This window comes from Zonotrichia leucophrys, chromosome 1A (assembly GCF_028769735.1).
Source record: "Zonotrichia leucophrys gambelii isolate GWCS_2022_RI chromosome 1A, RI_Zleu_2.0, whole genome shotgun sequence".
Taxonomy (NCBI): Eukaryota; Metazoa; Chordata; class Aves; order Passeriformes; family Passerellidae; genus Zonotrichia; species Zonotrichia leucophrys.
Window position 1 is genome coordinate 34,456,089 of NC_088170.1, and position 72,089 is coordinate 34,528,177.

At 41.2% G+C, this 72,089-nt stretch overlaps 1 long non-coding RNA gene across 1 annotated transcript; it reads right to left on the minus strand.

The window, feature by feature from the left end:
- Positions 1 to 11,808: 11,808 nt before the first annotated feature.
- On the minus strand, positions 11,809 to 21,184 carry LOC135457205 (uncharacterized). The gene is made up of 3 exons (XR_010442681.1): positions 21,049 to 21,184; positions 20,743 to 20,846; positions 11,809 to 13,518 (listed from the first exon to the last, which is right to left on the minus strand). It is a non-coding gene; the product is annotated as an uncharacterized LOC135457205 (long non-coding RNA).
- Between the last annotated feature and the right edge of the window lie 50,905 nt (positions 21,185 to 72,089).

Below are 72,089 nucleotides of genomic sequence, written 5' to 3' on the forward strand. Positions count from 1 at the left end.
AACCTTTAATTCCCTTGCTGTCTAGGCTCCCCTGATTTCAGCCTTTCTCCCCCTCCCTTATTCTCACCCTAGCAATGATTATGTCAGCCATGATAGGATTTGGCTGTGTGTAACCCAGGGTGTGAAAGTTTTCATGAACATCAGAAGCAGCTGCCCAGCTTGTCTGGGAACTGAACCCACCACTTCTGAATATTTCTGTGCTCGACCTTCCTTGTCAATGCCTTTCCCTGCATGTGTGCAGGCCTAACAAGAAGTTGCTCCACAGACGACCTTTTTCTCTAACCTGGACAGAGCCCTGTGTGCCGGTGCAAAACATGGACTTCATACTCCCAGCCCTTAATGGTGTGTTTAGCACTGACAACCTGCCTGCTGAGGCAATGCATGCCAATGAAATCCCCATGACAAATACTTTTTAAAGCTGTTTTTGTTCTTTGTCTTCTGATTTTACAACATCAAAATGCCAGGCTGCATGCAACCACGCATCTAAGCCATCTCCCTCCAGTCTAAAGGAAGATTGAATCAAGGCAAGACCCATGTGATATTTCAGTTTTCAGTAACTTTAGTGACTTAACTTACTGGCTTCTGAAGCCAAAAACTGGGTTTACACCTTTGTGGTTAATAGTCCTTAATGAATGTTTCTTTTGTTAATTTAGTGTGGTGGTTTGACCAGGAAGAAGTGGGAATTCTGGGATGCTGTGGTCAAACCAATGGATGTTCGGAGTTTGATACTGACACCTGGTGTAGCCAGTGGGGTTTGGACACACCTCCGAGAATACACAGGGGTTAAAAAGCAGGGCTCTGGCCCTGGGAGGCTCTCTTGGGACCTCGAGGAGAAGAAGTCGGATCTCCCTCCCCTGTCCAGCCGCTGCTGCTGGGCGGGGGAGGGGCAGCCATGCGGTAGGCCCGGGGCCTGGACAGAGATGGGGGTGAGAAGGCCCTCGAGGATGGAAGGGTGGAGGAGCCCCAAGAGACATCGGGCAGACATTCCCCCCCCCCCAGGAGGGAGAGAGGAGAGCCGGCGACATCGAATGTGATAGCAGCCGGCCCAGGAGGAGAAGGAGAGGGGGGAAGAGTGCCTGGCCGGAGCGGCAGCGTGTGTGGGAGTGCTGCAGCTCCGGGACAGACAGAGACTGAAAGTTTTAACCCCTTTCTTTCATGATTGGGGCCTTGCAAAAATGCTAATCCTCCTCGAAGCTGAATAAGAAGGGAGATAGGAGATGAGATGAGACAAGGACTTGGCCTGAAGGACGTAGAGAAGACTGGCTGAGTGAAGAGAGAGATGCTTGGAGTGGCCTTGTGGCTGGACTTTTCTTGTGGCCATGGACTCAGTTTGTTCCTGTGACACAGAGACTGCACTTAGGGGGAGGCAGTGCCTCAAAACCAGGAGGGTTCATCGTGGGGACCCCTCGGCCCCAGGGGGTTGGAAAAATATGGGGGGGACAGATGTCCCAAAGCAGAGACTGTGCCTTTTTGGAGTGAGACAAGGCATCCTTGAAAGACAACCCTGAAAGCAGCTCTGGTCCATGCGCAGTGGTGAGAGCACTGGGCATGGAAGGAAGATGTCACAAGCGGCAAAAGGACTTTTTCCGGGCGGTGCCGAGTGACATGGAAGCACACGAGGTTTCAGTGTGTTTCCAGGGGAAGCCTATGGAACAAGAAGGACTCCTCTCCTCTTCATGAACTGAAGTTTAAGTATACTAAAGTGTGGTGCCAGGCTGGGCAGTTGGTGATTTGGGAGAATGTATCGGATTGGGAAATTCAGGTAGTGGGGAGGAGGAAAGTGGTTTTTTTTGTAAGGTTTTCAATTTTTTTTTCCTTATAGTTTTTCCCTACTTTCCTGTAGTTTAGGTAATAAAGTGTTCTTTATGTTTAAGCTGGAGCCTGTTTTGCTTATTCCTGGTCACATCTCACAGCAGACACCAGGGTGAGGGCATTTTCATGGGGGCACTGGCTCTGTGCCAGGCTCAAACCATGACATTTAGCTAACTGCCCTTTCAACTGCTTTATACTATGGTCCCAGTAAAAAGAAATGGGAAATGAAGATTTAACTAAGATTACTCACTCTCTTACTTTTTTATATTGATATCATTTGAACAGAGGTGTTACACTTTTTTACAGCTCTTTTCTGAAATTAGGAGAAACATAATCATTCCCAGCAAAAATGTAGTATTTCAGGAGATACAGACATTTCTGTAAACAGGGGCTATGAACAAAGGAAAAAAAAGTCTTAGCTTTAAATATAGCACTCTAATGAAAGATTATAATGTAGAAAATTAATGACTGCATTTCACTAAGCAGAACTGCTTCTGCCTTTCTGCCCTCAGAGTGGCCATTTGATTTTAACCCTGCTAAGAGCATCACATAAATAAAGGTACCTGTTGGGATGAGCCTGGGGAAAGGGCAGTGGGCAGGCAGGGCTGGGGACACTCCTCTCCCTCTGCAGGGCTGCATCCCCATCATTCCCTCCACATGCACAGGACTTGAGGACTGGTCCCCATTAGCTCTTAATACACCTGTTCTCCCCAGGGACAAACAAGTCCAGAAATAATACCCATGTTTTATAGGTAGGAAAAGTGAATTTTTCATATAGAAAAATATGTATGAGCTGCACAGGTATTGTTTTGGCAGAGAACTAACAAGCTGGGAATGCAGTACCCTTTACAGGAGTTGTGCTCAAAGCAAAGGTGTTACCAACAAGAAGGAGAAGATCATTTTGTGTTCTCCATTAAAACTGTTTTTATGGTGCTCTCTGTTCTGTTACACATTTTATTAGGATAATAATTTCAGTAAACTACATCTGGCTTTCCTGAGGGTGGCCCCTCATGTTAAACAGGCTGTCTAAAAATATCTCGGGTTTTTTTAATGTTCCTCCTTTTTATCTTCCTTTTGATGGCTTTTCATTTGAATTATTTCCCTTCTTTTTTTTTAAAGATTACATTAGCACGTTTCCCCCTTAATTCTATAATCTTTTCAACTCTAGGTTCCTTTGTACTTTGTGCTTTTATACCCTTTTCTTCTCAAGTCCTTTTCATGTTTCCTCCCTTTTGTTTTTCCCTGGGAGCCTTTATTGTCATTTTATTCTTTATTTTTAGTCTTAAGCTGTACAGTAGGAAGTAATGCTAGGAAAATAAAGAAGGAAAAAGCTGCCTAAGCCAATGTAGTAAAGAACAGTCATATACCGAGCCACAGAACAACTTACAAATGAAGGCACAGTGGTAAAGCCCATATACTTTGGTCTCTGTGGTGCAATACTCATGAAAAATAAAACAGTGACATTTCCTTTAAAAAAAACCCAAAACCAAAAACAACAACAAAAAAAAAAAAATTCAAGCCAATAATCCAATAAAATCCTACACCTGTGTGTGACTATGACTTTGCTATAAAAATGGCCTGGAAATGGACCTCTTCCTGATGAGAATCAGAGCTAAATCCCCCATGCATTGAGATAAATCTATTTTTAAGGCACAGATGTGAGAGAAATTGCCTGGAGACTCCTACCAAGTGATCAGAACCTGACAGTGACTGATTTTGGCTTGTGTGGAAGCTGACTTACTGTTTTATGAGTTAACAACTTATTGTTTAAATGCTTTAATGCTGATTTATGCCGAGATTGCCTGCTTTGTATAAAGAGGTATAAAACCAGCAATCTTTCATATAAATCACATTCCTGATAAAGTCTCTTTTCAATTGAGGAGACAAATATGGCCAATAAATATTGGGAATTTGGCTGATTGTTGCCACTATGAAACTGAACTATCTCTGTGTGCATCAAATCCCTTCCTCCTATTTTACCTTTTCATGCTGCAACTGAAATTGAAGAAAAATGGAAGTTAAAAAGAGGAGACTGAGCAGCAGCTCCCAGGGATGCTGCTGCATGGAGCTGAGTGTTCAGGCAGGCTCCCAGTCTCCCCCATTATGCTGTTGCAAATGGAAGCTGAGGACGCCCAGCACCAGCCCAAAGCACTGGACCGGGCTCTCACCATGTCTAATGTCCTCACCATGGCTGACAGAAAGACCCTTTCTTCTTGCTTTTTGCTTTTCTGTGCCCCCTTATGAATGGCTCCATTGGTGCTGTTGGCTCTCAGCAAGCCCAGAGCCACGGGCAGATCCTGTCTCCACTTCACTGTGGGAAGAACTACTCCTTCACTTCTGCACTCTGGAAAAGCCTTTATACCAGAGCTTATTTCAAAGCTTTTAATGGCATTAAGTATTGTTAAGACATACATGAAAGCAATTCTACTGCTTCAACGTGTCTGGGTGCAAAGCTATAGCTGAAGCTATGAACTGGGAGGAAAGAACAGAATTGGGTTTTGGGTTAAGTCTGTTCAAGCATTTTCTCATAAGTGTTTAAACCACAAAGGTCAGGCAGGTCCTAGATACATCTAAAGCAATAGGCAGCAGGCCTGGACTGGAATTCACCCTCTGGTGTTTGGAAGGGGTCACTCAGCAGCACGTGTAGCCAGCAGGGCAATGTGCAGGTACAGACAGTGAGTGTCTCACCCACAGGCTTGAGCTGCAGCTCCGGCTCAGGCTTGTACCCCCTCCACTGCTCCTCCCTTTTTTACACCAGGCCACTGTGGGAAGCAGAAGGCACAAAATGTCCAAAGAAATGTGTAGATGGCTTCCACTATGGATGTATGGGGAGGATGTGATTAGCCAGCTGCATCCAACTGTTCTATAAATATGTGCCCCCCAGACAAAATTCATAAATAACCATCTAAGTTAAGTTCTTCAGTCAGAAACCCTGGCAGAATGATTCTGTCATAAATTTTTATGGAGACATAACCAGAGATGATGAGTTCTTGGGTTATGATGTTTATTAAAATGTTTATTGGGACCTTGTGGTACAGTAACAAATGGTATCATAAAACAAATTGGGCTGTTTCTAATCAGCAAAACAACACCAAACTGGGATATCTGAGAAAGATACATTTTTTTCTTTCAATTTCCATTCCATGAAAAATTGAAAATATCTTTCTTAAATTCTTCAATCAATTTGAATTAGAGCCCCGTATTAGCAAGGATGCCTTTTCTTATATCCCATATATATTTCACCATCTATGCTATAATTATTTTGGCCTAGTTCAGAGGTGGCATATCCCTGTCTAAAATTTTCAACAGTCAGGGGTTACAAACTCAGAGGGGACCATTGTGAATATTTACTATGCCTTAATGTTTTATTCAGACTGTAACATCCACATTTTTTTTTTATTTGAGCTAGGTGTTTAGAGAGTTAAATTCAACATTTTTGAGGATCATGTGGTTCATCATAAAATCTTGCAGCCCTGCATTCTGTGAGTCATGGTGCCCTGTTCTTTTTGAGATGTAGGTCCATCTTAGCACATCTAGTTCTGAGGACGTCACTGATGTCCTCTGTGTTGGGCTGTCATTTTTCTTCTCTCTGCTTTCCTGTTTTCCTCCTCACAAACCTCTGCTCAGCCTGTCTGCCGAGACTGTAAATTATTTTTTGCAGCAGCTTTCATGGCCAGAGCTTTTGTCAGCTTTTCAGGGTTGGCATCGTGGTGCTGTGGAGCTGGGGCACAGCTGACAGCTCCAACTTGCTCCCTGTGGCTTCTCAGCAAGAGCTTGGGCTGGCAGAGCACGGTCAGAGATAAGACATCAGAGGGGCAATGTAGGAGTACTTTGCTCAGAGGTCAGAAATATTTATGTCAAGTGCACAGGCAAACCCACTGTGCAAGCAGCACCCAGGTGCAGTGCAGGGATTGTGTGGAAGGCACGTGTTGGATGGGGCAGAGATAGCAGGGACAGGAATTGCCAGAATCTGGGGAGACGGGAGAAAAGGAGGTGCACTGAATGGTGCAGAGGTCTGCAAAGTTTCAGTGGTTTTTGGAGGCTCCAGAAGATTTTTTGGTGGTGTTAGGTGGTGGTATAGGTGTGTTGTCTCCTCCCCTCCCTTCTCCCCATGAATCTGTGCCCTCACACAAAGGCATGGGGAAGGTACAGACATGGACAGTGGCCTCGTCACGCGCCTGTCTGTCTGTCCATGCTGGTGAAATCTCCTCCAGCTCCACACCCTGACCCCAACCACAGGGCAGTGGCACATCCAGCTACGTACGGAGGGAGATAGCTGCTCTGAGGGTAGCTCAGGTGGCTCAGACAGCCTATTCCCACTCTTCCAGGAGGAAGGACAGGAAAAAAATGGCATTTGTACCAAAGCTGCAGAAGCCAGGCTGATCACGATTTTATAGCCACCTCCTCTGCCTGTGCCCCAACTTTGCCCAGCTGATCTGAAGGTGAAGGGATGATTTGAAATGACAAACTGTGTATGTGTATCTACACACAATAAGGGATATCTTTTAGCTTTGGAGACTGTCAAGTGACCTGGGAAAATCGCTTTAAATAACATGAGATGTGGAAGCAAATTTGATCTATTTATCAGCATTTAATCAAACTTACTAATATCTGCTTCTGAACATCCACAGATGCAAAATTGAGGTTTAGAATGAGTGGTGGTTTAGGCTGAGTGTATTTGGCCTAAAACAAAAATCATCTTTTCCACAAACAATGCCTTTGAATTTGTGGAAAGAAGGCTCACGCTCACGCTCAGCCCAGCATGAAGGAATGCTGCAGCTGCTGTCACACGCACTGTCACATCTCCAGCCACAGTCTTGCACGAGTACACAGTGCTCATTTTTCAGCCACAACTTCTACAGTTTCCTGCCTAACACAAGCTGTGAAAGGGAATATCTCCCTTTGACATGCAGATTTTCTGTTTACATATGTAACTTTTATCTTGGAGTACAGGAGGTCCATCCCCATCAGAATTTTATAAACCTTGCTAAGATTTTTTTCATTATCATTCTCTTTTAATAGTAGTATGAATAATGCAATGGAGGTAACTACAAGCTTCGTTCAAATTTGTTGCAATATGTACTGTTTACATCATGCAATAGCTATTATAACATAACAAAATTTCCACAATTTTTCTTTCCTATTTTATTTCTAAGAGTCTGGAAGGCATTGCCAATTTCTCATGGGTCGGTGCACTGGCACAGTAGTCCTCAGTGGGGATTTTGCTGGTTAATCCTTGCAGAGATTTGCATGTGGTGACAGGGGCTAATCATGAAAAGGACCACATTGGAGAAAGTCAGGATGCTAAAGTCCTCTTTTTCCCGACACATAACAATTTAGTATTCTTATACTGTTAATATTATTTTGACAATGGAAAGGGATTATCCTGACCTATAGAAAATGGCTGGCTTTCCTTGTGTTGTGTCAGACCAAGCTTCTTTAGCCTCCCTTGTGTTCCACATGCACATTCACCTCCACATCACAAATTTTCTGTTGCAATCCCTACCTGTTTAAGCTTGCCTTTTTCTGTGAGTCAGCCACAGGGTGAAGCTGGGAAGATTTACAGAACTCATGTTGAAACTTGGATAGAAGTTAGAACCTTGTAACTGAGCAGAGAGGTCAATGCCATCAACCTCTCTGTAGAGGAGATGTTTTATTTTTCTTAATTTAGACAACACAGAAGTCAGCTAGGAGGCTCAGACCTGACTCAGAGATACCATGCGAATATGTGATTAAAAGCCAAAATTTGATAATAGTTTTTTTCAGCAATGCAGAAAGAAAGACCTGGGAAATCATAGCAACATTTGCCCATGTTATTCTCTAAATATTTCCTTGCTATTCCAATTCAGTCACACCCATAATTGATTTCCCTGTCCAACAAAAGACAAAACTGGCCTTTTTTCATAAAATGGAGGCAGGGGAGGGAAGGCAGGTACAAAAACAAGAAAAGGACATAGCTGTGCTCTGAGACAAAAGATGGGGCAGGCCAGAGCTTGCAGAGGAAATGGAGAGCTGGGGATGTGGCAAGGGGCCACCAGGTGTAGGTGGCATGGGGAGAGCCAGAGCGAGACAGACAGGACTGAACAGCAATGTTTGAGAAGGTCTGGAGGGGAGGAAGTGTAATCAGTGTTAATTAATTATGCTGTGTTTATTTTTACTCTGTTATTCAGTGCCCCAGGTGCTTTACTGGTGGAGAGGGAGGGCACACTAATAAATTGGTATTGTTGCTTATTATTGTGTACTAATTTGTAGCAGCAGTTTGTGGGCTTTTTTTTTTTTTAAGCAAGTCAATAAAGATAATATTCCTCAAAGGTATTTTCCAGATAAGAAGGCAGTTTATCAGTACTCCCAAATTTCATCCAGCTGTCATTAAGTGTGTCTCCTCTGCTTGTGAAGGGCTTTGTAGCTGGGTCAGGGCTGCTGGAGCCGGCTGCAAGGTTGCTAAGGGAACCGCTCTGTCCTGAGATTCTTCTTACGCATCAAACTTTCATCTTGAAAAATTTCTGTAGGCAAATCACTGTGAGATGAATGCTAATATGCTACACAACTGGGACAAGTGGGCTGAGGTATCTGGAAGGACTGAATCACATTTGTTTGATTTCATTTTCATATTAGGTGTGTGCACAGTTGCATATCCAAGAGGTCATGAATATATGGTATTACAAATGCATTTGTACTTCTGATATAGTGTACCACAGGGATTGTTTTCAATAATATTTGAGTTGGGGGGGGTGGGGCAGGGCACCTAGAGTTTAATGGAAGGTGTCACACAAAAAAAAAGTCAATATAAAGGTTAAAAGAACAACCTTAATTTTGATGGGTTTTGGATCAAGCTGAAGTGCAGTCTCACTAACTCAGGGGGTAACAGTCACTCAGAAAAGCAGTACAGGTAGAACTGCACAGCTCTTGGAGCTGAAAACTTTTGGACATGAATTTGAAACAAACTTGTCCTTGAGAAAAAGGCAGTAAGCCCTTTCATGTGTGCAGAGGAGATGGCATGTCTCTTTTTCAGGTCTCACCTTACCAGAGAGGTCCATAGGTAGACTAGTGCACTGCACACCATTTATCTGCCTCAAAAAGTAGAAGGGTTGAGTCAACCCTGTTGGAATTTAAACCTTTTTTTCCAGGGCGTCTGGATATTTCAAAGTGGATTCTGAGACTACTAAGTCAACCCCTCTGGCTCAGTTCATTATACAGTGGAGCAGCTTATAGTGAACTCTGACCTACAGTGAAACTGTTGAAAGTGAAAATCCAGAACAGCTCCAAAGATGGTGCTGGCTTCTGGTAAGACTATAACTGGTTTATAGTCTATAACAAGCACAAAAGTTGCAGGACTTAGTGCATTTTAACTATTCTTTGCTTCAATCCTTTTAACACAACATTCAGATTTTTATCTTAAATTAGTCTTGCATTGAAATGACTTATCTATGACATGGGATACAGTCCATCAAGAGAGGACCATTATTCCCTTTTAGTCTCAGAAGCTCGCTTGCATTTCCAGCAAGATAATGGGCTGATTTAAATCCAGTAAAAAATTAAAAATTAAATGTTTAAAAAGAATCCTTGTCAATCAAGATCACTAGCCCTAAAGAATACAGGTTTGACAGACTAATATAAATTGCTCAGCTCTGCAATTTCCAAGGCTGCACAGAAATCTGCTACAGCAAAGTCCTGTGTTTGGGCTGAGGAGTCTGAGATTGATGCAGTTCATAAAGACAAACAGGTAACTTTCAAAGGCTGACTTCCATCAGCCTTCAGCAGATTGTAAGAAGTAAGTTTTGACCTATATCAGGATTAAGACCTGCAGCATTCCAAATTGGAGTAAATTAAACTTTGTTTTATATCACCTGTCTCCAGTGAAAAAGGAAGTTTACAGGCAGAGTCTGGGCATATGCCTTCACATATGGAAATGGGCGGCACTGGAAGAAAGGATTAAGCAATTGTTTAAAAAACATGGTTCTTTCAAATTGTTTAATTCGTAAAAGTGGCCTTGTTGTTGAATCACGATAATCTATGGATATAACAGTTGAAAGGTTTGTAGGGGAAGATAATACCTTTTATTAGACCCAGTACATAGCTGGACAAAGCAGACAGCCTTTCAGGTATGAGAGCCATTTTTCTAAGCTGAAATAAATGCAGTCTCTTCAGTGTTAAAGGCAACAGTGGTCTGAGGTTAACCTGATTATGTTAAATAGTTAGACTATTTGGGCAAGAAAGTGGAGGGTACCTGAGGAGCATATGGGTAGTGTGAGCAATGAAAAAGCTGGTAAGGTCATTAGCTTCTGGTGGGCAAAAAGAGAAAAAGACAGGTAATTCATTGCCTGTGAAAGATAGACTGGCTTAGGGAGGGAATTACAATGTGCTATAAATCCAATCTCTCCATTTAATCTGTAATTTTTAGTGTCCAGCTGGGGTGCGCATTTTCCTACACTCCTCTTCAGAAGGTGCTTTGCACATCTCCCTGGATGGTTAAGCCTGAGCAGGCACAGATGAAACTGCTACTTTGTGAAAGAAAGGAAAAAACCAAAATAAAACCCTAAGCTCCAGCTAACTGGAAGCTCCTGTCATTTACTGTTCATCTCTGTGAGTTTTTCCAGTGTGTGGTTATTGCACTTTTACTGCCATGGAAACAGCCTGGTAGCTGCCTCACTGGACAGTGCATAGTGTGTTCTGGGATGTGTTTGTGCAGGAATCAGAGGTTGTGATGCTTCTGTAGTGGTGCATTTAACATCGTGGGCATGGGGATATACTGGCAGGTCTCACATGTGTTGCTCAGATGAAGCATGGCTCACAGAGCCATAGGAATTTTGATTGGAAGAGTGCTCAATTGGTCCAAAGTCCTGCTTAAGCAGGTGTATGGCAAGCATCAAATCACAATTTGTAGCTCTGTCGAGCTAAGCAAGCATTGAAAACTTGCAAAGACAGAGATTCAACATCTCTCTGGGAAGCCTGTTCCACTGTTGTCCTATGCTTCTAATGAATGTTATTCCTGATGTCCACTCTGAATCTTTAAATGTGTGACTTGTGGCCATTGCATGTTTTTATAGCATCTGCTGTCTGCTAGAGGATTGCGGAAATTCCTCTTCAAGCTGTTGTAGACTACTCTTGGATTCTGCCTCTATGGGTCCTCTTTAGCAGACTAAACAAACTCAGTTCCTTCAATCTTTTTTATTGGCCATATGCCACAGGCTCAGGGTTGTCATGGTGCACTCCACCAAACCTTCCACAGCTTTTAGGAGGTGCATTCTGCATCATCTTCCCTTTTGCTGATGAAGATACTGGACAGTATCAGCCTCATTATCAAACATTTGAGCACTCTGCTGGCTGCTGTCTTGACCATGAGACATTGATTGCTATCTTTTCAGCCCAGTGGCTCAGACAATCTTCAGCTCATTTAGGAGTCCATTTGTCCAGCCTATTCTTCCTCAGCTTCCAGACAGGAAGGATACAAGCCCACATGAACAACTCAGTATCCACGTCACCGGTTCTTTCATCACAGACAGGAATCAAGCTGTCTAAAAACAGAATCATAAAAACATTGGAGGGTTTTTGTTGGAAGTGGACTCAAGATTGTACTGTCTAGGATCCTGCTCAAGGCAGGGCTGACTTCAAAAGTGAGTTTAGGGAGCCTAACTGAGCTTTAAATATGTCTGATTATTCCAGTGATCAAAATTGCTATTTCTATAGCATGCACTTTTGCCAGGCATTTTCAAGAAGTCTTTGCCTTCCTTATACTAACCTTTCAGGCGGTAGAAAACAACAATCAGTCTTCCCTGTAGCCTTTTATTCTCTGTGCCACAATCCTCCCAGTCATCCTGGAGACCCCCAAGACACACTTTAACATGTCAGGGGTTTTTTTAAACTATGGATGTAGGCACGGTCAAACTGGTGTTCTAGATGTGACCTCACATGTGTCAAAAAGAGGAAATAATCACAATTCCACCCACACCCTGCTACCTGTGATCTTTTAATACAGTCCACTCCTCAGTCCAAGTTCAGAGCTGTGATTTGCTCTGATAAATCTGTTGATTGCTCCTCATTGCTACCTGTCATTGCTGTGTTCAGAAATGGATGTGCTCTGTTATTTTTCTAAGGATTGAAGTGAGGCTGATCAGCCTGCAGTTATCTAGATCCTGCTTCTTGCCTTTCTTAAAGCTGGGGGTGACATCAGCCCAGTCATCTGGGATCCTCCCCAAAAACTTTTTCAAAAATTATCACAAGCCTCACAAGCATATCGGCCATATCTTTCAGCACCTGCTGAGGAGTCCCATCCAGACCTACAGATTTTAATACACTGTTGACTTCCCATATAGCATTGGTGGGTGCAGACATCTGGGAGCAGGTTTTCCCTGACAAACAGCCATTGAGCAGCCTTTTCCATACTTTCCATCACTAGGTTTTCTTCCATTCAGAAATGGACTCACTCTTTCTCTGAGTTTCTTTTCACTTCTGACATGCTTGTAAAATCACATCTTGTTAGTTTTTATGTTCCTGTCCAGTCTTAAATCCAGCTGGGCTTTAGTCTTTCTGGTTTTGTCCCAACACGTCTGAGCAGTACTTTTATACTTTTCCTTTGTTGTTTGCCCTTGTTTTCACTTCTTATGTGCTTTGCATTTTAGTTCATTAAGAAGCTCCTTGCTTAGCCAAGTGGACCTCCTGCCAAATTTCCCAGTCATGCTGAACAATGCCCTGAACCACTGGTGCATGTTGAACTTCAGGAAATTTTCTTTGGGCAATGAACTGAGGGAGACTGGAGGGGGTAGAGAGTGTGAGAGGGAATGTGCTGCCAATTTATTTTCCAATAAAGGAAATAGATGCCAACTTTCTTCAAGTGTGGATGAGAATTCAGAGTTATTTTCAAGGCTGGGGTGTAACACAGGTAGCTGCATACAATCGAGGGGATTTTTTTAAATAAAGACACTTTGTATATGGTAGTGTTGTGGTTTGCTTACATGTGGGGTACATTTTCACAGAATTGCCTTACAGGCTATGATCCTTTTTTTGGAGCTCTGGAGAAAGGGTGGGTTGGGTAGATGTAATATTTCCTCAAAGCTAATACACTGCATTTCAGGTTCTGAGTGCATACCCCAACATTTTTGTTTTAAGTTATTGATTGGTGGATAAATTATTGCAGAGGTGGGTGCACTGGTCTTGGTTTTGTGTGTATTCCATCTGTTCTTTATGCTGCTGCTTGTGACCAGGAAATTAGTGTTTTACAGAAAGTGATTAATGAAGCTGTGGTGGAAATCAATAGGTATTTTAAGTTTTCAGTCCAAGTGATGAAGTTTTCTTAGATTTGTTGGTAGCTATTTAGAATCTCTTTTTCATGGTGACCCCTACAGCATATTGGGGAGCACACTGTTCTTCCAGCTGTGAAAATGTCTGAAGAAATGTGTGCTACTGACGGCAAAGTTAGAGGGGCTAAGGGTAAAATGCATGAGCTGATCTTGGTGCCTGGTATTACCTCTCTCCACAATGCTCTCCTTCCTGTCAGCATCTTTCTCGTACTTGAGACTGTAAAGCAGGATCCAGGACTTAGCTGTGGTCCCACTGGTACTAAGTGTGGGGAGACAACAGCTTCCCTTCCCTTGCTACTACAGCCTGTGCATGGCTGGTTTTTGAGGGCTCACTGCTGAATCAAGTTCAACTTCTTCTTCACCAAAGTCCACAATTCCCTCCAGCAAATCTTTCCAGTAAAAAATGAGGCTGAAAAAAGAGAATTTAGCACTTCAGTCTTTACCATGCCCCCTTGACACGAGGTTTCCTGTTACACTGAGCCATGAGGCCCCCAGTTTCCTTTATTTGGTTTGTTTGGGGTTTTTTTCCTACCAAATTACATCTATCTGCCCTTCACATCCCCTGATAATTTCAGCTCCCATTGAATTTTCTTAATTCCATCCTGCAGGCTCAGGCAATGTCTACCTATTACCCAGGGAAGATGTTCCTATTTCTTCCTTCCACACCCTTATCTGTTTCACTTAATCAAGAGTTTCCTGCTCATTCATGCTGGTCACCTCCTTATTTGCTTGACTTGCTGCTAGTCTAGAGACAAAATATGAAAGAGAACTTCTGTTCAGAAGAAATTTAGCGTCTAAATTTTATAAATTCAGGCTTCAAGCAAGAAAAATTTATTCTAAGAATTTTCTTTTTGTTTTCAATTTATTTGATCAAAACAATATTAATGATCTCTACTAAAACAAACTCTCTTTCTACAAAAAGATGCAGCATGGAACTAAAAATCAGCCAAGAAGGCAACAGGGACTCTCTTCAGAATGTTTTTGAGTGAAGACATCCAAAGTTGAAAAACACTTTCTATAACTCTTAAAAAAATTGGTGTGGGAGAAACAGCTATTCTAGGTCTCTTACTTAGGCAGGTTCTGAAAAGTCTGCTGAGACATGTTTTATTTACCCTTGCAGTTTCTTTCCCTTTTATTTAAACATAAATTTTATATTTTGAGTCTCAGTGGCTTGTGAAGATATTTAAAGCATATTCTGGTTTCACACCTAAAATAATACTCATGACATTGTACGTAAGACTTGATTTTGAACAGTAAATCTCCTAGAAATTAAGTAATCAGTGTAAAAAAAAAAAATTAAAGTACCTGAAAAATCGGTTAAGAATGTGCTTGTACCTACAGCTAAATACAAGCAGAATAGAGTCGTGCCCCAGCTCTTCAGTGATGCCATCCCACACCCTTTGTTCAGGATCAGGTTGAAGAATGGTGAAAACAGTCCCTGAGGCAATTCACAGGTGTCTCATCACCTGCATATGCAAAAGTGTGATCTGTCTTATGGAAGTGAGAATGGTTCTCTGGTCTAAACCAAAATACTTTTTTTTTCCCATTCTTTAGAAATTTGTAAACTTCTTGGGGGAGAGGGAGAATGGGTGATGTGGTTTTTTAAAGTTTATAGTTCAATGTCTCTTCTGCTTTAAAGAAAACACTATGAGGGAATGTCAGCTCAGGCTAAAAAAGCTAACAGCCAAAAGGAGAAACCTGTGTCTTGGGTGAGGACCTTGTAGACCATGTTAGCAATACAGAGAGCCCTTGTATAGCAAGAGACTGGATTTAATTTTAGTCTGCACTATCAATGTTTCTACTTCTACTGTTTTCTGTCCTCTTGGTTGGAGAGAAATTATGTACAAAATGAAACACACATCTGCAAAACAGGAAAAAACCAAAGGAAAAACCCAGACATGTCCAGGACTGACTGAGGACAAAAAAAAAAATCTTCTAATCTGTCATTAATTATTCAATTTCCATGTTTGTTACAGATGAGTGACTAATATCCTTCACTTTTGATAGGAGTATAATATAAAGAAATGTATTGAGAGTATGGAGACAAATGGAAAAGGAAAAGGTTTCACAGATTTGTCTGGATTTCATTTCAGTCTGCATTAACAATATTTCTACCTCCACTGTTTTTCTGTTCTCTTGACTTAGTGATATCCTTTCCTTACTACTAACTTTCTCCTCCAATCTGAGGGCTACATGAATCTTCCCAGTCCTGTCACAAAAGTGCTGCTGGTACAAGTAAATGTCCACTCACTTCATGTAATACCACAAAGTGATTTTACCCCCATTACACCTACACTGCTTTGGAACAGAGTAGAAATTGTTCGAGTATTTCAAGGTTAAGCAAGCAGCGGTTTTCTGGCGAGAAACTTAAGTTCAGATTTCAATAACCATTTCCTTTTTGTGTTGACTGCCAAAACTATAACAAAGCCAAAACTTTGAAGAGAGCAGAACAGATGGCATATGGGTTTGCAGATCTCTGCTATGATGCTGGTCCTAGTTGATGCCAAACTGTTGTGCCTTAATTGTCAAATGTGGCTACCTTGCAGAGAGGATATATGCTGAGAAGCAGACCTTGATGGGAACGAAAAATGAAGGCAAAGCATCTTCTCAACCAGAAGTCATCTGGCTCCATTTTGCATTCTGCAAATTAACACCTCAGTGTCTATCATTACAAATCTGGGGAGTGACTTGGTCCCACTAAAGTGTTCTCAAGCAGTTAACTACAAAATATTGCTGGCACCAGTTGAAAAGTCCCTGAAATCAGCTAATTGCTTTACTCCCTTGCTGTGAGCTCCATGGGTTGTTCTGCTTCTCACACCATCCATCTATTTTGGTCTTGCAAGCCTCAGCCTGCTCACCTGCACTGCTGCAGGGAGGTCAGAGTGCACACAGAAAACCTCATTCAGCCCCAAAATCTTCCATTAAAGTCTGCATGACACTCTTACAGATGAGCCTGTTGCAGACCACTTACCGACAGGACAAATGCAAGGAAGTCCTTGCTAGCAGTGGGGTAAGTGCTTCTGGGATGCTTCTGGATCAGACTTTTTGGCAGCCCAGATGGCTTGCAGTAGGATAGAAGTAGAAAAAGCACTGAGATTCTTAGCAATGAGCAATAATGAAACAACCCTTCCCAAGTATTAAGTGACAGAACAAAAGGATATGGCCTCAAGTAACACCAGAGGAGGTTCAGATTGGATGTTTGGAAAAACTTCTTCACTGAAAGGGCTGTCAAGCATTGGAACAGGCTGCTCAGGAAAGTGGTGGATTTATCATCCCTGGAGGTATTTTGAAGGTAAGAAGATGCCGTGCTTAGAGGCATGGTTTAGTGGTGGGCTTGGTCACAATGGGTAACACTTGGACTCAATGACCTTAAGGGTCTTTTCTAACCTAAATGATTCCATAATTTTATGAATATACATGAGGGCCCTTGGAGGCACCACAGTGCCTGCAGGAAGAACATGGATGGTCATCTCTACCATGCTGTGTTGACTGTCAACTGAAATCATACAAGTGCCTGCCTGAAAACATCACCACATACCCAAGAGTGCTGAAAATCTGCCAGTGCCTCCATTTTAACTCAGAGTTACCTGAGAGCCTAAACAGAAGTTTCCAAAGGTACTAAAAATACCATGTGTTAAGAGAAATAAACCCCCACTTCAGGGCCATTGCACTGTGAAATAATCCAGCCTTACTCCTCAAGGAGGCCCCAGCAGATCTGCTGTGGTCTCGGCTCTCGCTCTTCCCTTGCCTGTGATGAGCTCAACTACACTTGCAGCTGTACCCACCCTTGGCACAGCAGCTGGTGCAGAACCTTCCCTGGAGGGGGGCTCTTCAGGAAATGTTAGGAGCCACCTCTGTTCCCATTCAGCCACAAAGCTCTCTCTGAGAGCTCCTCTGGGGCTGTGCACTTAAAACTTGATCGCTCCACTTGGCACTGCTTCTCTCTCCTTCATGCCTCTCCAGCCATCCCTGCTCCTCGTGAAGAGATTCTTGCACAGCAAATTTCTCTCCCCACACATACACAAGGCACGTGGTTTTATTCTGGCTGATGCAGCAGAGGTGACATTGTGTTCAGGCCCTGCTCAAGACAGCTTAGCTACTCCTCACAGCTATCGTCAGTGAACACTAATGTTTACAGCCACATGATAATGCTAAGGAACAACTGTTCTGCTTCTTCTCATTTCTGTTTAAAAATAAAAATAAATAATAAGATCAAGTAAGTAGAATGCAAAAACTTATCCCTGCAGTTCAACAGAGAATCATTAAGGTTGGAAGGGGCCTCTAAGGGCATGGAACCCAGCTGTTGTCCCTGCACCACTGTGTTCACCACTAAACCTTGTCTAGATATTTTTGGGTGATACCTTCACTTCTCTGTGCCTTTAAAATTCTTCAAAAGGACAGAATTTGACTTTCCAAATTGACTGAGCCCTTCTACAGGTCTCCTATTCCTGCTTTTTCTAGTACTCAATAAATATACTAAGACTGTAACAACCACAATACTTCCCTATAAAAATGCTCATGACTTTGTGCACCACAATTCACAACGTCGTTGCTTATCTACCAACAACTGCAGTACAGAACATATCAAAATTGTATGGTAAATCAAAAATTGTAATGAATGACCAGTAGCACTCTCACACTGACTACATGTGTGCTCCTCTTAAAAGTTTATCATATACTCAGTCCCTATGTAGACAGCTGTGCCTTCCTGGTTAAATTAATACAAAGACTGCTCATTTCCATCTCTAAAATAACACAGGAAGCAAATTAAAAGGTAGGATAATCCTCTCTGTTAAAGAATTTGTCGACATAAGAAGCAATACCACATTGCACAGCCTCGCTAAGGTTCTGTATATCTACCTTCACAAAAGAAGCAAAAAATAATCTAATTACCTCCCAATTAAAATAACAATAAATGTTCTTATTAAAGTTTTACAATTACCAAATTTTCTGTACCTTGGACTGTTCTCTGCCTTTCAGTGTTTGGCATGACTGACACCTTGGATATTGATAAAACATCATCTTTTAGAAAAACCTTTACAGATAGAGTAAATGCATGCCAGATTTTGAGATCTTTTATTTGACTTTCACTAATCTGGTTTCCTTTTAAATAGGATTTTTAAAACCCACATCAGAGTATATTAATGAAGGAAATCCAAAATTGCTTTTCAAGCTTGTATGTCAATCCAGGCAAGAGATAATTGCTTTCTGCACAAATTTCAGAGACCATTGCTCAGTGGCAATGAGTGGACATTCAGAAGAACTATCTTAAACATGCAGGCAAAGGAAAACCAACACCATGCCAGCAGTGCTCTTAGGGACTGAGAGGTGAAGCAGAATCCTCAAGGCCCAGCTCTGTCTGATCTGTCAGAGGAGAATGCCAGGGGAAAACACAGAACTTAACTTAAAAAGTATATTATTTAAACCTCATTCTCATAAAATGGGTGTCACTGTTCTTACAGGCTAAAAAGTGGTGCAAGTATAGTGGGCCACTGAGCTAAAAAAGCAGTACAAATGAATTTCCATAATCTCAGCCAGTAAAATCCTGCAGCTGAAAATATCTTAGTCCTGCAAAGCATTAGGCTACCTTTGATATAGGTATCATGTATCTGTTGAATGAATTGGTACTTCAAAAATACATTTTTAATGTAGAAAAATGACAGGCAGGACGTGGAGATAAGGGAAAACATAAGGATTAATTTTGTGTTATTTCACTTTCTTTTCATTTGCCCTTTGTCTGCCATTCTTCTCCTTCTCAAGGATTTGGGCACTAAAAGCCAGTGTAGTGATTAAGACTATTTTTGTGTGGTTTGTATAATTTTTTTTCTCCCCTCTATAATCTGTATGTCTCACAGACAATGCTTGAATCCCAAGCAATTACTTCAGTATTGCTTTATCATATGTGTCAATAGGGTTTAATCCACTGCCATTCGTTGAACTGCTGAATCTGGGCTTGGGAAAAAATTATCTTTTGTAAAACATATGCACCAAACAGCAATGATAACCAAAACTCCCCTAATCAAATATTCCCCTATGGTCCTTTTGGAGCTTCTGTTCCTCAAGCTTCACAAGTCTTTTGCTTTGAGTCGTTCCTGCAGCCCACCCTAGTTTAAAGCTTCTGTATAACACAGAAGATACTCCATAACACATTTGTGCTGCTGCAAGGTACTCTGATTTCTTATTAGAGCACCTGCAGATCCCTAAATCTGCTGTCACAAATGCCCAATGAGTAAATGAGGGTTTTGCAGAATTTAAGATGCATTTCTAAAAACACAAATGGGTATCTAGTGGGATTTTCAAATCCCCATCATCACCTAGATTTCTCAATCGTAAAATCCCATCGATTTTACAATTTTGTCTGCATTTTCAAAAGATAGTTTTAACTCTTTTTCAGGCCTTCAGGATCAAGCTGGTACACAAACTAAAAACAAAGAGAGATATTAAAATTTATTTTTGCAAAGTTGATGATGTTTGAAATCTGGAAGTTCTATTTAGGCACTGTTAAAGATGGAAAAGCCCTCCCTCAATTAAGCCACATTGTTTACCTAATAAATAAACTATGACTTCTGGTTTTAGAAGAAATTTCTATTTTCTTACAGTTTCTCATAATATATAAGTTTCTGCAGAGTTACTGCATCATTCATTCAAACTCACATAAAACAATAAAAGAAAACATAAGTACATAAATAATCAGAACAGTGCTTATTAAATCATAGACATTGTCCATCTGCTGATGGCAAAGAGCTGATGTAACTTGATACAGCCTGGAGGCTGTACTTGGCATATATCATGAGACATCTACATTCTGAAAATATGTAGAACTGATATAAACCAAGAGAAACAGAGCCATTAATAATTTTTTGCAGATTAGGATAATATAAAATGCACAGTAAATGCGCAGATTTTCATAAAGTCTCACAACAGTTCATAACCAACTCGAACTGCTGTCTCCTGGTTACTGAAGCAGGCAGGAGGCTGAATATTCTTTGGGCCACCAGACATGCACAACCATAATTGCTCTTTTTGTAGCATGTCAGGATCACACCTGGAAAGGTCTGGTACTTCACCAATGAATAGCAACCACCCCATTTTATTTTGTACAGAAAATGGTTTTGGGTTTCAGTTGACAGATCTTTCCTTTGACATCTCTTGGTGCCAGCCCCTTTTTCCTCTCCAGCCATTCAGTGGATTTTGGTAGTAACCAAGCACTAAATGAAAGAGATTATTACAATCAAGCATAAAATATCAATGCAATTGAGCATAGCAGTCTAATATCACTCCTGCCTTCAAACATACCAAATATATGCAATATTTAAGACTGAAATTCTTCTTTTTATCTTAGTTTCTCCAGGAAATGAGGAAATATATTTGCAAATACACTGCATCTTCAGATACATTTCCTTCTCTCTCTCTCCAAACCATTTTGAACCCCAAAGATCAAATTTATTTAATAATAATCATATCTAATATGGTGGTCTGAAAACATTCAGCTTTGGCTTTGGTAAGAAAGATTTCACCATAGACTTCACTCTACTGATTGCATGGAACCCTCCTCTTCCTACAGACAGGAGCAACCCCACAGCTAAGGCTACTTCCCAGCCCTCTATCAGCATGCCACAGGACCAGAGCTTACCTGAAACCTCCCCTTTCCAAGGGATTTGGATCACTCATAGAAGTGGAAAGATTTCACTGAGATCTACCATGGGAATTTTGTTTTCAACAGGCAATTTTCATTTTCTGAAAATTTCAAACAAGTGAAAAGATCAGTGTGTATTTTCTGCCAAAAGAATGCAAAGCACATAATCAGAACAATCAAGACAGTGTAGAAAACATTGTAATATTAGGTATATTACTCCCACGCCTCCAGGAGCACGATTTTATTTTAAATATGGCATTGCAAAGTATGTATAGAGAAGCTAATCCCTAATATTTCTTTTACCTCTTGACTGGTCCTTGCATCACCTTTCACTGATCCTTGCACCATCACATGATGGAGGGCAGCAAATTACATCCACCAACAGTCAACTCCAGATGCTAACAGCTACTAATTAGGGAGAGAGGGAGAACGCTGCTTTGCTACCTGTTGCCATAGCATTTAATAGACTGCTCCCTCAAACCCCAGTTTCCCATCCCTCCTGGCCCACAGGTGCCATTAGTAGAGAATAATGGTTCCCAAGCTGAGGTCTGCAGATCACAGACGAGCTGCAAAGCCTCACTTTGAAAGGTTTCCTAATTGGCAGCACACACGTGTTTTCCCAGCTGCTGCAGAGTATTAATGCTCCTGCCTTAGCTGGGTGAGAGCAGGTATGTTCTCCAGCTTGTGAAAGGCCCATGTCAGGTCCAGCTGCTGCTTATTTGTCTGGGGAACTTGGAGCAGAGTTCAATAGAGGAATTTCTTGTTGAGCAGGAGCAATGTGTTTCTTCAATAACAAGCTGTGTCTAGAGGCAGTACTTCAAAGCTTTCCTGGTTCATGTTATGAGCTTTCAATACTATCAAACCAGGACAAAACCTGCATGTTGTCATGTACCTTAAAACACACTCATGGCATTTCTGAAATACAATTACACATGACTCCTGTTTGTTCATGCGTTTGGGTTTTGACTGTTTGTCTGTGCTTTCTGAATACCCATTTGTACCTGGGGAAGGTGATATTTATTTTAAAGAAGCTTATTGCTGAAAGTCAAGGTCAACCAGTGTTATGGTTTAAGCCCAGCAAGCAACTAGCCCCCACACAGCCAATCAGTCATTCTCCAAGAAGCTGGGGAAGAGAATGGGAAGCATAAAAGTGAGAAAATTCATGGGCTGAGATACAGGCAATTTAATGAATAAGGCAAAAGTCATGCTCACAAGCAAAGCAAGGGATTCATTCACCCTGTCCCATGGGCAGCAGGTGTTCAGCCATCTCCAGGTGAGCAGGGGTCCATCACATATAATGGTGACTGGGGAAGACAAATATCATCACTGTGAACATCCCCCAGCCCTTCCTTCTTCTTTCCCCAGTTTTATGTGCTAGGCACAATGCCATAGGGTAGGGAATATCTCTTTGGTCATCAAGGCAGCTGTCCCTGCTGTTTTCCCTCCCAGACTCCTTGCTGGTGGGTGGGGGAAGAAGGTGTGTGAACCAGAAAAGGCCTTGGCTCTGTGTAAGCTCTGCTCAGTAACAGCTAAATCAGCCCTGGGTTGTCAATACCATTCCCACCACGAATCCAAAGCACAGCCCCATACCAGCTACCATAAAGATAAATAACTTCATCCCAGCCAAAACCAGCACATCTGTCAGATGCTGAATCTCCAAGACACAGAGCTAGCTATTACTAGTATGTGCAGTGCCACCATGAAATCTTTCTTCTACAGAATTGATTTACATGAAAGAAAATTATTTAGTTATGTGTTAAAAAATCCAAGGATGGCCTGTTTTTTATATTTGTTCATCAGTATTGAATCCTGTTAGTTTGCTATACAGAAGATGGAACATGCCTGTTGCAAAATGTCTATATTAATTCTATTTGCAAAGAATTTTGTGAGAAGTGCGAGTCACAGAGAAATACTAAAAAGACAGGAAATCCTTAAAAACTTTTATCTCTAGCAAAACAGAGACAGCATATAACTTGATCTAAAAAGCCTGTTCTATTATTCTGAAGACATATCCATTATAAACATAACAGCTTTTCATAGGGTTCATCATATTCATCACTCTGCATAAAGCAATTTGCTACTCTAGTTTTCAATGCATCAAATTTGTAACTTTGTAGATTACATTTTTGTATTCACATGATCAGCTAAAATTTACACCATTTCAAGAGAACATCTTTTTTTAAAGTTGTTGAGCAAAATATTACCATTCTCTAAAATTTATCCTGGATGAATTTTCCTTTTGTATGTGTAAGTGGGTAAATATGGCAAGAAATGGTCTTCCTCCTCCAATGCCCAAAACACAGTTTGTATGCATAACTGAAGCTTTCTCTGTCATTGTAGACATGGTGGTATTCTTGGCAGTCACGGCACAGGATGGAGGGATTGCCAAATTTCCCTGTCCATTCTCTACTCTGGCCTTGTCTCCAGTTTCCACTTTCTTGCATGATCATTTCATCCACTCCCCTTTGTGTTGCTGTAACTACTCCTTCATTATCTCTATCTTCCTCCTGTTCCTCTTCACCTGACTGCACCTTCATTCCCCCATATTCTCTCACATTATAAAACCATGGATCCTGAGGCATTCCAGCTTCCCTCATGCCCTCTGTGGCTTCTCTGGTCTCTTGTTACATGTTCCTGCAACACTGAGGGCACAAAGAGCCACCACACACTGAAGGAAGCTGAAGCACTTCAAAGAACATAAGCATGGGAATTACCTTCAGTCAATTGATTTTAAGAACCAGCGGATAACAACCCCTACTTTCCTTCCCCAAATCTCAGACCCAAGTGCCAGCTCCCGTAACTCTGGTTTTTAATCAGTTAACTTTGATGAAAAGTTTAGCTGAGTCCAGTCCACTTGTCCAGGAGAAAAGGACACCAAAGTTAACTGCCTTCACATCCAAGTTGGCAAGAAAACACTGGAGTTTCAGGAGATGCCTGGGCTATTACTAGTGAAAATAAGCCCCAGCAGCGAAATCCATTAAAGAAAATCTTATGCCATAGCCTTTCACTGTCCTAAAAATCTCTTGCAAATGTTATGGAGTAGGCTGATGAGCTGTCAAGAAAGAAAGAAACCTTGTCAAACTCACATCATCTCTCCAGATTCCTGTCTGATGGGAAGCTTTTCCAGATGATGACAAATGGCCACACTGCACGGAAAACGAGACTCAGCCACTGTCCCACAAGTAAAAGAAGACAGTAAAAAGATCATAGAAAAAAGATCACCTTTGTAAAGTTCAAAACCCCTCCTTTACCCATTAAATCCCTTCATTTCTGCTAAGGTTGTGGATGCAACATGATGCTGGCTGACTTGGGCAACAGTGGGTTTTAAACTCTACTGAGAAGTAATAAAATACAGCTAGAAAAATCTACCAATTAAGAAGACAAGCTTTTTACAAAATCTCTTCATATAGGTACCAGGACATTAATCCCTTGGAATCTTTCCTCTCAGTAGATTAATGCCTGTTCCTGCTTCCACCTGACAGGAAACTGCAGAAGGCAGTCATCAGTTATCCAGTCTCAAAGGGCTGTGTTTCAACCAATATAATTACCCTCCTCATGCCAGGAGATCCCACTTCATTAAATGGTTTAAATTCAGGGGCCACTATCCTGTGTAGCAGGTGCTGCCATTCCATGATCTCAGGTTTTAAAAGAACATGAACATCCAAAGTCCAGGAAAAATGATTTCTGGAGCATTGTGAGGAGTCATAACACAATGGTACTGAGAAATGAAAATCATTATTTCCTCAGAGAAGAGAACTTTTCATCATCTGTTAATACAAAGAAAACATTTTTTTCCGCCCAGCTTGGTTGTTTTTTTTCTCCTTATGTTATACACAAGCTCAGTTATATACAAGCTCAGTTTTCAATTAAAATGTTTCACTTATTTCTGCTATACTGCTTAGAAATCAAAAAATGCACAGTATTGACTTAAAGGGAAAAAAACAATGGTTAACAAGCACAGAACTATCAAAATTAGTTTGTTAGGCTCCATTCAAACTGTGTTTCTTGCTATGCTAAGTAACCAATATTGTTTAAGGATTTTGAAATAAAATTGTTAATTGTTTGCTTATTCTTTCCTCTTTCTGATACATTTCTGCTTTGATAGTCTGGGAATACCATGCTAATTGAAAACCTTCCAGAAGATCTCAGTCCTACTCTAGAGTCTGCAAAGCTGAGAGACATTTAAACAAAGTGAAATGGAACACATCCAGTTGGGGAAAGGCTGTTACTCATTACAGCAGGGATTTCAAGTACCACATGATCACCCATCTCCAAAATACTCATTATCTGCCTGAAGTATCTGTCAAAGTATATTTTCTCTATACAAGTTACTAGAAAAGGAAATCATAGAAATCAAATGCCGTTGTTGAAAAATACTTGGTGGAATAGATAGAAAGGAAAAACTTTCCAATAATGGGGTAAAAAAAATTTAAAACAGAAAAAAGGGAATAAGTAGCTGGAGAATATTGTTTAGGAGTTATAGAAAAAGTTAAAGCAGGGCACCAAAGCTGAAATGTATAACCAGGGTAGTGGTGATGGCAACAAAGCAATGCACACAAAAACTATGAAGTGTTCAATGTTTTTCGTGGGAGGAAGAAGGGAGAGATACTGCTTAAAAGAATATATGAAAGTGTGTTTCATAAAAAGCATTATGGATTCATAGATTTAAAGACTATTGACTCTTTCCAGAGACTAAAAGTCTGAGTTGTTTACTGGCAGTGTAGGTCCAACAGGATACAGTTTTAGGATACAGAAGAGATTTTCAAAGGCACAAATTTGGAGTAGGAATATTGAGAACATAAAAGCTCTTATTTTTTACCAACAATGTACACTCATCATGGTGCTGTGCATCTCACTTCTGTGTAAAATAACCTAACATGCAAGGGCAGAGAGTGTCTGTGCATAATGAGGGAGTGGATAAGGAGCAGGGACAGAACATCTGTGATTCCTTCCCAGCTCTGGAAGCACAAACATATTCCCTCCATTGCACAGCATCAGAAGCACCAAACCTGAATATCCTTACTCTGAAAGCATCCCAGAATTTAAAAACTGAATAAAGCGGAAAAGTAAACAGCATATGGAAAGAAATCCTTTTTCAATTATTGCGGTTTTAATTATTTCTGGTGGTTGCAACTAACCCTAGAAAATCCAATTTAGAAACATTTTCTCCTTTAACACATTGTTTAATGTTAATCTGCTACTCATCACTTTATGGTGTTAGTGGATACACCACCCAGCATGTTTTACGGTATATTTAAACCAGACATCTGGAGAAATAGCCATCAGAGTAGTTATCTCAAATACCTATTGTAAAAACAGACTTAATAAAATGAGAACAAATAACAGTTCTGGCAATTACCCTTATCATGTGTATTCTGGCAAGAAAGGTCAGAAGGTTGTTAGTCTGTATATATATGAACTGATTTTCTTTAATACAGTTTCTCACCTGATTTCCCATAGGTTTTTAGAGGTTTTTTGTTTCAGGGAACAGGGGGAGGAAAAGCTAGGTTAAGCTACACTCTGCCAGACAATAATCAAGTAACTAATATGAGAAGCTGGTCCCCCTACCAGGTAATCACTTATGTTTACAAATTAAAAAAAAATAACATGTCAGAATCTAGAAAGATAAAGGGTGCAGTAATTTCACAGATTTTACATATATGTACAGATGTCAACAGAGAAGTCACAGTCTCAGCTTTATTATCACACCAAATTTAAATATGAATTTAATTTTTTTTTGTTTTCCAGGAAACATTATTTTGTTGTTTTCTCTTTTTTTTTTTTCAGATGGGTTCAGAGCAGAGCTAATATCTGCTGTGTGCTGCTCCAAGAATCCCAGTGCTCAATAACTCCAGAAGTATAATCAGATAGGAACTAAAGTAGTAAATACACTGAAATAGTTTAAATCATTGTACAGGTAATTCTTCTTTTTTCACAGTTCAGAGCCAGCTTTAGGGAATTTCTATGAAGATGGTGAAGGGGGAGTAAAATAATATTGTTGTGTGAGGGGAATCTCAACCCATCCTGCTCATATGAGTTTGATGCCAGTGTCAGCAATAGGTACCCAGAGTGTGAAGAGTGATAGTAGGCTGGCAGGAGAGCACCTGAAGACCAGAACAGAGGAATTCCAGTCTTTCCAGCCAGTAGGTTACCTTATGGGGACCCCTGAAATGCCCCTATGGAAGTGAAAGTAGCATGAGAATCAAAGAAGAGGAGTTAAAGATGTGCACAGGCTTGCAGGGCTGTGATCCTAGTGGCTCCACAGAGACATGGTGGGATGGATCTTTGGTAAGTAGGAGTGGAAGGATACAGGCTCTTCAGGAAGGACAGGCAAGGGAGATGAGGAGTGGGCATCATCCTCTGTGTCAATGCCCAGCTGACATGCACAGAGCGCTGTCTGGTGATGGATGAGGAGCTGATGGAGAGCTTGTGGGTCAGGATTAAAGGAAGCTCCAGGACAGGAGACAGAATGGTGAGGGTCTGCTACAAGCCAGCTGACCAGGAAGACCAAGCAGGTAAGGTCCTCTCTAGACAGAGAGCAGCAGCCTCACATTCACAAAACTGACCCTTGTGGAGGATTTCAACCACTCTAATGTCTGTGGGAAGGACAGTACAGTCAGGAGCAAGCAATCCAGGACATTACTGGATAGCCTTGGTGATAACCTCCTTCTCCAAGGGATAGAGGATCCTTGGTGATAACCTCCTTCTCCAAAGGATAGAGGATCCAACGAGGAGAGGTGTCATGCTGGACCAAAAAGAGGTCTGGTGAGGGATGTGAAACTCAAGGATAGCCTTGGTTGTGGTGACCATGAAATAATGGAGTTCAAGTTCGTTAAGGCAGCAACATGGGAAGCTCACTACACTGGATTTCAGGAGACCAGACATCGCCTCTTCAGGGGTCTTCTTGACAGAGTATGGTCAAAGAAAGCTAGCCAATATTCAAGGATCACATTTCCTGACTCAGGAACAATACATGGCAACAAAGAAGAAGCCATGCAAAAATGCCAGGAAGTCTGCTTGAATAAGCAAGGAGGTCCTGGGGAAACTTAAAAAAATTAAATTAAAAAAAAAAATTTAAAAAGCCTACAGTAAGAAGAAATGAAGACAGGTCACCTGGGAGGAGTACAGAGAGATCATCTGAACAGGCAGGAATCTGGTTAGGAAAATCAAAACCTCATGGAATTAAATCTGTCCAGGGACATCAAGGGCAACAAGAAAAGCTTCTATAGGTGCATTGGTGATGAAAAGAAGGATAGGGAAAATGTGGCTCCTCTTCAGAAGGAAACAGGAGACTGGGAAACCAGCATACAGAGAAGGCCGAGGTACTCAATTACTTTTTTGCATTCTTCACTTACACATGCTCCAGCCACAGTGGCCAAGGAGCAGAAGGCAAAGGCAGTCATTGGAAGAATAGAGAACTGCTCTCTGACCTTGTAAGTAATGTGAAAGTGCACAAGAGTTAAAAAGGCCCTGAAAGAGGGCATTAAACTGAAGATATTAGGAAGAAATTATTTACTGCGGATGGAAAAACAGTGAAACAGGTTGCCCAGACAAGCAGTAGATGCTCCATCCCTGGAAGTGTTCAAGGCCAGGTTGGATGGGGCTTGGAGCAACCTGGTTTAGTGGGAGGTGTCCCTGCCCATGGCAGGGGGCTGGAACAAGATGAGCTTCAGGATCCCTTCTGGAATGACCCAAGCCATTCCAGAGTTCTAAATGCTTTCCTTAAAAACTAAAAGAGGGTATTTTTTTTCCAGGATGACTGTCAGGATTAATTGAAGCATGAACAGAATGTTTGCAAGTTGCAAAACTATTTTTCCTTACATAGGCACTTTAATTCTGGAATAAGAATGCCCTTCATCTGTCTGATATTATTCCAGGATCTGTGTGGACAATTAATCCAGAATAGCTATCATAGATAATTTCCCCTGGTAGATATGTCCTGAACAAAGGGAATTATCCTTTCTCATAAATTGTAGACAGATAGATAATAGATGCTTTCCCCATATATTATATCTAAGAAAACTTGAGCTCTCCACCTAATTCAAGTTTATTTCTCTCTAGAATCCATCTAGAATACAAATACTTCTCTGCATTCATGTTCATATTTCCTTTTTTTCCTCTTTTAAAACAATACTATGAGCACTGCAGTGCATCATCATACTGCATGGGCCAAGAAATAACTTATGGTTCCAGGAAAATAAAAACTAATTCTTAAATATTGCAGCTGACTGACCTACAGATACACCAGCTTTAATTACAAGTTTGATGAATATGTTAGTGAAATAAAAAAAACCACAAAGCATAAATCCCTTCTCAGGTTAACTTAATTTAGCACTTACACTATTCTGAATTTAAGACCTAAAATGGACTGGAATTTCACTCGTGGTTTTTTAAAACTTATAATCTATTTAAATATCTTTTTACACAAACCAAGCAAAAGCAGGCTGTTATTACAGAACAGCCTTATTCAGATTATACTCATATTTCTTGACTATTTTTTCCTTGATTTTACAGAAAAGAGGCAAAGGAATCAGATGAAATTTGGGGAGCATTCTCATTGTTGCAAGGAAACATCCTGGAGGATGAATGAGCTATTAACATTCTCTCCTCAAGCAAGGAGCCGTCCCAGGAGATACATAAGAAACAAGAAATAACAAAGACTGAAAAACAAATTGATGAAACTAGAGATGGCTGCAGACCTGCAAACAGCTTTTCACACTTTCACAGTTACTGTTTGAATTGAATAGTTTAGATTTGCAAATAGATGGAGAAATCCAGTCATTTCTTAAAAAAATCTTGTGAAAAACATATTTCACATTAAATCCAATTTTAAAACAAATAACAATGCTTATATTTAGTTTACAAGATCATATCTTGTGTAATATTAAGGAGTGTTGAGGGGACAAACCACAACAGAATTTGAAACATTGCTTTTAATACTTAGGCTGGGATTCATTGTTTTAGTGCTCACAAGTTAGATTTCCAGTGTTTTGCATAGGATTACACTGCAAATCAGTCAAGTATGTTTATTAGCTTCTCCTCCACCCTGGTTTACATCAATTCCCTGTATCAATATTCTTTGGCCTGGTTTATTTATCTCACATCAGAACTATTTACAGCAATGAAAAGTCTAATTCATTACACAGAGGATCAGCAACGTTACAGATCATTATACATACAGATGTATTTAAACATACACACCATTATAGCAAATTTAGGAAATGAAAGAGCTTGGAACTATCAAAGCCTTTAGCAGACATAAAAATGCAAATATTTCATGAAAAATATTTAAAACCAAGCAGTGATTAAACCATATTGGGATTTGTCCTTGGTGAAACCTGCTGCTGCAGACACCCTGCTATAATTCTTTTTTTTCTCCCCTCACTGCAGGCTGCTGTTGATGTGTAGGTTCAAATCATAAGCTTCAGCATTATTATGAATATTTCCCTTCTCACAAAAGATACCCTCATGCAAAAAATCTTCTCAACATCCCAAAATATTACAAAGAAACAATAATTATGGCTAATTACTCACTCCCAGTACACTTATTTGTGGTTTACAATTTCAAAAGAGTGAATTGAAGACAGGTGCATAAAATAGGCTTAATGAGAACATCAGAAAATAGTTGCTTTAGCTGCAAATTACTACTTTTACATTATGTATTTTATTTTTAGAAGAAAATGTGTTGCTTGTAAAAGATATAAAATTAGTTGGGCTAGAAACTGAGGTTTTTTGTTTCACCCCAGAAAAGGTATAACGTACTACAGTGGTACTGAAAGCTTGCTAATGGCATAATATTAATATTCGCTAATACCTGGTGGGGTAAAGTAATATTGCTTGGCATTAGCTGTAACAAGCACCAAGTCCCACTGCCTCTCTCAAGGCAGAATTTCTATATTCAGTGCTTTATTTTATGATGTAAGCTACACCATTTCTCCTACTATGATTCTTTTCCCCTCCCTAACTGAGAAACTGTTCCTTGCCCTGTCTTTCCTTTTGGTGTTCTCTTCTGCTTTTTCCTCTGAGAAAATCCTTCATTCAGTATTAAGTTTCTGCCTTTGTTCTGGCTCAAACAGAGGTTTCCCTCTTTTATGATGCATAATTTTCCTCCCTGTTTCATAGCCTCTATAAATACTGCTATTTTTTCTCAAGGCTCCCACCTACGAGCTCTCCCTTTTTGACTTAGCAAGGGGCAAAGCCTTAGGAGCACACAGACATGCCCTCCTCTCCCCACTGGCACCCAGCATAAACATTGATGTGGGATAAAGCCATTCCCCTCTCTCCTGCCTTTGTTATGCCTCATTTTGCAGGGACTTTCTATCAGCTAGACGCTGGATCAGACAACATGAGATAAGAGACAGCAGCTGAAAGCAAAAAAGCTTTAACCTGTAGTGAGAGGCTTGCCTTTTAGCTGCAGATAATTCCTCCTTGCCTTTCTCATTCTCCTGTTTGAGCAGCTCTGCAGCCTCAGGTCAGATTTGCAGATGCAAAAACCAAACATTTGTCATTGAGCAAAGGCCCGAGACAAAAGTGTTCTCTTTGCCTTCCAAGGATAGAAATGTATGTTGATCTGAGACAGACTCAAAAACACTCCCCAAAAGATAGTAAACTCTTCTATTTTAACAGTTATGCTGAATATCTCTTAACTTTGTTTCCTTTTGCTTATGTAGTTAGTAATAACAAAGATTAACTTTGCCTTTGGGGAAAGTATTAACACCTTCAGAAACCATTGTGAAATCACTGCATAGCAGGGTGCCTACTTAGTTTCCTGGAGGTCCCAAGGCTATCCCCCCACTCTAAGGCAAGGACAAAATATCCTAAGACGCAGGAAGTACTTCCTGAAATTCCCTGGCTTGTGTACTGCTGTTCACCTGGGAGACCAGAACAACACCATCTGGCCCTCAAGTTTATGAAGGTACAATGGCCCTTGATTAAAAAGAAGCAAGGAATTACCAGGAAAAATGATGATGAACTGCAGGCTGGTTTTGTACCTCCAGCTGTGGCCCACGCACTCCCGGTTACTTGATGTGGCTGGAAGGCTTCCCCATTAATGCTGATGATGGATTATCATTAAAGCTTCCTGTAAACACAGGATATGTGTAGGTAGGTATGAGTGCATGCATGCGTTATTTTTACCCTCAGCTAGATTCTCTCTCAGAACAGTAAGCACTTGATGTTTGATTTTATCACAATGCACTTTTCTGCCTATCTATAATCATAATACCCCTGAACTTCATGAGGTAACCCAAATTTAGGAAGCGCTTTCCTCAATTTGCCATACAGAGCTGATATAATTGGTTCAACATTTTCATCCCTCAGCATAAGTAGTAATGAATAATGTCCTCAAAACAAGAGGTAGTATTTCTTAAATTTTCATACATAATTGAAATTACTAGTATCTTTTAAATTGTATTCTCTCTGGATGTAAAATTGATCCTAGATTTTAAAGAGTCTACCCTCAACATTCAGTATTTGATAGATTCTCATTGTTGACAGCAAGAAGTATCTCTTTGCCTTGTATATACTCCAGCTTAAGTCACATTTTTCTAAATGTTTTTTCCCTTTAATTTAACTGTAAATGAGGAAAAATTGTGGCATAATTTGGAAAATTGTTTCCGATCTGAATTTCTTATGGTCAGTTTCACATGGCTTACAGATTTCTGACCGACCAATTGTTTGAATGTGTTAGAAATTCTCAATGCAAAAAATAAGGGAGACAGAAATGAATACTGTGTTCCCAGCTGTTTCCTAGACTAATCTTGGGAGAGAAGAGTGTCATTTCATTATGTTTTACAGTGGTTGTATGAGTCTATCAGTAATAGATCCTAAAGGATGTACAGCGCTATTTAAGTGCCAATACCAATAAAATTTCAGCAATATTCTCTTACCTCACATATTACTTATCTGTGCTAGATCTCCAATATAATTCTTGGCATAGTATCTCCCTACTAAACATATACTCTTCCTCTAGTTCCCTTGCAAAAGCAAGCCAAATCCAAATTCTTTACAACAACTCTTCAGAATGCATTTTACAGATGTCCTTGTCACTTGCTCCTTGTTTCTTCTATCAGCTGTCACAGCTACACTGGAAACGTGTCCTGTGCTGAAGGTTTATGCATACCTGGAAAAGGATATCATAGTCTGAAGCATGGGGATTGTCCCAGCATGCTCCAGAGGACCCCTGAATGCAGATGTTAACACTCAGGAGTGTGTTGTGGGATCTCAGCCCAAGTGGCATCAGATTTGAGCAGTGTGCCCTCAGCTGCTGTGCAAAGGGTGAGACAGCTCTTGGCTTCTCTGCCTGATGCTGAGGTGCAGAAAGGCAGAGCCTGATTATTTGATCATGCTTTTTCGTGGCATCCTGTTTTACTGGCTGGTTGACTTTACTGTGCTAAGGACATTATTTTTTTTTTCAATTTTTAGTACAGAGGGGACCATCAGGAGAGAGAGTTCTCCATAAGGAAGGATAAAGGTTACCAGCACAACAAAAATTAACACCAAAAATTGTACAGTGCTGGTAATCTGTTATTGTAATCTGTCTTTGTGTATGTTGTGGCCTATTAAATATCACTCCAATACTGTGTAAAAAGACTGTAGCTTTACTTTTCACACAGAAAGCCATGTTGTGGGTCACTGAGAGAAGCAGCTGAGGTCTCACAGCTACCCAGGATGGACAAGGACAGGGATACCTTCAGAGAAATGCCTTCATAGCCATGTCTGAGACAAGACACAAGATGTAAAGGAGGGTTCTGTGCTCCTCCAGGCCCCCAAAATACTCCTTCCCAGGCTTGACATGGCCACCACACCTACCCAGATGCTGGGCAGATGCCCAGAGGGTGGCTCTGACCCCTGCAAAGCAGCAGCCCTTCCATTCAGGCCCTGCTTCTGCTGTGCAGGTTGAGTAAAGAGCCATGCCTCACTGCGAAGGCACACCAGAACCCAAAGAATAAAAATATTTAAAGAAATCAAATGTGGCCCAAGAGAAAGATTTCCTTATTTATTTTTCAGGTGAGCATCTAAACACAATTTTTTCAAAATTATTTCTGCCTGCATGTGAAGTTGTAAGCATTGATGCCCCAAAGGAAAGGGGGAAACAGAGGATCATGCATCCACAGAACCCAAGGCCCACCTTTGGAATAAACATTTTAATAAACACTGCAGCCCACCTTTGCTCCTTGATAAAAAAGTCAGAGCCAGCCATTTTAAAATTTGGTTTTTTATCAGCTGATCAAATTTAAACAGCAGCTTGAGCTTGAAGTAGTCATGTACAGGAAAAAGTGGAATTTATTTATTTATTTATTTATTTATTTATTTATTTCCCTGTGCCACTCAAGTGTTGTTTCAAATAGGATTATTTTGTCATTCAAGTTTCAAGGTTAAGATTTGCTGCTATTTATGACTCTAAAATCCTTCAAACCAGTAAACTACCACAGTAATTCCAGAAATATAATGAAAAAACTGAACTGAGAATTGAGAATCCTGTGGGCCACGAGGAATGGAATATATTAACATTCACCTCTAAATTATTTTCTCGGTTGCCTATATATTAAAATATAATAATAAAAAAAGCTCCTTGCAGCATCTATGTGATTGCATGTTGGTCTCCTTTTGAGAAATACAAATTACCCTTTATATTTCTTCTCTGTGAGGGTTTGCAGCACAACAAAAGCACAGTAAACAGTGATGAATGGTTTTTCCTTCTCACTGGGGGAGCAGCTTTGGAGTGTCCACATGCTAATCCTGCCCTTACCTGGCTGAAAGATAAATCGGAGGGTGAAATTTTCTGACTTTCAACCCCTCCTCTAGCTGAATGAGTCAATTCTGTTCACATGTGAGTTAAAGTATTTTGTTTTCCTCTTTCATTTTTTGCCTTTGAAGAGAGAGTAAATTGCAACAGCCCATGCCTATTATTAAGACCCGAAGAGAAAATGTTTAAATTAAAGATTGTACAAACATTCGAGCAGCAGTGTAATAAGCTCCATTTGGGAGGTAATGCAGCAAGTTTTTTATATTTTATGTTGTTCATTACTTAAAACTAAATAACAATTGCTAGTTTTATTGCTGCCATTTCACAAATGCTGGGATTTTCTCTGTTGGTGTTGAAATCTAGTATGATTTCAATTTTTTTTCTTCTTGACATTTTACTCTACTAGTTTAATATTGATCAGCAGATACATGCTGTAATCTCTACTTTCTGCAAACTGTAACAGAGCAAGAAAATTAAAAATCCTCTGGAAAAAGCCTAACCACACTGGTTTTTATTGTAATATAAGACTTGCATCTGAGACTACCACACCATCCCTCTGTTTTATTCCACTTTTTATCTGGAATGAATTACTTAATGATGGGAAGCAAACCTTTGCTAAAAGGCAATGCAGTGTTTAAATAGTTAGACCAAAATTCCAGCAAACTGTACTTACTATTTCTGAAAAGGACTGTAAAAGGAAGTGCCATCTTCCAAAGCTGCTGTTTTGAAATATGTTAGAAACAGAATACAGGACCAATTTCACCACCCGCCCATTTGTCTGTCTATACATTTCTGTCTGTCTATTTACTTCTCAGAGGCTCATTTCATTCTAGTCCTCAGAGAGAAAATTTTTTCCCTTAAAAGTGTTTTTTGCACCAAACACTTGTCACAGCCTCAAATGCTTAAACAGAGCCCTTGACAGAGAGGCAGTGTTACTTTGGCTTGGGTTATTAAATGGAATGCCATGAATGGCGGCCTGGTATAGCCTCTCTTTCATGCAAGGTGCTGCAGGCGGCCCAAGGACACTTTGTAGGTGGAAAAGTGAAACTTCAGCACAAGCCAAACTAGCCAGGGGACTGGAAGAGAGGAAAATATTTCAGAATCTCTGCTGCCTCCATGTTGGCTGGGGCTGTAGGTAAGACATGAGGTATGTACAGGGAAGTTGGGGTATGTTTGAGAGCAGAACCTGCCAGGAGGTGCCCAGAAGTAACACCCATTTAATGTCAATGCTTACTTAGCAAGAAGGAGATGGGGGGTTTTGGGGTGGTTTATTCAGAAGTGAGAATTCTTGAAACCGCACAACTTTGAGCAAATATTCTCGAAGGCTTGTGGGGTCCCTCCTACCAATTTTATCTTCTTGTTGAAATATCACAGCTGGTAATCCCATAAATCTTCTGAAAAAGAAAAGGTTTGTTTGTTTTTCCAAAGCTTTTTTTTTCAAATATTGCACTAGCAAAATTTCTTAGAAGATGTTCGTTTCCTGAAGGCTGCAGTGGAAAGCACCTAAAGAAAGCATTGTTTGATGTGGTACAAGAGATTGTGGTTTGGGAACTACTAGAACAAGTGATTTTAGGGAAAGAGAAAATGAATGAACAAAGGCTATAACTAAGAATTTTTTCTAGATAAAAGGTAGGCAGGCCAAGAGAGAGACCCAGTGCTTCTCTGCCCTAGGAACAGCAAAGTCATTACTCACAGGACTTCTCTGGGCTGGAAATCTCTTTAAAAATGCAAAATGCCTTGGCACAGTCCCAGAACAGAACAATTCTTGCTGTGAGGAGCTATCAACTTGCTTTGTGAAAAAGAACTTGACATTTGGGATAGTCTATAAACATCAAGAAGAATAAGCTGGGAGTGCAACCAAAAGCACAAATCCATTCTCACAAAGTACAGATGGGGCCTACAGAAATACCAAACCAGAAGGATTGAATAAGTTACTCCTCCCTCTCACCCTCTCCTCTTCTGTCTGTGTCTCTTTTTAACCATCCTGAGCTTTAGAAATGCCAGCTTTTTTAATCTCTAAAACCATCTGTGTAGCTTTTCTCAGTGGTATCCTTTCACTTACATCCTGTGTCATTGGTTTGTCTGTCTCTCCTGATGTTGATAATGTTGTTAGCAGCTTCTCTTGAAGTTTCCTATGAGCATACTTTGAATGACAAAGAGGTGTAGGGGAAGGACAGGCAAGGCAAAGCAAGTACAGAGCTGATTTATACAGCCTTGTGCATATTGAATAAGTTTAGTTCTGTCTTGGTCTATTTTTCTTTAGCGGCAAAATTTTTAACCACAGAGAATTTTGTAAGAATGGGGGACGTCTCCCCAGCTGCTGCCCCTCTGCCCTGCAGCAGGCTCCTCAGGGAGGACCTTAAGGCACTGTAGAAGTCTGGCTATTGTGATACCATTGTTGTTTATGCAATTATTTGATAAAAGTCTCCATGATGTTTTCTCATGCTGCGTAAGAAAAGGGCCCTCTAGCTAACCACCTGAGACAGGGGATGCTCTTAAAATCAGGGTCATTATCATTTTTCTCTTTTTTCTGAACAACAAATTATCTGTTTTGTTGTCACGGAATCCTGGTATCGAAATAATACATCCTGATTAATTATAATTCCTTCCTTCTACACTTCTCTCTGTGTCAAGTCTCCCTTTTTGCAAAGACTAAGTGGCCCAAAGGCACTTAACCGTAGCCCGCAGTCTAAGGGCACTAAAATCCCTTTATTTCCCCCACTCCTCCAGGAATCCACACTAGCACTTTTCCTTGAAAACAGCACATTTTGCTGGTTATGTCTCTCTGGTGCAGAAACTGTGCTGGTTGTACGAGGAGTGGTTAATTCCACAGTTAACCTCTCTCGATCTTTCTGCCACGGCAGATGAGTAGGCCTCAAGATCAGGAGGCCAGGGAATAGGGTGGTGAAGCAGCTATCAGCTCTAAAAACATATTCTGTTTTGTTCTGTTCTGTTCACACCATGCCATTTCCATTCCATCCAGTCTGCATCATCAGCCCTATGACTTAACTCTTCCCAATCGATCTCCCTTCAGCCCTTGGCAAAATGAGCAAGTCTGACAAGTGCAGTGAGCCCAGCTACCGTGTCAGGGCTGGGCAGCCTCCTCCAGAGAGGCAGTAAAATGGGAATGGCAAAGCTGTTCAGAAGAACTTCTGTGCATCTTTGGCACTGATAATCCCTGTTTCAAGGGATTACAGAGGACAAGACCCCTCCTCAGCCTCTCATCCCATCACTGGGAGGTCTGTGCGCACCCGGAGCAGGACTGTGCTGAGGTGCCAGCTGGGCACAGGCAGCAGACAGCAGGAGTCCTGCCCACTGCCAAGCTTACAGGCAGCCCCTAGAGCTATCCTCTCATCCCTGTGACACCAGCAGCTAGGACAGATGTTAGCTGCTGGATGTGGATGTTGCTCCAAGCCCATCTCCTTGCTGCTCCTGGCAGGTGTGGAGTGTCACACTGTGTCTCAGCCTGAGCTTTCCCTGCCAAGAAATAGAGATTTCTTTGAGGAACTAATAAACTAGCTGCTTTCTGTGTGTTCACTTGGCTACATGCCGATGAATACAGAAACAGATGAGGAGAGATTTGACCAGTGTTTTCTCCATCTTGGGTATTTCCAAGTGTTCTCTGATGTTCATGCTGACTGCTATGAATCGTGGGCTGGTTGGACAGGCCAAGAACTCCTTGCTCTCCCTCCTCTACCTATCTCTTTCCATTTTGTCCCAGGATTTCTAATAAACTTTGGAAACTCATACTATCTCATTGGTTAGGAAATATGACCATACTCATGTGAACGACTTACTACTAGGTCTTCAAACTCTGCTGCCCAGGGAAGTCAAGGTTGGCTTTCAATATCAGGGACTCACAAAGGATTTTCTGAGTCCCCTTTTGCAGCAGTGGAAATTTGGGAAGTGACTTGGGAACTGACACCTCCTAAAATACAGTGCTTTTCTCCATCCTCAGCAATCCATGCACTTTACCAACTTTCCTCCTAAGAAGTCTTACCCAAACAGGATAGTTCAAGGTCTCAATTATTGCACAAAGGGGCTGATGTCCAGTCTTCCCAGTACGCCATAATTGGAACAAGCCCTTTTTGTCAACCAAGGAACAAAACCAAGGCCCTGAGACCTTGGTGTTCTGGCATACACAGAGTAATTACAATCCTCCACTGTCAGAAGTCCATGACCTTTTCCCTTGCTTCCCATTCACCCCTGCAGTCTAGGTTTTTGCATGGAAAAGATCCAGCTTTTCTCACAGACATAAGAGAGTGAAGTTTCAACCCTCAAAGTTGCCTCCACACCATGTCTTCAAACACCTGTCTGTCTAATACCATTGTTACAAGCCTCCAATTGTACAGTGATGAGCCATGCGCTTAACTGGAATGTGCTGGTTTAAATACAGCTTCTATTTCCATGTCTGTCATTGTACTTCCACAACTAAGCATGAACAGAAGAACTGTTGGTAAGTAGGTAACAAAACTGATTTTACTAGCACAAAATCTTTTTAAAATTCATTAGAATCAGGATCATTCAGGATCATTAATGTTTCGCAAATTTTTCCACAGCCTGGAAATCTTCTGCAATCACAATGTTGTGTTGGGCAATACAAATCCCATGTAACAGCTTCTGCAACTTTGCTGAAGCTTTGCTGGTCCTTCCTTCCTCCTGCAAAACTATGCTCCTAGCTCTGATGTAATGTCTCCAAACAAGCAGAGCAGGTAGAGTAGAAGTAGAATTTATAGGTGTAGAAGGGAAGGAGATGGAGCATTTTCCTGTAAAAGGCAAATATTCACTTTTTTTCTTGATAAATATTTCAGCAATAATTCATCTGGTAAAACAAAGCTGAAAAATACAAGTGCAGAGAAACACAACTTTCTGGACTGCTATCTTATGTAGATAAGCAGCAAAACTTGTCCTGGTTTCTGCAGTGCAAACTCACCTAATTACTGATTGGGGGATACAATCAGTGTAAGACTCCTCCACTGACAAAGTCCAAACCCAGAGCACTTTCTTCCCCAAAATGGTATTTTATCTTCTAAATTGAAATTTCTCCCATTTGAAAGAATTTCTCCAGCTTAATACAATATCATGTTGCTCCCACAGTGCTGATTAATGCCTTCTTCTGTAGAGTAGGATGGAGATAGACAGGAAGATCCAAGGAAGTGGGGTAGGGTTGTGGTTTCCCAGCCATAACAGAGGGCAAATAAACAGTTCTTCTTTCTGGTAAGTTACCAGAAATCAAAAAAGGGAATGGAGAGATCTGCCTTGGGCAGAGTGACAGTACAGGGATGGCGTGAGAATTCACAGTTAAGCACAAGCCAAAGACCACAGTTTAAAATATCTTTGACTCATCTTCTTATCATCTTAATTTTGAGCTGTCCAGAAGCCAGAGGGGCTTACCAGGGCTGCCCCAGTGACACCCCATCTTGATCCCCTCCCACGTGCTGCAGCCCCATGTCACCATGCTCAGCCCAGACCCTTCACCCTGAGCAACTGCAATCCACCACACTTGGTCATCTCAGGAGCAACATCAGCCACTTCATTGAAAAAAACCTGGTTCCTCAAGGCAAGCTGGGCTCATACAGGGGAAGGAGTGGCGGGCAACACACAAACATACAGGTGGCCAAAAGGAGCTTAAGCCCAAAGAGGATTTGAGGTCAGTGCCTCCAAGTGGAGTGCTGATGACTGGCTTATTAGTCATAAACTCTGTAAGGGGCAAAAACTCTTACCATTCTTTAAAACTATGTGTCGTAAAAAGCAATGGTCATGCTAGGAAGATAAGGGGAGGAATGTGTCAGGATCTGATCTTTCTACCTTATGCTTGAAGCCTGTACTGTTCACTCTCTTCAGACCCAAGGGTCCAGTTTGGCTTTTCAGTTAGTAATTCACTAATCCAGATATAGTTCATAGAATATTTGAGATCACCTAACAGAATTTAATGATGTTATCTCACTGATGTCCAGCAGTTGAGATAACTTATACATGTTCATCTGTAGGAGATAAGAGCATACAGGCACTAAGCAGTGAGAGACTCTTGGACTTGAGAGCATCTCAACAGTTCTCAGTACTGATATCTCAGAGCTGGAATTCAAACTAAGGTTTTAAAACACTGAACAACTTTATTATTCTTCTGTTTGTTTTATTAGCAGGAAAATGCAAGTTCTTTCATGTAGAGTTACTGATAACAGAAGCTGGCTAGTGCCGAATGCCCCGCTGAATTCACAGTGGGGCTTGTGGAACAGGATTGTATAGCAACAAATGCCAACTGCTTAATGTCTCACTGGATTGTAGATTTTTACTCTTTAATAAGAAGGAAAACAGTTAAGGTGGTTTCCACCTAATTTTGCACATGTATAAAAAGCATGGGACTGACACTGACAACACAATTCAGGAGGATTAAATTACTGTTTCACACTCCTTGCAAATCTGAGCCCTTAATAATACATGCATTACCCCCATTCATATTATACATTAAGATATAATTATTATTTTAAAAAGAAAAAGCAGGTCAGATTATAAAAGACCTAACACCTTTTTTTTAAGCAAATTATTCTTTTTTTCCTCCATGTCTCAAGATTTTCCCCAAAAGGTGTTAATGCATTTCAAAAGAGGAATGACAGCAGTAGGTTCATTTGCTTTGTACTTAATTTTTTTGTGTGAGTCTGTGTTTACCATTTAAATTCAAGTAATTTGAATTAGGCTACAGCATGAGCTTTAAGCAATTCTGCATTGGTGAAACATGAGGAGGCCCTAGTTTGTTCAGGATTCCATCCATCACAGGGGTGGGAGTCACCTTCTGCCACAGTAGGTATGCTCAGCACGGTGCACAATTAATGCCACGGTGTTCTCCTGGATTTATTCAGCATTGCCTTCTGATGGGTTCTGCTCTCAGCAGCTGAAAAGTTACACCAATTTTATACAAACTCCTGCCGTTTCCACCAGCTCACGATTAAAGCGAACTGTCTGCAAGATTAAGCTCTACAGAAAAGAACAAGTAAAATAAATGAGAGGGCATCCAGCATCCTGCTAATTATTGTGCTTGTGCATGCACACACAGTCTGTGTGTGGGTGCATATGCGCGTGTATCTGACTTCTTATTAGCAGCAAGGCCACTACAGAAAGTACTTAATAGTAAAGTCATCCAGGATTTGCCTGCTTCATCTGTTAACATTTTTGCTAGACTTTAACCTGTTGGACTGAATTATTCTAGGCAGATTTTCCTGCGGGCTGTATACTTAGGGAAATATCCAATTTCAGACTCTTGGTTTGTTTCTTTGTCTAAGAAGAAGTTTAAGGAAAAAATATATATCCTAGCCTCATCTCGAAAGGTTAACAGTGCATTTGCTACTCCTGTGCAAATCAACCCAAATCTGACCATGCCTTTCTGAGATCACACTCCAAGCACAGGGAAGCAGTTAAATTCCTGAAAGAGTCTGTGCTTTCAGGGCACGGGCCCCACCGGGGTGCCTCGGCATCGCCCCGCAGCTGCTGTCCGCGGCTGCTGCTGTCGGCTGGAGACGCTGAGCAGGGCTGGCAGCAGAGCCCCCGCCTGGCTCGCTCTCAGGGATGACACTGCCCTCTTCAGCCAGAGCCAGGCTGGGCGGCTCAGGGATCATCGCCTGGGGAGCGGGGACAGATGAACCTGCGTCTGTCTGGCGTGGGTCTGCCTCGAAGAGTTGGGGAAGCACTTGGGGCTCCAGCACTTTGGGGCTCCTGCGCTTTCCCTGTCACCAAGCGGCTGTGATGCCTGCTGCCAGGGCTGTGCTAGCAATGAAGCACATAAAGGCTGCGGCTAACTCTTTGAGCTTTTCACAAGGGTAATCAGCAGAGATCTTTGGTGGCTGAAATTAGTGGCACCTCTGGACCACAATCCTCCTTCTTTTTTTTTCCACCTGAAAAATTAAGATAACAATGTCCTTTGATCTTAGAGAGGGAAAATAGAATTCAATGCTATTTGCGACTCACCTGAAAACAATAGCAGTGCCTGCCACCAAAAAGCTGCTGATGGAATTAATAATTATGTATCCAGACCACAGCTTGAATAGAGTGCAATACCCGAGACATGGGGCCACGTGCTGAACTATGAAGATAAAACAGAATATTGAAAAGCTGCCCAGCAAGTGATCCTAATCCATCCCAGCCACCTGTGGGTAAAAAACATGTAGCTGTATGATGGAGCACTCATTGTAATGTGAACAGAATTCAATTAAACATGCACAGGCAAACTTGATTCAGGTATTTCCTAAATTCTAAGGGCTTGCTTTTGTAAACAGTAATTTCCTTTCAATGTGTATTTTTGAACATGATATATGTATTATGTACAAATACAGGTATGAATGCACATACCTGTGCATTTGGCTTTGTTCCTCATTTGGCTTTCACCTCATTCTGGAAAAAAAGATTGACTTTACTTTGTGGGGGAAGGGAGGGAGGGAGGGAGGGAGGGAGGGAGGGAGGGAGGAAGGAAGGAAGGAAGGAAGGAAGGAAGGAAGGAAGGAAGGAAGGAAGGAAGGAAGGAAGGAAGGAAGGAAGGAAGGAAGGAAGGAAGGAAGGAAGGAAGGAAGGAAGGAAGGAAGGAAGGAAGGAAAGGAAGGAAGGAAGGAAGGAAGGAAGGAAGGAAGGAAGGAAGGAAGGAAGGAAGGAAGGAAGGAAGGAAGAAGGAAGGAAGGAAGGAAGGAAGGAAGGAAGGAAGGAAGGAAGGAAGGAAGGAAGGAAGGAAGGAAGGAAGGAAGGAAGGAAGGAAGGAAGGAAGGAAGGAAAACTCTAATAAAGTGAACAGTACAGCTAGTGATCTCCAGTGCTTTAAACAAAGGGGTTTAAAACGTGCTTATTTGCATGCTCAGAAATATTACAAAATATTACGTGTCTGGACATATACCAACCTGATTATCACAGCAATCTCAAAATCTTGATCACACATTAAATTGGTGCAACTGTCATGAATATCCTTAGGTGTACAGTTGCTGATGCCAGTAATATCAAAGTTCAGCACATCTTTATTTTCCATATGCTGAAGACACCAGGGCGATCACTTTCAGCTGTAGAGATAATTCATCCTGTGCAATTTTAAGCCATCTCAAAAGATTAGTGTTTGCAGCACTCCTAAAAAATCCCTAAATTGGGGTGCTTGGTTTAGCTACTTGGAAATTCGGTCTTGGGAGACATTTAACTCTTGGTTTTGCTGCAGAGCAGCAGTGGCAGATTAGCCCTTTGCACCAGAAATGGCCAGCTCTTGTAGATAAGGCAGCAGCAATACAAAGGGGAACAGTTTGAAAGAACCCAAGTGCAGGACTTCCCGAATATGTAGCTCCACTGATTAAAAATCAGCAAGACATTCACTATTCACTGTCACTGCCACAGTGGCCTTGCTGGGTTTCACAAGTTTCAGAGGGGAGATTTATTCTTGACTTGACCCCACTTGTGTCATCTCTGCGGGATCCTGGTCAACATGCTGCAGAGCATCTCATCAGTGACACCCAAACACTGCATGGACACCCTGGGACGGCTGCTCACAGGGTGTTTGTGGAAGAGGACACCTGCAAACACACACCAACCTGACGTGCCACACTTATGGGAATTGAAGAAAATACCATCTCAGCATAATTTTTTTCTTGCAAGAATTCTCTAATCAGTAATGAAATAGCATTAATGAAAATGTTCCATAATAAAAATTCAAAGTCATTACTCTAAACACTGTAATGATTTAGGATTACTGAGCAATTTGCACAAATTAATTGGAGGCAATAAGTTAAATGCAGTTTTCTACTATTTAATCAAGCCAAGCTTTTGGGTCAGAAAGAATCCACAAATACCTGTAGCAAACACATCCCTGCCTTGCACTCCTGATGTTCCCTCTAGCACTGAAACATCCGGCATTTGAAGCTCAAGTGACACACCAGTGCTGGACTAGTGCGCCTGTACTAGTGCAAATTACCGCCTAGGTAGTTTGTCCAAAGTTTTCCAGCAAAACCTATGATCCAATCTGTTTGTATAAAATCCTAAGGCCACCTTCATTATTGGGAAGGAAAAAAAAAGAAAGTAGCTTTTCTTTTGGATAGGAAGTAAACCTTACCTTGTAAACACCAGTGAGTACTTATTATCTAAATGAGTTCTTCCCATGGTGAACTTCTCAATGACCTGCCTGCCCATACTAATGAAATCAACCCACTTTTCTTGTTTTGAGCAGTGCCTTTAAATTCTTAACGGGATCCTCACAGCCATGTACTATGCCTGACCATTCAAAGCTCACATCTCTAACAAGTTTAGGCTTTGTCAAACTTTGAAAAAGAGTTCAGTAGCTATCTCTAAAATTGCTGAGGGCAATAAAGTTGAAAAGAAAAATCTAAAAATAGATCTCGTTACTTTATCTGCCTGAAAAAAATCTTGGTATACCTGACATAAATGCCACCAATATTTCAAAGGTGGAATACAGACAATTCATTTCAAGATTCCTTATCAGAAAGTTCTTATCCCATGCTGAAATAATGAAAATATTTTTACACCTGAGTAATGAAAGTGAGCAGTGACAACACCTACAAATCAAGAATATTTTCTCAACCGGACAACTTCTGATTAAAGTAGAGATTACACTAGTTTTTGGCTTCACTTTTTATACCTACGTATAAACGTCATATCAGGGTGTGATTTTACAGTTATTTGGGCCTTTAGCTGACATCCCCTTCAGCAAAGGATTAATACATCAGAAGAAAATGAAAATAATCTAATGGTGATACAGGTTGTTTGAAACATAATGATTTTCCTGAGTTGCCAAACTCCTTATTCCATATGTTCCTCTTACAAAAGCATGTATAATGTGAATTAGAGAAAGAAAAGGAGGGTTGTATTCACATCTGGACTTCTAACTGTTACCATTTAAAAGGGCTGCAAGGTACCTGTAGGTACAACTCATTCTTTTGTGATCAGTGCATTTAGCAGTTTATTCATCTTAGGGAGAGTTTATTTGTTATTTTGCAGGCTGGACTGCACTGGAACTTTGTGGCTTTTCTCAGTGGAGCTTGATTTCCTGCTGTGTCTCTTCATCACCTTTCTCCTTTTGTAGATTCTCCTGCCATTCTCCTGCTTGTATCTCTGAACAGTGGGCATGCTTTTCATTTTAAAAATTACTCCTACTGTGAGCTCACTTAACGGGGTTGGACATCCATGATTTTTCTCTTCAGTGGGTCTTTCTGCTTTTGATGAAAGAGCTCAGGTCAGGTTTGTCCTGGTCATTGCTGCTTCCATCCAAAATGAACTGCATTTTTCCTTTTTTTCCCTCCTGCCTCCTTGTCTCATCAGTTTTGAAAAAGCCACTGTTTCTGGTAGGCTGTACATGCAGATACTTTTTAATTCTCACTCTCCACCCAGGAGACCCACACACACACACCATTCATGGCAAGCACCTGCTGGGCCTGTTAGCCAGCAGTACTGAGACATCAAATTGGAGGTCCTGAGCTGAGAAGCATTTCCAGGCTTTGGACTATCATGGAGACACTGCTGTCACCAGTTTTTGGCTCCTCACCACAGCACCTGGGTGCTCCCTCTGCAAGGCAGCTTGCTTCTGACAGCCCCTATGGTGGCACTTCTGACCAGGTGTTGCATTGTAGCCACTCTGCACAAATTTCCTTTGATGCCCTAAAGAAGCATCACTGCTGGTCTTAAGAAGCAGTATCACATATCAAATGACAGCTTGTGGTCATTCTTCATTGTGCTATATCAGGCAGTTAAAACTGGCAAAATTGTTACTGTTTTTTCTACTCTGGTGGTAACTACAGCCTGGTAAAGCACCTTAGTTACCTGTGACTAATTTTTATTCTGCTCTTTTCGTCCATCCTTCGTTCACTCCAAAGTCCAGCATGTTCCTTAGTCAATACTCAGTTGTTCTTCCTCAGCCTAACATGCTTCCACAGGATAAAATGCTTGATGCACTGCATCTCTCAAAAGAAATATTGGAGCCTTGGAATAGAGATATTATCCTTCCACCCCATGTTTTACTTATTCCATGATAATGCTGTTTTCAGGGGGGTACTACAGTGATCTTTAAAAGGCATGCATGTGGGTTTCATTTCAGATCTTTCAAAGTCGGGGACGTGCTCCTGAAAGGGAAGCAAAGGTCTCACAGTGAGTGCAGTGCACAGGGACCACTGTGATTAGGCAAGTTTCATTCCTGGGTATTGAGAGCTCTGGACTGTAATGCCCAAGTCCTAAATAGGAAATGAAAATTACAGTAGCAGTATGCCAAGTGGAAGTCTTTAATTCTCTTAGATATCCTCCTACTGTACCTGTGAATTTATTTTCTTTAAAAAAAAAAATTTCCAACAATTAAAAGGGTCAAGTTATATTAGAATGTGGAAAATGAAGGTTAACTGAAGAAATCTCACATAACAGTTCCTTCCTTTTCATCCTCATGGAATGATGTGTTCTTTCAGGATAAAAGTGAGGGATTGTTACAGCCCTTGCTTGCACGAACATAGGTGGAATAGCATGGGTAGAGCCCTCTTCCACAGCCCTAGAGACATGAGTTCAGGGCTTTCTGCCCAGGCTTAGACAACACCTCTCCTAAATAATGTTCTTTATGGGACCAGAGTTGACAGCTACATTATCAAACACCTCACAGTACAGTGCAAAGAAATAAACTTGGAACTGTGAATTCTATGCTACTTTTCACCTCCAGGCCATATATTCAGACAGTTCTTTAGCTTATCCATTGGTTTCTGAAGGGTCAAACTTAAAGCTGGATGTTTCCACCACCTTAGAAATTTTGATGGGATTTAAGGGCATCTAGCCCTGCTCTCTACAGGCCTAGGATGCAAAATTACAATATTTTGTCTTTTGTACACCAATCACATTAAAAGTAATATTGGTGTAGTGGCACTATTTTTGAAACCCTCTACTAGGAGGACTTGGGACCATAGACTCCATTATCAGGCTTCTACATTACCCAGGAGGAAGTAACTACAAATCTAATACAAATGACTTGTATTGGGGCAAGATCAGAAGAAGAAAAGCCCCTACTCCTCACTCTATTCTCAGCTGCTGACTTTAAACAGCACCCATAGTAAGGGACCACTCTCTGGGGATCTGTGATGTGTGGGAGCAAGAAACATGTCTGAGGATACAACACTTCAGAGAAATAGCAAGGAGGCCTTGGGGACCACAAACATAATGAGCTGAACTCACCTGTGTGACGCTGGTACAACCTCCTTGGATCTTAACTGCTGGCACAAGGTCATGGAAAGCAAAAAGCTGCACTTTGCATGTTAGCACTGAACGTTGCTGCTCTGAAAGGATCCTATGAGAAGTGATGATGACATGGAATAAAGCTTATTTTGAAAAGAGAGGGATTTTTGAAATCTAGGCTAGAGGTTATGACAAATGACAGTGATATCAAGATTCAATAGCTACAGAAAGATAAGAAAAGCTGAAGATTTGATAAAAGAAGAGAATTGTGCTGTAGGAAACTGACTGCTAGCATTGTACCTCATGAGGAAGCTAAGAATACTTTACTACACAATTAAAGTTACAAAGGATAAGGGAAAAGTAGCTTAGTGTTTTTCAAGTCAAAGCTAAAAATGGTGTGCATGATCAGAAATTATACCATTCCTTCTTGGAAACAAGATTTAGTGGAGACTTTTTAATAAGTCTGCTCTGGAACATTCTGCTAAAATAAGCACAGAAAAATCAGGTTGTCCTCGTTTTTTTCAGATGTGCTCTTGTCTTTTTAAAGAAAAGCTTTCCTTGTCCTTCCACAAATTGTTATTGTCTGTCAGTGGCCACTACCATTTAAAAAACATGTTTCTCTTAAGTGCTTTTTGTTCACAGAGCACCTTGAACCTAAAGGAAATGGAGACCTTTAGAAAGCTAATGGAAGTTTAAGGAGCTCAACACCTGTGATGAGAAGGTTCTGGTTTTCTAGTTTCTCTCCCCTCCTTTTTAAACTACCTTTAATAAAATAATGTTGAATTGCTCAAAGTAATGTCCACACACAGGACTCTGGCTGAACAATGCTCCTCATCTTTTGTTTCTGATGTTTATGACTCAGTCTTTTACTTTTGTTTTAGAAAGCTGAGAGGAAAAAGCAAGACTTACTGTAACAATACAGTAAAGACAGGAACGTGAAAAACTGTACAATAGATTCAAAACAGGCAGTCACCTGATGACTGTTCCATTCCTGGATTTATGCTGAAATATGAGGGAGAGTGCCAATGAATTTGTTGAATGCATAAAACCTATGAGGCTGTCTGTCAGACAGGAATCAGTCAGGAAGCCTGGAGCAAGGATACCCATAATTATGCCGTCAAAAAGCTTGCAATAAGCAGCAGAATATTTTATTTGCCGTCAGTCCTACAAAAAGTCTTTTATAACATCTGTGTCAGCAGATTCCAGGTCCCAAGAGGTGCCACATTTTGAAAGCAGCAGAGAACTCAGTAAGGGTTTGAGTTGTGTTTGCAAAGTACATAGTGTGGAAAATGTCATCTTAATGAAGTTGTAGGCGGCAAAGGATATTTCAGTTTTGCCTGTGTTTGAGGCATTACATCTCAAGGTGAGCTGGATTTTCATGTTGATGATGCTCATTTAATTTTCATTGTTTAGTGATTCCTGTTATCTAATACTTGTACTTCAATAGCAGCTGAAGTCTTTGAACAGCCCCCTCTCACCTTTGTGCTCTTCAGTGTGCAAATGCATAAGAAAAGTCACCTCTCTTTATGTGTTAAACTGACACATAAATCCTGGGAGAGGATGTGCTGATGGGAGCTGCACCATACAGTCATTTCCTCCAGCAGAAACCCACACCAAAATTTCCACACAGGGATGATGTCAGTGTTTACAGGCTAAGGCTCTTCCCATGAGCTGCCACACCACGGCATACCGACATCGCCTCTGGGTATAAGCTGGCTCATATCTAACAAGTGTACATCCTTGTCACATCCTTCTGCACATCCAGTTCAGGAACCAGCCCAAAGGAAGGCAGTATTTCATAATTAGCCATAGCTGCTGAGAGGCTTTACCAGGGTAGAGTGCTCTAACACAGCCAGGAAGTTCAGTTATCAATGCTATTTACTGGAACATTTGTTTTGACACACAAGACAGACATTGCTCCTTCTCTATCTGATATTACAAGGTGCATCCATATGAGTAAATAGGGATCATTCTCCAGCTCTGAGATCCACTGGCACCGCACTGTCATTTGTATGGCTACATTTCTTTGCTAAATGGGGGGGTCACATCTGACCTGCAGTCAGGCAGGTCCTTAGCCTGTGCTAGCAGACTGTGTCTGAAACCTAAGAGGGATGACAACTGACACAGGTCAAAACCATGTCAAGGACCTTGTAATGTAAATTCCAGTATGGATAATCCCAGGCTAATATGCAAACCCATACCCTGGCCTGGTTCACTGCCATAGACTAAGCCATATATCAGTAGTTTAAAAATCTGAACTTTTCATTATGGTGACTGTAAATACAAATATCCCACTGTACCTCAAAGAAGTTGGAAAACACAGTTTACCATTTGCTCACTCTCTGAGTACTCATATGTCTTAATTTATTTCTCCTGCCTCGATAAACCACTCTGAGGTCAATAGTATCAAATTCAGCTAAATTGTGTCATAAAGCCTCTCTTATGACAATTTGTAGTTACGATGTAATTATCTTAGTATTGTCTCTGATGAGTCTCTTTCATAGATAGAGATTTTGATTGTAGCTGTGCCTAAAAAGAAGGAAAAAAAAACCAAAGCCATGCCTTGCTGAAGCTTTTTTCAGTGACTGTTTCATATGGTGCCTGCGCTACTGGAGTTCTGTAAGTGGTATGTGAAGCAAAAGATTCTGCTTGTCAGCCTGCTTCACAGATCCACTGAAAATAAACACATCAGACATTGAGCTGAGCTAATGGCACACTTGCTTCTGGTTGCTCATTTTGTTTCGGGTTAATGTTGTGCTCCTGCACGTACCATCTGGAGAGGGGAAACAGATTTAATCAAAAATAAAAATAGCTGGTTTAGGCTTAAGTTTTTCTTTTGTACTATGAAGTGCAGGAAGGGAAAATGAAAGGGTGTCATTTGCTCTGACCATTGAATAGAATAAGAGCAGTGAATGCCAGCAGGTCTGCTTCTCACCCATGAATCCAGCACTTCATTTGTTTGGGGGGAAAAGCTCTGCACACCTTTCCACTGAACCTCAGCAGTGCTTCTCTGTATAAACAATAGCTCATATTGTTGAGGAGGCTTATTGAGAAAGTTATGTCAGTAATGATGGGGATTTTCAGCTGGCATTCTCTGGGATTTGTGAAGCATTTGCTGCCGGTAAGTGCGCTGATAAGCTGCTCGCTGATTAGAATATTCTATCTGCAGTGCAATCGAGCTTCTGTTTCCCTGACATGTCTCCTCTGTGTCTTAAAAATACCAGAAGCACATCAACAGCTTATCACAAGAAGCTATATGAATTCAGAACATGATTCTTTTGCAAGATCGTTCAGGTTAGGTGTCAGTACAAACTGAAAAAACAAGCCACTAGCAAAAGGTGAACGTAACAAGCATATCTCATAATCTTTCAGTTGTTATAGCCCTCATTCTCTCATTCCTGCACTTTTTGAGTATTTGTAGCCTTCGCTATCCTGGTGTCTGCTTTTGACTGCAAACTCCTCAGGGCAAGTGTGCCTTTGTGTCAGTAGTACACTGTACCCACTAATGGCACTGCACAGGCAGTAATGAGCAAGCCCAACACAAGCGGCCGCAAATCAAAATACCAGCAATAGCCTGGATGCTCTGCTCTGTGTCGAGATGCTTAAATCAGAATCACCTGATAGTTTATCTGAATAATCACACAGGGGACCTGTATGTTTAACAAGTCTAATGCAAATTCAACAGCAGTCATGGAGACTTTCCCATCCCCATCATGGCATCTAATGGCAGAAGTGCCATAAAGGACTGACTGCAGTCATGACTCTCCCATGGAAAGCTGACATGCCTAAAACAATCAGCACTGTCTGGGTTCACTCAAACATTGTGGTAGACTGTAGGCTCGTGAAAACTTCACTTCTCCTTCTCTTAGTAGATGTGAAGAAGGCCAAGAAGAGGTAGATATGCACACCGACACACATTTGGCACTTGTCAATGTTGTTTACAATTGCAAATATAAAATGTCACCAGTGTTGAAGCCCTCATCTCAGGAGCTAATCGGTGTTCACTGTTAGGGCTTTCACTCTTTTTTTCTTCTAAAAGCTCTTAAAATTGGTAGAATTTTGCTTCAGATTTGAAACTGTTGTAATATCTTTGTAGTGTCTAGTGAGTGAGCTTTCCTGTGTTGTCTTAACAGCAAATGTCTTCTATGCATTTGCCATGTGTGTACACAGAAAAACAGACTGACTCAGCCAGATAGCTATGGTTTCAGTTTTATCTGCTGTAGTTTATCTGCTATTTATATTTTAAATAATTTAGGTAATTTTTGATATATTCAAATTCTCTGAAGCCTGTAGGGTGAGAATTCACCTCACTCTCAACCTCAGAGAGTCCTGAAGTCCTAACTCAGATAGGTGGAATAGCCATGGGTTATGTTGTAATTCAAATAATCTCAGATCAGTCCCCTCTTTGTCTTTTCCTTCAAGCAGAGAGACCTTGAGCCAATCTTGGGAGCAGTGAAGAGGATTTCCCCTGCCAGACCAGGAGGGATAGTCCCTATGTTGCAACAATCTGGAGTGCATTCCCTTCTCTTCCCAGCCCCTGTGTGGAGCTTGGATGAGCAAGCTGCCTCGCCTGCTGCCTTCAGCCAGGATATGAGGAACACACAGACAGATACCCTGATATGAGAGGCCACAACCAGAGCAAGACAGAGCCTATTTTTCCCTCAGTATAAACTCAAATTTCTTTAGTATTTTTGTTACAGAAACTTCCCTGATGCTGGCAGTCACACCTAGCTCAGGGATCTGAGCTAGGACAGATCCCTTCACGGTACCTGACAGGTGCCCTGCTTGACTCCTGGTCCTCACCACACTCAGTCAGACCAGGATTCCTTACAAGTTCGACCCCAGGTTTCCCAGAACAGTGTCTCAGACATCCCAATCCTTAAAATAATTCAGTCATGGTGCAACAACAGCGTTAGCTCAAACTGGTGCCTCTGAGGAGGGACCCTGAACATGAGAATCCCTGGATTTTTACACCCTTACAGTCAGTCTGAGTGAGTCTGGGCTCTTCCAGCTGAGTCCTCCGCTCCTGCCATGTCTCTGAGTGTCTGGTCCTCCAGCTGGGCCACAAGTCCCTTGTGCCCTTTGTTGTGCAAAGGGTTGGCACCAGTTTACAGCCCCTTGCCGGGGCTCCAGCCACCCAGAGCTCAAACTGCCGCTGCACCCCAAGCTACCTGCACTAAATCCATTTTTCAACATTTTTTTTTCTCTCAGACTGCTCAGGCCAAAATTTCCAAAAATTGCAATACAAATTTCTATTGTATAAAATATTTGGGGTCTGACTAATCACTGTTTGTGTTTTCATTAGAGTATTTGTGCAGAAAAAACATTCAACACAGCATCTCAAATCCACTTTTAAAATATTGGTTCTGTTTTTAAAAACTTTTAAATGCTCCATTCTAGTGCCATGGAGATAAAAACCTTCCAATAAATTTTTTTTTTCCTCTGTGAAAAGTTTGTTTCACTTTAGCTAAGACCTTAGAACCCCATGTATTTATTAGTGTATTTATTAATGGCAAGCACCTGTACCTGCAGCAGAGCTACAACAACAGCACCAATATACCCTGAAGCAATTTAGCACAGCCAAAGTAAGGGGGAGGACATGTCATCTCTGACTGATATGTAGACTATTTTTGTGGGAATAAAACTAGGACACCTTGACTGCACAAGGAACTTTACATACTCTGATTTTCTCCCTCCGACAAACATTTTCACCTACTCAGTGGCTATAAGAAGAGTTTGGGCTCTTCTCTGTGTGCTTTTCTCATCTCATCTGAGGTCTGGAAATATCTGTGGAAAATCTGAGGGGGATTGACCTAGGTATAAATGGAATTCCTAACCATCAAGCCCTTTCTTCCCTTTTTTTTGTAGTTCTAAGATCAAGGTCACCTTTCCATTTGTAAGTTACCCCTACATTTGAACAAAAAAAAAGCTTTTATTTTCTAGAAAGCAGAGGGCTAAGTCCACACTAGTGCTGAAATTCTGCTTCTAAATGCAGGTATTTGTAAGCCCTGTTCATTTTACTCCAAAGCACCTGCAGGCTGTGTGTATTTTCCAGTTCAAACATCACCTTTTACTGGTCCAGTATCTGACTCTGACTAATCCAAAGAAGCCTCTGTCTCAGCCTCAGTGAGTGGCTCAACCCTGCCTTAGACAGGAGCACAGCTGGGAGTCCCAGATTAGGGGCTGTGCTCTTCTGCAGTGCTTGCTGCAGTGGAGGTATCCCCAGGATTTTCTACCTGGGACTCAGCTGAGTTGTTTGAGCTATTACTCACCTGTTCCAAAGGGGATGAACCCCTTGCACTGCCTGACAGGCTCAAGGATGCCCTAACCCTTGCAGTTTGGACTGTCTCCCAAGCTGGGTTTGGACTAACTCTGCTCTGGGCAAGTCGTGTTCTGCACAGAATAATCAAGTACTTGTTGGAAATGGGAGAAGGAAAGGTGGAACTTGGTGCTCTCTTCATATGATTCAGCTCTTCTTTGAAAGCAGAAAATATGCACTCTGAGGTCCCAGTTATCCATGAAGTATTTAGTAGTCAGTACCAAAGAAGAGCTTGGGAGCAAGGTACCCAGAGCATCCTGCTATTCAGAAGCTTGAACATGCTTTTCACATTTGCCTATCTCCAGACAGGAAGAGCCTTCCTGAATGCATGGAGCCTTCCTGAAGGCTTCCAAGGGACAAACATTCTTTAGACATGGGCAGTGTTAGCTGTTGTCTATCTTCATCTTCTCACAATAGGGAAGAGAGACACAGTCTCCCTGGACTCCACCTCGAGGCAGGCACATCTTGCCATGTGCTGGATAGAGAGCCTAGCACAGATGTTGGGAATGCAGCAAGGTGATTAGGAACAAGGCCGTGATCCCCAAGCACACTTTCTGCCACCAGAATGTCTTATAGGGTTCGAAAACCTGTCAATGTTACGTCCATGTTATGAATGCTGGATAATATTTTTATGTTCCATTTTTCCTGTCTATATGAGATGATTATTTCTAGACCCACACGACCATCAGTGTATACTGTCAGATTAATTTTCATGCAAATTGCATTCAATGAGGCAGTTATCTGAGATCTGCAACATCACCATGCACACAGCAATCATTTTTAAAAGAATAAAGGGCTTTTAGCTTGAATCTCATCGAATCAAAATTACTTGTCTACAAAAATGGATACTATGTTTCAGAACACATACTTGTACTTGCAAAAACTAGTTACAAAAAATTAGAGCTGGTTTTTTTCACAAAGACCACATGAATTTAGCTCTTGTTTTGTGAATTGTTGGCAAACTGCATAAAGTTTTTTTCACCTAAAGCAATTCACTGCTAGAACCTATTTGTCATATAATCCAAGCATATATTCTTGATTTATAGTTTGTTCAGAGAAATTTATGGCAGCACTCAACATTCTTTGTTGAGCTGTATTGGTTAATATTGATTGATAGTGCGAATCAGATGATAGTTTTCTGTTGCCTGATTAGATGACATTCTTATAGAAAGAGTATTCTAATGCCAGTTCTAATGGTTTTTAATCCCAAAATTACTTTTGTTGAGAATTCTCTTGCAATCATTCAAAACGTCACTAGATTTTCACCTATCACTCTTGCCAGCTAACATGTATCATAGAGTATTCAAACAAGGAAAAATTTAAAAAGTGAGCAAGTACATCTGAACAAAATCTAATGGAATATGATGAATTTGTCACCTCCAAAAAGAAGCCCAAACTTATTCACATCATTGTACACACTCATAAGTTGTAATGTTTCAAAACTCGGGATTTAATAAGTCTCTATAAATAGGGGGATCAATTTCCTCTCCTCCAAGGAAAGAATATTTCTGAGAATTATTCCTGAGCATACAGAGGCTTAAACAAATCAGCACCCTGCACTTTTCACCCCAGAGGCAGAGGGTAGGATGTGAGGATTCCCTGTATTTTGAACCCCCTATCCAACGGCACGTTGGGAGGCTGAGAGAATCCTGCCTCAGGCCGGGACTCCCCGCGAACACGCGTGTTTGGGCCGCTTTAGCACAGCTCAAGTGTCACACTCGAGTCGGCGGCAGCGCGCCAGGGACCTGCGGCTCTGTTGCCGGGCCGGCCGCGCGGGGCGGTGCGGGGCCGTGGCGGTGCGGGCAGTGCCGTGGGGAACGGGGCGGTGCGGGGCCGTGGCGGTGCGGGTAGGGCCATGGGGAGCGGGGCGGTGCGGGGCCGTGGCGGTGCGGGCAATGCCATAGGGAACGGGGCGGTGCGGGCAGGACCATGGGGAGCGGTGCGGTGCGGGCAGGGCCATGGGGAGCGGGGCGCTTGCGGGGCCGGGGCGGTGCGGGCAGTGCCGTGGGGAACGGGGCGGGCCGTGGCGCTGCGGGGCCGTGGCGCTGCGGGCAGTGCGATGTGGAGCGGGATGATGCGGAGTGGCGCGGGCAGTGCGGTGTGGTGCTGTGCGGTTCGGTGCGGGCCGTGGCGGTGTGGGCAACACATGCGGCGCGGTTCGGTGCGGTGCGGCGCGGTGCAGTGCGGTTCGGTGCAAGTGCGGTGCGGTGCATTTCGGTGAGGTGTGGCGCGGTTCGGTGCGGTGCGGCGCGGTGCGATGCGCTGTGGTGCGGTGCGGCGCGCTGAGAGCCGGCGCGCGGGTGCCGCAGTGCGCCACCGGCCCGCGAGCGGCGTGCGGCCGGGGCGCGGCCCGGCGGGGCCCCTGGGCGGCAGCGCCCCCTGGTGCCCGAGCGGCGCCGCCGCCCTCAGGGCCCGGCCGGGCTCAGCGTGGGCTCGGGCCGTGGGGCTCCGCCCGCACCGTCGGTACCGGGTCGTGCCGGTGCATGGGGCCGAGCACTTGGCCCGCAGGACTGGGCCAGGCTGGAGGAAGGAAGCTTCGAGGGACAAATGGCATAGGAGCCTTGTCACGGAAACACAGCATCCTTTCTCCTCAGGGCAGGAGTAGGGCCTGCCTGAGTTCACAGGCTGGACTTCGTCAGCTAATGATGCTAGACCCAGAGTGGGGCTTCAACAAACCAAAGGGTGGGAGGAAAGCATCCTGTGAAAGGGCAGTCATTTGTTGACCAGTCAGGCATGTGAGAAAAGTGAGATTAAAGACTGCTGGAGGTTAGTCTGTAATCAGATGTTTCACATGTTATTTGTGCACCTGAACCGTGAGGACTCCCTGATTTGCCACTGCTGTTGGGTTGGGGAGGTTTTTTCCCTGAATTTAAGTTCCTTTCCTCCAGTTAAAATTTCCTTTGTTTCCATCACAGGCTCTCCATTGACAAAGAGTAAAGTGTAGTTTCTCAAGGGACACCAAAGATACTTGTTTTTCCCAGTGTCAGAATTTTTATGTCAGGCTGAAAGCAACTGCTAACTTTTTGAGGCCAGCCCAACATTGCTGCTGCTTGGGTTACCCTAGTTGTTCAGCCAGAGTCACCCTCCTAGAGAATGGACTTCTGCAGCAGTTCCCTCTGAAAGGCCTGATGAGCTGTAGAAAAATTGCCAATATCCAAGGACATCCATGTGCTATGCTAGAAGCCATATGCTGTGGTTGTCTCTGTGCAACAGTTCACTGTCCCTTTATAGCCCTTTGTGCTTTAAGAAATCTGTTGTCATGGGCTTCTTCTCTCAACTGCCCTGAGCTTTCTGCCAAAGTCGTCCCTGTTCTTGACTCTAGGCCATGGCTTCTTGCCCATCTAGCAAACTTCTTAAACAGCTCCTGATTTTCAGGCATGTTTTTCTGCATTTTATCCACCCTCCAGTCTAATTCTCTTTAATGTTCATTAAGGATGAGAATTTTGTTTCTGTGAAGCTCCAAATATAAATATTACTAGTTAGAACTGTCTTTTGTCCATAATGAATGTAACCAGCTCACATAAGCTTTGATCAACAGCTTGTAGTCCTAGTATTAATGTAAGAATGAGTCTCCAAAAGGAGATTGCTGTCACATGCAATCTCCTTTCGTGGAAAGAAAAATAAAATCAATCTCTAAAACTTGTAATGTTTTACTACCAGTTGCATGAGATCCTCCAAACTTAAGTTCTCTATAATAATGCAATTTTTATCCTTCTGTGCAGACAGATGCTTTAGGAATAATTCATCCTACTTTCTGGTTTGATTTAGTGTTTTGTAGCATATGTCATCACTTCATTACTCCTCATTCCCTCAACTCCTTTCTGGAGTTTATCATTTGCATGTTTTCACACTCCTCCAGTTACTGATCATTGAAAAGGGGGTAGAGCAGGGTGCCATCCCTCCCCCTCAGTCCTTACCACAAGAACTACGCACTGATTTCAAAGACTCCACTCACATGAATCACCCTGTTAATGCTCTGCAGTGACAGCTACATCAGACTTCCTCTCATCAGTGAGAATTTCCGTGTCCTTTAGCACAATAACTACCCAGCTATTATTTACACATGAGCTATTCACTTGCTCTTCTTCCCAGCCAGCTCCAGCACTGCTCAATATAAATGTGATTTCCTAAGGCTGAACTGCATTTTGCTTCCTAGCATCCTTCATCTTTCAGTCCCTCCTAGTTGCTCTCCTGTTTAGACTATCCCTTTCCCCTCTCCTGTTATGTTTTCTTGTCTGGAGGGGAAAGCACTGCAGCCCTGAGGCAGGATGGCTGCTGTGGGAGAGCAGCTCCACAACTGGCAGGGAAGAGTAGCCTGTGTCCCCACATGAAAGTTTTGGGAGATTTCCTGACAGCAAAGCTGTTTGTCAGTGCAGGGAAACACCTGTAGATGTGCTTTCCTGCTGAGGCTGAGTGTTGTGCATGGCACACTTGGCTATGCTGGGCTGCTCCACTGAGAGTAAAGCTCTGAGAGTGCAGTGTGGCTCTCTGTATCCTCGGGAGAGGCTCCAGTCCCAGAGGTCAGACTCTGCCTTTCATTAGGCACTGAATGGGAAGAAAGTGAATGTCTCAGCTGGTTGCAGTGGCTTGAACATCACGTCCCAGCACCCAGAGTCCTCCCTGCTACTCTGGGCTGCCAGCAGCTACCTCTGAGGCTGCCAGCGCCAGCACTCTGCTCTACTTCCAGTCTTTGTAATTTCTGCTCAGGAGCCCATGGGGGAATGAAGCCCTAATACTGCACTGCCCAGGGCTAAGCAGCATGATGCAAAATTATCCATTTGCAAATACACATTCAGCTGTAAACCCATTGGGGTTAGAAGCATCCCCTGGGAAACTGTGGAGAGTGTGTGAAGCTTACATCCTGCATAAGCAAGTGATGGTGGAGCTTGCAGGGAGCCTCAAGGCAGCTGAGTAGAGACGGATCAGGGACTAATCATTAGAGGGAAAAGACAGTAGGACAGACCTGTGCAGAAGACCATGGAATTCAGTCAACCAACCCAATTTGGAGAGAAAAAGGCTTTTCTTTCCTCACATCCTTCCACTTCTGCTGCTATCTGCACAAAAGAGATCAGAAAGGCTGCCTCCTCAGCAGAGGTACATTGAAGCTACGGTGTTTAAATTTCTGAATCCCAGAGGATTTGTGACGTGTGCCTGCGATTTAGCCTGAGCAGCACAAGCAGAGCAAGAATAAACACGGCAGGTGAATGAGAACTTGTTGGCTCTACACACATCTTCTGTGCTGCTGGGGTAAACAGGGTCTGTATGACTTCCTAGGAACCTGAGTCATGATGAGATCCACAGAAAATGGTGTTTTGGAGGTTCCTGGGTAGGCCATTGAGCTGTCAAAAAGACAACCCTTCAAAGTGATACCCATATCTGCTTCCTTGGCCACCTATGTGCTGGCTTTTGGTAGCTGGTACTATATAGGTAGGGTATGATCAAGACTCAGCTAGTGCCTGAGGGACATTACTTCACTTTGAGCTGCAGGGGTGGCAGCACAGACTCTTGGATTGAATTTGACACTTTGGATCCTAGCTGTGGTCTATTATATTCACTGGAACTTCCTTGAACTACTCAGTGGTATATTAAAGTTTCAATTAAAGGTTTATTTTAGACTCACATTGAAAATATTTAAGCATTCAGGAGAGAAAAATTCAGAATTCATTCATTTCTCCTGTCCTGGCTGTAGGTCAGCTTTTCTGCAGTGGGATTTCCAGAGCCTTATTATGTTTCTCTCCCTTCTTGTCTGTGCTCATTTGACTTAAGCAGATCCCCAACTTCACATTTACATTATTCACTTCTTTAGAGACCCATTTGGCTTTAATTAGCTTCACAGATTTGCTGGAGTCTTCTGTAAATGTATGCAAACATCAAAACTTAGTAAATCCTCAGTAATCTCCAGGAGACTTTTGGATAATCCAGACTGTGGATTCAAGACCATGATGAATGAGTGGATGATGGTTGGTGGTGGGATAAGTCCTATGGCCTATCATCAAATTGTTTTGTATCCTATATGGTTTTAGTGGATTGGCTGACCAGAAGCTTGCTCTTATGGAAAGGACATATCTTCATTAGACACATGTGCCAATATTTCTTGAGGACTTCCTAGTCAAAAAAAAATTAGGACCCTAGACTTCTCCAGAGGTCAGTTTGTTTAGATGTTTTCTGTGGTCTCTGACTTGGAAGATCCAAGAGAACTGTGCTTATCATCTTCTAAGATTTCTGAGGGGATGAAAGCATGGCTTTGTATTGATGCAGACTGAGAGGGGGGACTCAGGGCTCCACTGCTTCCTGATGGCAGTGAAGCATAAGGGTCAAACAGGGAATCAACATTCCCCTAATTTTTTACAGCTGAAAACAGTCTGGATCTTTTGATCTAAGTGACTTTGTAGTCACTGGTCACTGTGCTCTTCTGGGCATCACTCAATGGGAATAATAAAGATACTTCAGAGAGCATGTTAATTAGCACCCACTCATCTTCTAGCAAAGTAATAGGACTTCTGCTTCGGATGCCATATTCTGCCACACACCTTCATAAGATGTAAAAGCTCTTAGGATGGTCTACATCTCCACTTGGATTTCAGATCACTTCCAGAAGTTGGCTGTTAACAGGCTGCTCTCAGACTTGGGTCTAGAGCTATTTGTTACTATTCTGCTGCAGGACTGAAGTTTTAAATAATTAATGTACAACCAAACACACACAAATTCTAGGATATATGCAAAATAAATGCAGAAAATATCTGATATTTTCACTGTAATAGGACATATGTGAATACCACTCCATGATAAGATAACTGGGTCTGGTTAAAACATGCATTTTTCCCCATAATATTATCCTAGTGTTTGAGAATTCATTTTAAGAGAAAAATATATCAAGTGAATTTTAGATATGCTGAAAATTTGCATCTGAGCACCTTTCTACATAAAAGTCCTTCCAAAGCCCTTGAATATGAATTAATCTAAGTTATTTCCATAACACATTGAACCATTATGCCAGTGAATGAAAAGCTCCTCCTAAAGCTGTCAATTTATGTTTCAGGTTGTATAACAGGAGCACAATCATACTGCAAAAGTTTCCAAAGCAGGAATTCTCACATACAGTGTGCTGTATGTTAGCCTAGTTTAAAATGGATTTTACTTACTCTTGTGCTGGTAAATCTGCACCTCGCTGTAAATACTTCTGCAGTGGTGGAGAATTTCTTTCAATCTCTTTATTATCAGTCATATAAAATTCAGAAGAGAGACTATTTCTGAATTTTTCCATCCAAAACAATAATCCTGTCAGGCTCATCAGTAAATATTCTGAACATTGCTCTAAGAAATTACCTGTGACACCTGCAGTATGTTCTCACATATAAGGAGCAATAACATTGTCACTAGAAGCAACTTATTAATAGTGCTTCTTGTAATGCAGTTATATTTATTACAGTTTTGTGCTGCACTCCTATCTATTAGTCTAAAACCAAAAGAAGGAAAGTTGCTTAAACCATATCTCTAGCTGAAATCAACTGCATTCTTAATTATTAAATGCAGTTTTCTGAACAACAATGCAAACTTTGTTTGTTTCATAGCCTCCAGGGCTATCCTGCCAGAAGTTCAGCCCTGGTAAATCAGCTTAACCTACTTGTAGGTCCTAGGGATGAAGAAAATACAGGGAACTTTGTTTCAGTCTGCCAGCACCAGACCAGATATACTATTTTGTCCTGCAACCTCAGCTCTGCTATAGAGCTTAAGAAGCTGAGATTAGGACTTTGTGAGTGTTAGGAGACTTGGGGAAATGGCAACTTTCTAAACGTTTATTGATTAGTTGACTTTAACCTTCCTTCCTGCAGATTCTGTTTAAATTCCTGGTAAATTTCTTTCCTCCATTAAATTTGGTTCTCTGCTGAGACATCTTTTCTCTTTGAAGATTTATGTCACTTATTTGACTGCCATTTACTTTGTTGTTCATTCACTTTATTACATTCTTTGGAGCTTTTTCTACTACCATTAAGTCTGCAAAGCCTCATATTCCAGACCCATCTTCAAAGATTAATTCCTAAGGCAAGTGAAAAATCCTACTATCTGAAAAGTCATTCAACCAGGACACGAAAAACTATTCCAAACTTACCACTTAAAGAAGACATGATAAACTCTTCCATCAAGTGTCTAAGGAAGCAGCTATCTCCTCTTTGAGGAATGTAGTAGCATGGTCCAGGTTAAATATCTAACATTTACCCTTTTTTCATAGTTAACACAAAAGATGAGCTGGCAAACTTGAGAAATAATCCCTGATAGGAGCCCAAGAGGACCTCTTGGGAAAAGCTGAGAGGATGGGAGGCTGAGGAGTAATGAATCCAGCAGAACTGCAACAGAGATTTGCCAAAGCAGTTTTGGAGGCAGCTGCACAAGAGCCAAAAGGGCAGTTCTTGTCTCTCACTTTGGGATGTAGGGTCAGCAGTCTCAGCAATGCTGCCCTCGGGCTATGGCTGTCCCCTCTTTGACTCTTTGAGTCACCTGGGACACTCGGTATGCTCTTTCCCATCATCCCGCTCCAGGTCCTGCCTGACCAGGAAGTTGCCCATCCCCAAATCTCTCCTCTCCAGCCATGGAATCAAGACTGCAATCAGCTTGCCTTCCCAAAGGGGATATGAGGAAACACAGTTCTTCTACCACATTAAAGCCCCCAGTAGTTGGTGTTTTACCAAGAGTCTTCTCCTTCAGTCTCAACAGTCTTCTTACTTATCTTTGTATTCATAAATCTTTTGGCATAAACCCATTTGTATGAAAACTGTCTCTTCCATGGGCCAGATGGCCTTTAAGTGTATTTTAGTATAACTGCTGACCATCTCGGTAACAGAACAGAAATTACACTCCTTTTCACATCTCTTATCAGTGTATCTTAATGAGGTATGTCTTCTTAAAAACACCTGTGATCAGACGGAACAAACTTGGTTTGAGTTTTCTGAAGAAAAAAAGAGCGTATTCATGAAGAAGAGGAAGGTACATGACACCAAAACTGTGCATCATCTAGCATTGCTTCTGGTAAACTTTCAAAAAAGAAATTGAAATTTGGGTTACTTTTGCACAAGGATTTTTCATCCAGTATCATGTGCTAGCTCCCAGGCTACATAATTGCAAAAAAAAAAATCTGACTATCAAGTGTTATAAATATCTTAAATAGGGATAAAAATATTTTGAAAAGTATTTTTTCCTAAACCCAATCTGTCTGAAAGGGGCAGCTAGCAATTCTGATAGGTTCAGAAAAAAATGGTGAAATCAGAGAAAAAAGTGACTTAAATCCCTGTCTACCTGGGGGAAAAAAAAAACAGGCTAACCAAAACCAACCCGACAGTACGATAGGGTCTGATTTGTTGAAATCATTTCAGTTTAATGCTAAATTATCTATATTTTAAAACAGCAATCCAAGTAAGATATGACCAAGAATAATAGGAAGAATATATTTGTTTAGGATATTAATGCAGACATTTCCTGCAATTCAGCAATTTCTGAGCAACAAAATGGGTCCCATTTGCAGTGAGCTTCTGACCTACAATATAGCTGTAAAGATACCTTTGAGATTTGTCTGTTCTCCTGGAGCTAATCTGCTGGCTTGATTCCTGAGGTTTGTTGAGGAGCATGATAGGCATTGCATGATACACACCACATAGAGGGTTTTCTGAGAAAGAAGGATTTTGAGACAGAATTTTTCTGTCTCAAAAATAGAATAGGGACATTTTAAATGCCAAGATTTTTCAACAGGTGGAAAATAATAAGTAATCACTCTGTTCAGATTTCTTTAATGCCTTTAATCCAGCAATGGAAATTCAGGACAGATGTGTATGGCTGAGAAAAAAGGAGAAGCCTGATTCTTCAGCAAAGAATCTAAGTGAATCTTTCTCACATGCCATTCTTCTTGAAGAATATTTATTATCCATTTACTTGATGTGCACAAAATCTCTAAGGTACCTGGGGGGAAAAAAATGGTTCTTATTTCAAACCTGATTAGAATTGAAATTACTAGAAAAAAGGTATAAAAGAGCTTGTGCTCAGGAGATCTGTTACCTGATGACAAAACTGAAGAGGTCCACAGAGGAGAAATAGAATTAGCCATAGACCTTCTGAACATCTGGCCAAATCGACCTCCAAAGCTTTGGAGATTTCTCTCTTCCTACTTAAATATGTCAAGAAGGGACATTTCACACCAAATGTTCTTAACTCTGTCCAGCTTGGAGAAGGCCCCAGGGCCCTGAAATTCACCCATTCTAATTCTAAAGAGCTGAAGGACTTCAGACTGCAGGATGACAGCCTGGTTCCAGTAAAAGTGTGGGCAAAGCTCTCACCGAGTTCTGTGGAGCCAGAATTTCAGACTGGGGGTATTTGTTCCCATTCCTGCCCACATGCTGCTGCTTACTTACATTTTTTTTACACTTACATTCCACACGTGCACATATGCACACATTCACACACATGGCTGTACTGACATTGTACAAAGCCATACTACAGGCTGGAACGTTACTGGCCAGAGAGAAAATTTGACCTTGCTTGCTCACATTTCTAAGGAAGTAAACTTCCTGAAATCCGGCAGAACCAGAATATCAGCATTCTGGCAGTGTTACTTTTGATTTGCATTTCAGCCAAGCCTTCTTTCCAGGTTAGCTTTCAAAATGGGAAGTTGGGATAGCAACAGTATTGCTGCATAAGGACAGTATGTCTGCAAAAGGGCAGGGCTTGTCACAATGAGCATGGGAGTCCTTCTGCCCTGCGACAATTTCCTGCATCGGTCAGTGCTCTGACTTCGCAGTTCAGACCCACTGGCATGCATAAAACCTTTACAAGTTTTATTTGGATGAGTAATGTAGAAGCAGAAAATGCATAGGTTGTGTGCTTGGGGAAAGAAGAGGGTGTGCTGTTCATTGCATTCAAATTAGACTGCCTTTATGGACAGAAGTCCTACTTGTGTGATAAAAGGCAGGGCATTTATCAATGTTCCTCTTCCCTATTGCTATTCAGTCCTTTATGAAACTCAGCCTAGGAACATCTGCTGAAACTCTCTTCCTCTTACAATGTACCTGCTTTAAATAAAAAGGACTTTGGATAGAGCTAAACCATTTTCTTCTTCCATTGTTAATACTGACTTTGCTTTCCAATTTCTGAAATCTGTCTGCAGCTCACTGCTTCCTTTTCTGAACATGTAGTTCCAAGACCTCCTTTTTTAAGCAAAGAAGATTCACTTGGGGGCTGTCTCCTAGGATATTTAGATGAAGATTTAGGAAGAACATCACATTTTAATCAGAACTGTGCACTTCGCATACAAATAAATTTTCACATAGCAGTGAAGGTCTTCCTATTAATAAGAAAATGTATTAATGATAAAATGGAAGCTACTAGCATAAGAGGTTGGCAGACATTTAGATCTTATTAATAATTAAAGTGATCAACAAGTTGACAGTTACTCCAGAATGATAATCAGATTTAAATAGAGGTTTGATCTAATGCAACACCAGTAATATCATAACCTGCAAAATAAGCCAATGAATGGTGTTTATGTTGTAAGGCAGTCCTGTATGCAACACTTTTTGTCAGGTAAATGCAGAATAAACTCATTGAACTAATCCTAAAATTCATGGTTATTCAGTGGTTTTCTTGCATTTTCTGTGTTTTATTTTATTGACTACTTGACAAAAAATTCTGTTCATTAAGTGCAAACACCCTCCCTCACGGAAAAAATATTAAACCGGCATATATCTGTGAAAAGGGCTTTAAAAGATGATAGAGGTTCTGTTGGTCTGAGGGTAATGAAGTTGCCATTACAGCTTTTTGTTTTTTATGATCTTTTCATAGATGCAGGTGGATTAAAAAGGTGTAGCTTTGAATTGCCAGTTTTCCCTCTGCAAAATTGGCTCCGTGTGCCTGCTGTGGCTTGAAACAAAACCCCTTCTGAGCAGGAATTCCAAATCTTCCAAATCACATTAGGAAGGAAGAACTTGGTATCAAAAGGCCAAGCTGTCACTATTTCTTCCTGATGACTCTCATTTAGCAGCCATTAAAATGCAAATAGAACTATGATTTTCAGATCACAAAATTAACATTAACAGCTGGAATGATTGATTAAAGGTCATGGCAACTGTATAACTTAATTTCTTATGTAATTGTGTTCAGTTGTCTACAGATTGTTTGGATTTGTGAATTAATTTTAGCTGTTGCTCAACACTGACAGGTGCATTTATTGGTCTCTCATTTTTGTTAATATCTTCCTGTGTGAATGATTCCCTTCTTTCAAAGAACAAGAAGCGTACCCAGAGGGGACACTAAAATTACTATCTTCAACTAACAGGTTTTGCAGCATATTAGCAGATCTCTCAGAAGTTTTTTATTGACCCAGACAAGACCAAAATGACGTTTCATGGGTATCTAACAAGTTACTCCTCCAGGAGTTTTGTCATGCGTGTGTTTACAGAACAGAATAAAAATGGCACTTAAGTTCCCAAGAGGCTTTGAGCTAACAGCTCAGATCCTATCTGAGCAGACCATCTTAGATGTAACTTGCTTTATTGGATGAAATAAGCCACAAATAGACCAACTTTCATATTACTTTTGAGTCAAGGCATTGGCAGGATGAGAAAGAAAAGGTTTCAGACAGTATCTGTCTGTACTGTTCCTTATATGTGCAAAAATGAATCTCAGTTGTAATTCTTATTCTACTGCAAGAGTTAGTCATTTTTCAAAGGCTCTTAGAGCAGGATCTGCAAATACTCATCACCTGCAAATGCAGCCAGAATTCCAGAAGAATTCAGTCCAAGAGTTTGAGCTTTTTTGAACTCCACCTGCTTATTTCAGTGCTCAACTGAAAGCACGCTTGAAAAGTAGAGCCCAGGGACAGGTGCTAAAGATTTCCAAAAATTATCCAAATAAATAGGACTTGAGGCCTGGAAGAGTCTAGGCTAACATAAGTTGTATCTGATCTCTTTCCCACACCCCAGCAAGAACATGACATTGGCTTCAATGCCTGCACCTCTTCCAGTAAGAGCTCTGTCCTACATCTTTGGTCACTCCATCCAGAGTGTGCCTGCTAAGACATGCAGTTACTGTGTCTATTGGGAGCCAGAAGAGATTGCCAAAATATTTCAGTGTTTGAAAAACCAGGGGAGTGTGTCAGTCTGAAGTCAGGGAGAGACAAATTGGCACAGGGATAAAATATGACATATTTTATTTTTTACCTGCCTTGGTACCTCTGGGGACAGATCTCTTTCAGAGCCATTGAGACTTTCTTGACTGATGAACTCCATGGACTCTAGTGAAAAAGCACGAGGCAGTGCTGATGATGGGAACAGGCAATGTGCCTGCTCCTATCCTCAGGCAAAGAGTAACTTCTGAGCCTTCTGCTCCTTGTCCTGAACTTTGTTATGGAGTATTGGAGGGAGTTTGTGGAGAACAGGGGAGGCAAAGCATCCAGGCTGCATGTGCCTGCAGGCAACTTCCAGGCTTGTACTGGGGTTTGGGTCCTACAACTTTCCTTAAGAACTCCCTCTCACACCCTGCTCTTTCAGAAGGAGAAAAAGTAGATGCAGAACATGTACACCAGGAGAGGGAATGTTGTAATAGCAGTGAGCTTAAGCAATCCCCCACATGGGGGAAGATACTAGATAGTTTTTATTTTTGTAGGCTTCCTCACTCTTTGAAGTATGAAGGTTTAGCTGTAAAAACCCAAACTGCTTCAGCAATGCCCAAAGGTCTAATTGTTGTTAAAATCAGGAAACACAGATTCTAAAATTACCCTGTTCAGGCAAATGAGAGCAATCGGGATATAGAATGGTTAGTTTTCCACAGGCGGACAAAAGGACTGAAACAAAATTAGCCTTTAAGGTTTTGTCACAGAAAGCAGGATAATGAGTCCTTTTCTGCTTAAATGAACTGTGTGTTCTCACAGCAAAAGTCTCATCTCAAAGCTACATCAGTGCTTTCGTTGTCATTATTCTCTGCTACCCACCTTCTGAGATGGCTCATACCTGAGGGAGAACAGAGGATCTTGACACTTATGAGAAGAGGATTTTACCTTGTGGGTTTACAACTAGCACTTGTAAAAACCTGAACTTCTGCCCTTGAAAGTCTTTGTTTGTCAGTCAAATACAGATTGCATGAGGAGCATGACAAAAGCAGTCCCACAGCCATTGTCCACGTAGTATTATCCCAGTACAGAAGGACTATCTCTAGTGAGGAGAGGATAATTATTTTCAGGCACACTAATTCTTGATTTCTATAGCAAAATTGTCAAAGCGGGGCATCAATGTTGGTTGTAATGGACTTGACTGCTCCCATATCCCATCTTTTACGTATGCTATTCAACAGCTGTGGATAGAATCCTTTTGGGTTATACAACGTTATGGATAAACCAGCCTCTCTTCCTGTGAAATTGAAATACATCAGTCACATTTCTCAGGATTTCATTAACATAGAGAGAATTTAACCCTGTTTAAAAATTAAATTTTATTGCCATACAGGCTTGTTATTATATAGCTGTCAGAGAATGTTAGGAAACTACCACAGTGACTTTAGCTCACATCAGTGGAGATTATAGACTTATGTCACCCTACACCTAATCACATGTATTAGAACTATGTTTTTAAGTTAACTTTTGGAATTAATTTTTAAAATATCTATTATTAATATATATTGATCTATATAAAAATAGCTTTGAATTTTTACAATTCTGCAGTTTGTGGATAAAAGGACTTGTACTTTTGCCTGCGTGGAAATACTTGGCAAAACTACACTTATGAAAAAACTTATTGGCCCAAGAATATTTTATATTTAGTACCTAAAACCTTTGTGAGGGCAGCTAAAAACATGTCTGAAAAGATGTGGTTCAGAAGCACAGCAAAATTTATAGAAAACAGACATTTCAGGATCAGGTCAGTTCTGAATAACACAGAATTTTCTCTAAGTGCAGAGAATCTTTTCCCAAGATCAGTACTATTGAAAACTACAGTTGTAAAATACAACTCTAAGAATCATGCCAATTCAATTAAAATGTCCTTTTGGCTTAAACTGTCTGAGTAAATGATTTCTAATTTGCAAAAATGTTAAGGCTAAAATTATGCAAAAAGGTGCAGTTATGTATATATACATATTTAAACAACCAGAAGGATTAATTAGGTCTTAGTAAAACATTCTCATGGAGCTTGAAATATGGGTGATCCAGACTCAGAAAAGGAAGTTTTTAATATCCCAATATGAAATCAAATAACATTTTGATATGCATGTTGACAATACCCCTTTTTCTTCGCCCACAATTTTGCTAAATTGCACTAGCACTGAGCCCTTGGCAAAAATGTTTCCTTCATTATGTAAGTGATAAGTAGTCAGATTATTATTCATTGAGATTCCCTGAATGGTTTTATTTTTGCAAGTGCTGGCTTGCTTTGTTTGCAAAGTTTGTTTGTTGTTTACATTTGCAAGTGGCTGCTTGCTTTCTCTCTTTGTTTTGCCAATATATTCAGTACCTGTGGGTTTCCAGGGGGGAGGAGGGAGGAAGGTTTTGTATGACAGACATTTGGGTGGTTTTGGATGCTTTATTGCTTTTCTTCGGTGCTCATATATTTCATATATACTCCTGCAATATCTCTCTAATTGAATTTGTAAGTCAGAAGTTTAAGTGCACTTTATAGGTATTCTCCTCTTTCTGCTACTTGTTTTCAATTAAGGTAAAAAACCCATGTTTTTGTTTTGTTAATAATGGTTCATATTTCTGTAATTGTTCATATTTTCATTTAAGATTTTGGCATTCTTCTGAAACACTAACTGAAGCCTTGCAACTATTTCAGAAAGAATTGAGGCCATAAAATAGAAATACCTTGTCCAAATTTACAGGCAAAGTGAGGATCAAACTTGAGATTAGATGTTTCGGTTTCAATACCACCCCCCTGAAGTCTGCAGATGATATGCCATTGATTTCCTTTGACTTTTGACCAAGCTCTGTCTCTTCTCACTCTGATTTCAGATGGTGCATTGCTGCAATCTTACTAGGGGTTATGAACTTCACTCTTTTCTAACATTGCAGTTAGTGCATGCCCCTATTATGAGGGTCTTCAACTACCTGGTGAAACAAACAAATAAATAAATAAATAAATAAATAAATAAATAAATAAATAAATTACAGTTGAACTGATTCTTGAATGGATGGAAGCACCCCTGGCTTAAATGCAGGGTGCTGCAACCACATCAAGTAATGTAGGACTGTGCATTTTGCTAGCCACAGCTAACAAAGGCTGCTGAAGCTTTCTTTCACTTTGCTGGTATTTCTGTGGCTGATTCTGCCTCTATGTGACAAACTGTTCTTGCAAGTGGAAAAGATATATGATTTTTTTTTTACCCTGTTATTATATGACTATGGATTTTTTGAACGTATGCATTATTTCAAACATTATGTTGACAGCTTACTCAAAAATAAATTCCTGACTGCATTTAATGCTTACTTCACAGAAGGGATTCAATGTTTGAAATGTCATGTTCTAACCCTTTGGATTGAATATATAGTTTTCTGTGCATGATTTTATGCCTTGATTACATATTATAACTTTTAGACTAGTATATCTACTTTAAAAGCTTACTTTTTTATTTAAATCCAGTGATCTGAGTTGTTTTTTTTTTTTTTACTTATGGATTTACTCATCAGTTTATAAAATTTTACTTAAGATATGAGCTTTCAATAAACAATCTTAACAGAAATTCTTTTGACAGAACTGAAATTTTGAATAAATAATCTGGCTGGAAGTTTTTGAACAGCATCTAAAGAGTTAAATACTAAGTTTGCCAATGCACATAGAAAACTTTAGGGATATTTATCCAACCCTCCTACTTCTATGAAGAACACAAGCCACCGATAGGTTTCCATTCTGGCTCTGAGAGAGTGTTTTGTAGCAGATCCCTCTGCAGATGGAATTGTAAAAGCTCATCAGAAATAGAACTGAATCTTTTGACATCACAGACGTGATCAGTGTGATTTGATTCCTCTCTTCTTTCTAAGACAAAGCACTTATAGGAGTTAGAGAAATTAAAAACTTTATTCAGCCCTATCTTGGGGAATATGAAGTGGTAACTTTATATCAATTTTTCATAGCAGCTCATAATTGGGAAAAGAGTGTATTTTTGTAACAGAGAGAGACAAAGGAAAAAAGAGGGAAAATTTTGCAAACATTTGTTCCAAAGGTACTAAGCCCCCCGTGTTTTATGCTTCAAGTGTAACTTGGAAGTTCACACTCTCTTAGTTGTATGCTTTTGCTATATTTTGAACACTGAAAGAATATTAAGTAATACTGTCTCACAACCAATTATTAACAATAGTAACAAGCATCCCCAAATTTGATTCATATGATTTGCCAATCTGACATCTTAGCTGTTAGTAAATATTCACGCAGTCAAGCTTACTTCCACTGATGTTCAAAACATTGATTTTCACCTTTGAATGCTGAGTTATTCAGAAACCAAACAAAAAAACCCAACACATTTAAGGTTGATTGTTATAATTTTTATTGAAATGGGTGGTTGCCTCAGTCACTCAACCAGAAAGCAGAAACAATGCATGTGACTTACATAATTAACACCCGGCTGGAAAGTAGTAAGTGCTTGTGAAACCTTTTTCTGTGCTATTCCAGTGGGGAAAACATATTTGGGAAGAAATTCTTAACCATTTAAAACATATGAAAAGTAGACCCACATTATTCCTTTTTTTCACTGATCTTTCTCTGGATTAGCAAAATTGCTGGTAGAGATAGCCATAAAGTAGTCAATCACTCTTCTCATTCGCTTCAAGTTTTTAAAACAACGGGGTTTCTCCATGTTGCTTAATAAAGACTGAGCTCCCAAAAGACTTTGTGTCTCAACCTTGCAATTGGCATGGGACTAGGAGACACTAAAGCTGTTTGAAAAGAGGCAGCTGCCAGCATCACATAACCTGCCATGACCAGCTGATCCCATTATGCAAACAAGAGGGTCCCCTGGCAAAGAAATCTGACAAGCTCCAGAGTGTATAGCTGGACTTCAGAAAGTAGCTTTGAATGAAAACAGTAAGCTGCAGAAAGGAAAAGTTGCTGTGTAGAAGTACTTTTCATCTGCTCTCTCTCCAGAGCT